Source organism: Morone saxatilis, unplaced genomic scaffold (genome assembly GCF_004916995.1).
Source record: "Morone saxatilis isolate NCDOM2014 unplaced genomic scaffold, NCSU_SB_2.0 Contig14, whole genome shotgun sequence".
NCBI lineage: Eukaryota > Metazoa > Chordata > Actinopteri > Moronidae > Morone > Morone saxatilis.
In genome coordinates this window covers 18,579,346-18,630,240 of record NW_023339696.1, presented here as the reverse complement: position 1 = coordinate 18,630,240, position 50,895 = coordinate 18,579,346, and the positions used below count along the sequence as shown (strand labels likewise).

Sequence of the window (50,895 nt, the reverse complement as noted above, 5' to 3'; positions counted from 1 at the left end):
GATACACCATATCTACTCAATTGTTGAAAAGATGAGAACAGATTACAAGCAATATATTTAATTAAATCTTCCAATGTTGTTTGGTATTGAGTAAATATTAATTAATGAGACCCTTAATAGTTATCCATTTATATGAGTAGATTCGAATAGCAAACAGTAAGAGATTCAATTATAACCTAGAAACAAAAATATTGAGTTTATTCTGAAAAAGCGATAAACTTCAGCCTAATGTGCTAAATAGTACTGAATAAGAAATTAATTTAGATGTCTAATATCACGATGATTAATAATTGAGTAGATAATCATTCTACATTAATCTGCCAGGTTGATCTTGAGATTTAATTCAATGAAATGAATTAATTCCTAATATTCTTTTTTTCTTAGGAATAAGCTAGGTCTATGGGCCCAGAAAGTCAGACAGTTAAAACAGATATTCAACTAAAGCTTATTAACAATTCCGACTTTGTGCTTGTTTGCCATTGTAACACATCAGTGCTACACGCTGACGCACCAGTCTCATTCAAGCCAGAAGTTGGATCTTGCATTGTCAAGACCAGGATATTGAAAAGGGACAGAATGGCTGCGCGTCACTTTCCGTTCGGCCCCGCGCACCGCCCGACCGCGGAAACTATTTTGTAAAAACAGAACATAAGATGCCGGGATATCTACAGAGAATGGTTGAGTGTGTCGTCCCCCCGCCGTAAACATGTGTTCCATGTTTCCTCACCTCACCTTAGCGAGTAAATTAGATCAATAAAGATCTTGCAAGAACAAAGTCCTTCCTAATTGCATGTGCCAAGAACATCTAAATCGATAAAAAGTGCAGTTTGCGTTTACATTTGAGTAAACATACCTTTGGTACTCTTGAACGCTTGAAGACAGTTGAGAGATGTCATGACAGTTCGGTGAAAATATAACTACCAAACACTAGCCACTTTCAAATGTGCGAATCTCAAACTGTAGAAGCTGACATCGCCTGTTAGCACAAAAAGTTTGTGTAACTGCAATACATCTCGATTTTTACAACCAGAAGTCTTGCTTGATCGGACCTTTGTTTTGACGCTCTAATTCCATTCAAAATTTTGTGATATGCAAATGTACTTCCAGCTGTCCTGGCCCGGGTGCATAATCGGATTCAGTGGTAGGTCAAGAAGCCGACGGAGACAGAGGAAGCCCTTGCGAAATATCTCCAGTCGATCCCTGTGATGACTTCCACGCCCTTCTAGCAGATTCCAGATGTTCTTTGGCGGGCCCGGAGTGGGGGTGTTGCATTGTCGAAAGCTATCCAGGCTTTGGTCCGTGTAAGTAATGCGGCCATTATGAGCTGTTTCAGTTCGTTGTCTCCAAGGTTCTCAGTGTCCTGCAACATGGTAAGTGTTGGTTAGCTTGCAAGAGTATCACATTACTAGAAATACGCATGGTCATTATTCGGTTTCAGTAGCTTGATAAAGGTTGATTTAATTAGATTTTATTTTCTCGCCAGGCCTAGTCCACAATTGTTTGTGATTTGCTGTTTTCTTCTCTCGCGCTCTTTGATGTTGTTTTGTCTAGTCTGACAAAAATGTTCGTTCCAGTTGTACTGCAGGGATTGTACTAGCTGTCTACATTGAGAGAGCACTTATTCTCCTCTCTTTATGGAACTGTTACGCCACGTGAGTCTTGTGAGTAGATGGTATGTTGGCTTCCGTGCCCTCTCGTAATGAGGGATTTGGTCAAGTGTGGCAGAGCCTCACTGCATAAGCTCTAACTATGTCTCAATACTGATAAATATCAAAGTGTTAGCAATCGCATCGATGAGATATAACAATGGATGTAGGAAGATTGGTAATACTCGTGTGTTAACTTATTAGATATTGTCTTTCAGAAAATAGAGATAATAGCTTTGTAGCGTCCCGGGTTTATGCTAGGTTGATAGGCTACTGATATTGTGTTTGTTTGATATGTATATGATTGTAGTGATTGTATAGAGCTTCCTCCCACCTCCCTCCCCTCCTCCCCTCCTCTCGAATCGTTGCATAAGGCATAACCACCTGTACTGTGGTTGTAGCCGTCAGACATAAAGCGCATGTGAGCAGGAATATATGGAATAGCAGAACTGTTGTTAATTTCTAAAATTTGTTCCTGCTGCGACAAGATGTCCACCCTACGTTCCACTGTAACAGTCGCGCAGGTTCTCAGTGTTTGTGCAGCTGGAGCTTCACGTTTCTAATCACAGTAGTAAGTTGCATTGAGTTGGACCAGAGCGTACCAGGCCGGTAATTTTGCGCCTTGTAGGCGCCCGTTAAGAGAGTCTATGTTCCCACTTGAGCACGCAGACACAGAATCATTTCTTACAGTGTATACTACGGATTTGTGTATATATGTTATGTATAACATATGTTATACTTTCTGACTTTCTGTCTCCAACTTGGTGTCCCACGTGAGCTGTTGGCTGCAGGTCAGCTCTCCTGCTCCTTCACTATGGAATGTACATTGGAAGTTGAAAACAATGCTTTGAACATCCAAGAACAACAGATGAGAGGAAAATGGCATGATGAAAAGTCTTGAATTTTGACTCCCAGCTTTGATTTTGTGCAGAGAGCAATGTTTCCAATAAATTGCCCTTGAACTCACAAAGAAAAAATCTGGCTTTGTAAAAAATGCAGAGTAAACATGATTCATTGAAGCACATTACCCAGGGGGACAGCTTCTTTCATAAACAGAGAAACACACAATCCTTATGAAAATAACATAAGGAGAAATTAGGGTTCAGCCTGTTCAGTGAATCCAAAAGCAGGGGAAGTCTGTAATCACTCACCTACTGTAATTAGCAGGGAAGTTGATAAGTAATTCACTTAGCACTTCTTAGAGTAAAAGAAGCTCAGACATGTGTTTTGTAACAACCTAAAACTTTGCACAACTGCTGGAAGACTAAATATATCAGCCGGAAATTTGTTGTTCATTGTAGGGAAGCCACAGGAAGGAGAAACCACTAACACTGGCCAAATATTCAAAACCATTGATTACAGCTTGAGCCAGTCTGGGGTAAAAAATAAACCAGGGATTTGGAGATGAAAAAGTTCACAATGCTCAGTTGGCATTTACTGTATCTGCTTTACATAAATATATGTGATATATGGGGACATTTTTGTAGGAAAAGCTCTCTGTAATAATTCTGTAACAAGACCAGTTAAATGACTCTGATGGGATCATCTGCTTAAAAATCCATTTTTATTCTTCTCTTTGAACCTCTGATATTTGAGCTTAACATTCTGGACATGGGCAATCTTTTAGAGTTTAAGTTAACCAAGGAGGAGAAAAACCCCAACCATGAATATGACAGTGTAAAGACAGCCTGCCAGGAGAAAAGTGTACGTTCCCCTACAGCTCTGGCTCAGCTCCAGCGGTCCGCATACTTTTTGTGGTTTATATTTGCAAACGATTTGTGAAGGGTGAATGCATCTCCTCCTCTGTTTTAAACAGGAACTATAATTCATGTTTTTAGATGTGTAACCAGTCACAGGTGATTTTCTATCCTCTACTTGGCAGACTCTTCAAAACATGTGGTGTCCACCCTCTCGACTCAATACGCCTCTCCCAGCGGTTCCCCTCAACACATGCTGGGCCATAACTTTATACAGTGGCCATCCGACCCTTATATCAGCCCCGATCTGTTACCACAACTGCACAAAGGCAAGAAATCACTGTACTGTTGTAACATCATACCACTGTTCACACTGTATTTAAACTGCAAAAGGAGAATCGTTGTGTCTTGACTGGACTTATCTGTGTCTAAACAGTACAACATCTGTATTTTATGTCAAGCGAGATGCATTAAAGAGAAGAAATACAGGACATTCCTCCAGTTTGAATACTTGACTTCTTTAGATCTCTAGCCACGTTTTTAAGTGGTGTTAACCTGGACGTTATTTGTCTTACTCCTCCAATCAGGATGTGAATGACCAAGAGGTGATTGATTATGTGGATCATTTCTGCTCTTTACATGCATGGCCAAAAATTCCTTCTACCACGTTTGAGTTCCACCAGACCAGAGAAACCCAGTCTGATCAGGATAAATACCTAACTCTCAACTTAAATTTGTGGCCGTTTGCACCTAAATTGGAGGAAAAGAGTATATGAATTGAACTCAAAGATTAGAGGGAATATGTATATAAAGGCCTACAATTTCTACACTGTTCATCCACCATGGATGTGAAAACCTTCAAAGACCCTTAAAGCTGACAGTAATTACTTTAAGTCTTTGTTTGTTTCAAATGCAACATGCTACGGTACACTGCCTAAACAATGTGTCCAAATCCTTGTGAAGGGTTAGGGTTCCTTCACTGTCTGAAAAAAGCGCTTCTATGGTTCTACAGGACGGTTACATATGACATAAAATTATACTTGTTGAGTAAAATACAAAACAGTTAGCCCAACAGTAAATCAACAGAATGTTGTATTAGCAACACATTAGCAAAAAGACAGCTAGTATAATGCTAGCTTGGTAAGCAGTAAACAAAACAAAAATAAACAAACAACTGGTGGCACAATAGACATATAGAAAATGTTAAAGGGCCAGTGTATAGTATTTAGTGGCATCTATAGTGTCATATTGCAGCTTCCTCACTTAAGCACGAAAGAGAAAAAATTGTGCTCTTGAAACTTGAAAATGCCAGTGTTTGGTTTGTCCGTTCTGGCTTACTGTGGAAACATGGCGGTTCAACATGGCGGCCTCCACGGAATGTGACCCGCGGCGTCTGTAGATAAAAGGCTCATTGTAAGATAACAAGAACATAACAATTCTTATTTTCAGGTGGATATACACAAATACATTTCTGCCAATAGATGAATAAATAAATGTTACAAACTGGGCCTTTAAATGAACAAGATTTAAGATTTTTGACCTTTTTTAGACTTAATGTTGTTGCATATATTTTACCCTTCATGCTACACATATAGAAAAAGATAATTACTTTTCTATTACAAAAACAAAACAAATAAATAAATAATAAAACAATATATAAATACATACACTCAGGAAATAATTCTGCAGTATAGTTTGAATTTGGGGAACGTAAACAGCAGCAACAAGATAGTGATGATAATATGGTTTCAGCTTCACATGAAAAAGTTTGAAATTTGAGAGACATTGTCCATCCACTGTGACTGCATTAGAGCAACAAGCATCATGGATGTAAACACAGAGTTACGTTCATTAGATGATCATCACATAAAAGACATTTCAGTACAAAATAACTGTTTTCAGGGAACTTCATGTGGCGCTGCCCTTGAGTTGCTCACTGTGACGACTTCCGCCGGGTGGCAAGTTATCTTCATCAAGATTGTATTTTATTAGTGACCTTGCAGACTGACATGACATTTCCTTTCTTTCGCTGACCAGTCATATAGCTGGAAATGTGATACGCGTGGAGAAAAATACATGTATCCTACCAAAGGCTCTGTCAGCACATATCCATATATCCATAACACTACTAATAGAGCTCACATTCAGAGGACATTTTTCTATTTCTGGCTGTTGGATACATTTCAGCCTAGAGTTGTACTACATCTCTGTTACACTGTTGTTGGAATCAAACAATATCAACAACATGGCTTGAGAGTGTTTGTATTAATTATTATCATTTATTGATAGTCGTGTCAGAGCTGCAGTGCATCATCGACTACCGGTGTGCAGGTAGTTAACACTGGCTTTACCCAGACTGTGGTGATTAGGGACACTAAATACTGCATTCAAAGGACTTGACATGTGAATACAATATCAAAGAAGGCTGTATTGATGGAGAAGAGTGCTGCCAGAGTCATCAGAATGGGGGTTAGTCAGAGGTGCTGCAGGGGTGATCTCAAAGGAGGATGTAGGAAGTGGGAAAATTGATGTGTTCCAAGATCAATACTGGAGAGCATTCGGATCTCAACAGTGTAACTAAATCACCTTGTGGCTGCTGCTGCTGCTGCTGCAGCTTCTTCAGGGGCATCGGCGTCTGCGCCCCCCTGAGCTGATGATCAGTGTGGAGAAGGTGGAAGTGGCAGGGTCAGGAGGATTGTACAGGGAGGAGATCGGGGAAAAGGTTGGACGCAGATAAAGCTGTCCACTTTTTTGGTGACTACAGCTGCTTCATCGTCACATTGTCTTGGATCAATATCCATCAGCACTGATTTTCCTTACGCATAAAGGCTAAGTACCTCAATGAGCATCAAACACAATTACAATGTTTAGACGTGCATTAGTGGTTTCGGAGTGGTCACACCAAATTTAGTATCATCTTGACCATAAAAAACAACAAAAAAGCACCTGAAATGCAGCAGGCAGAGCTTAATGGATTTGTGTGATTCAAACCCTTAATAAACCTCAACATGTTTAGCAGGTTTCCAGAAAAACAGTACAATACTGTGTACAGTGTGTCATGAAACATAGAATTACTAGAATTAATAGAATATAATACCATTCAAACATCTCTAAAAAAAAAAAAAAGGATGTTTTAAAAAGGATGAAGGATAATATTTCCCACTTTTGAGAGCACAGAACAGTACAGTTCTGGGACACATGTTTCAAAGGAGGCAGCTTTTGAATGCACAGTGCTAAATTGTGTAGTAGTATGAAAGTGTCATGTGAAACCTGAGATCAGTGAAAATGAAGCCTTTTCACAGCGCACATCCCTCTGTGAAGTGATTCCTCTTTGGGGGAAGAACAACCTCATCCTTCATTGTTACATTCAAGATCATTACACAGAATGTGTGAGCTGCTGCTGATCTCAGCTCAGCTGATTCGCCCTCTTGTGGTACACAATGATAATGTTCCTTGTAATGCATTGACTAGACTTGGATGTTGCTTAGCAATTAGTAATCACAAAGTTGTTTTAAAAAGTAAGATTTTGTACAACAGATTCATCATATATGGAGAGTAAAAAAGTAGAAAAATAGAAACACCTGTTATCACTGCAGTCCTTGAGGTTTCTTTAGTTATTTGTGTGTTGACCCAATTCTGAGGACAAGTTTTGAGGCTGTACTGTGGTGGTCTTGTCTTGGAGCAAATTTTATGGAAAGGTGTTTCTAATATTTTCAAAGCCCTATTTGCATATGTGGAGTAGAAAAGAATATTAGAAACACACGTCAAGATAATGCAACGCAGCACAACAACAGCACAAACTATAGCCTCTGGCAAAGTGTCAACAGCAGTTAATTTAGATTATGTCATAGAGATATGGCCAAAAGTGTGTGGACACTTTATGTGCCATAACAGCCTCCTCTCTCAGGGTCTTAAAGAGCATTAAGGTGGTCCAACACAGTCGACGTCACAGTTCATCACAAAGGTTTCAGATGGGGTTGAGGTCTGTGCAGTCTGATCCAGTTCTTCCACAGCACGCATGGACCTGACTTTGTGTATATGAGGGAGGCTGTCATATTGAAACAGGGTCTTCTCCAAAATATTGCCCCTAAAAGTTTTTTTACAGTGAGCTGTTGCATTCAGATTCCCCTTAAACTGGGAGGAATGGGACAAACCCAACACATGAAACACAGCTCCAGACCAAAAAGTGGCATAAAAGTGCTTGAACAGGGGTGTCTATATACTTTTGGCCACATTATATGTCACTAAATGGAGAGATGTGGAGGGGGTGTAATGTGTCACACAATAATGCTTAAATGTAAATCATTTTTATGTCACTTTTAAATTGAATCAGACCTCACGTGAGATTAAAGCGAGATACACACAGAGAGAGAGATAGAGACAGAGAGAGAGAGAGAGAGAGAGAGAGAGGAGCAGGTTGTATAGTCTTACTGCAGAAGTATCAGGGGTAATAAACTGGAGGGTGGACGTGCCCCCTCTCTCCTCTCCTCTAGCCTCCTCCTCTGCAGTGCACTTGCAGCTGAGCAGCACTCCGGACAGGACGGTCTTCTCCTCCTCCTCTTCTTCTTCTTCTTCTTCTTCATCTCTGTGTGTGTTGTTGGTGAGGTAGTGTGTGGTGGTGCTGAGGGGTGCACCGACAGTCGCATCTGACTCCAGCCCAGAGGTCCTGGAAAGACGCGTGATGGTGCGGACTCATTGATAAAATCCGTGCCGCTGGAATTAAAATGAGCACTCCCGCTGAGCGGCTCTCCTCCTCCTCCTCCTCCTCCTCCTCCTCATAGCGCTGCCTTCTCTGCACAAGATCTGTTTTATGTGACTCCAGCAGGCGACGCAGGATGACTACTACCTTATCGCTGGTGATTTTGTGCGCTTGGGTGAGTAGTCTGTACAGAAACTACTGTGAGTTGCTGTAATATTCTCAGAATGCTGCTTTATTACTCTGCATAAGAGTTTTTAGTGCCCCTATTCCACTTTGTGATATTATTTTTTAAGCTCTCCTCTCAATGATGTTTCTATGTGTTGCTTATAATATCCCCATTGGAGCTTAATTTGTGTGAAGATTTTCTAGAGACTTTCCTCTATGATATTGCTAATTTACAATCCTGCTGGGACTTCTGTAGTGAGTTTTTCTTGACTTCAGAGCTCTTTATAATCCATTTTGTGATGCCTGTGACATTTCTCTGATATTATGAGCAGGGTTTAAATGGATACTGTGTCACTGCTGTGGTGTTTCCCTCAACAACAAAAAAAAGCCAAGAAGCAATGTGCTGGTTTTTTTTCTGCATGTAGCTAAACACCAACTGATTTGCATGTGATATTATACCCAGGTTATATTATATCCCCTCTAGCTCCACATATACACATGCCCCTACATGCACACTCATACACACACACACAGCTCCCTCTTGGTTTGAAGTTAGGCAGCCCTGCTCGGATTAGTTTCTGGAGAATTGAGATTTCTGTTTCACATTTGGCTGCATCCAGACATCCAGGAGCAGTCTACTGACATCCGCCTTGGCCCAGACTTTAATAGCATTACTGAGTAGAAGTAATTTCTAATTTTTAGTTAATTTGGGTCTTAAAAAAGAGGAGATAAAGATGCTGCAGCTTATGTAAAGTAAATTGATTCATTAAATTCTTATCCAACATGAGCTATAAATCCTTTGTGCTATTTTGACACAAAACATGAGGCTCTTCTGATAATGTGAAAAAGTTGATTATGGAGGACGGTGGTGATAAAGCACAGAGCAGAGGGTACATCCTCCCGCTCTGGTTTGTCCACAACAGCTGGTCTAATTGGGCTGTGCAGCTCAGTCATCATGTGAGCAGCCCTGGACGTGAGGGGACACTGTTATGACAGCTGGTTTAAAGGGTGGCGACGGTCGGGTGCACTTTGGTAGAATTAAATTTAGAAATAAACTCTCAAATTGACCATGAAATTGGGGAGAGTACAAACCAAGCATATCACAGCTGGGTCAGCGTACGTTTTTTTTGTGAGTGTGTGTGCGGATGTATGTTCCTGCTGGTGGTGAACAAATTTTCCCACTGATTTTTGCCTGTAATCTGTGTTTGAGCTGAGTGATATTCCAGGGAGATGTCACAGGAAAGGGGGCTGGTGCAGCAGTCAGGGATATGAATCTTTCCTCTGCAGATACAGGAGGGAACCCTCTTGAGGTTTTGGGCTGCGTTCAAAGTTCATTTTTGCAGACATAAACGTACCTTTAACCGCGATAATATACCCAAATAAGAGCTGAGATTTGTGCAGAAACATAGAGATAACAGGTTGTAAAGTCAGGAGAAATGGAAAGCACATCAAGAGCAAAAAGTGGAATGACATATTGAGCAAGAGGATCGAGAGCGAGAGAGAGAGAGAGAGAGAGAGCTGCTGGCTGCTCAGTACATCTGTTTCTGAATGAAAGCAGGGACAGCAGAGAGAGGAGAGAGGGGAGGGGAGGGACGAATGAGAGAAAGAAAGACAGGAAAGATTTAATTGATGTCTCAGCAAATGTGAATTAAGTGGAAATAATAAGAGCCACAAGACATGAAAATGTTTCAGTATAATGATTTTCTTTGTTCTAAAATGTCTGGATATGAATTCCTCTTATTTAACACTGTTGTTTACACACCAGTGGAACAAGCCTCAGTTCTTTTGCCAGTGGAGCTGCATTGCATTTATATCAGAGAGGACTGAGGAAATGCAACAAGAGAAGGATGGAGAACAAGAAGGTGATAACTGAAGTAGATTAATCAGACTGGATAAGGGAGAAGTACTTCAAACTTAAACCAAACTATGTATGGAAATACCTGGAAACAGAACAATAGCTGCATGCTGCATGCATGAGCTGCCTCATGTGCTGGGGTTGAGTCCTTGCTGCAGGCAATGGGTCTGGGTCTAACCTGAGGCCCTTTGCTGCGTGTCATCTTCTCTCTCTCCCCTTTCCTGTCTATCATGAGCTGTCCTAACCAATGAAGGCACATAAAAGCCTCAATATATATAAATGTATTATATTAAAGTATAATATATAATATATATAAGTGTGATTGCTATGTTAATTAGGAAGATGCAAATGAAAATAGTTTTATTATCATGTGCAACAACAGCCTCAGCAGTGGGAGTGAAGTTTGATTTGCAAAAGAAAAGTGTGTATGTGTACTATTTATTACCTGGGAACCAAAATCGGTACATTTTGGGGATCTCCCTTTTTGTAAAAAAAAACCCCATTAACGATAAACCATTAAATTGTACTATTAAGATTTGGTTTTTGGTTACAGTTTGGGTAAGTCAATGCAATGTCCTCCTAAATGACAAAAAACAGTGCCTCTGTCTTTGTGAGAACCAATTTGACTTTTGCCTTAAGGACATTTTTGGACTGCTGCATTATTCCCATAAAAAGTCCTCACAAGTATAGGAGTAGAAGTAGGTGTTTGTGTGTGCCAGTGCAGATCGGAAGCAGAGGTTGACGTTCACAGCTCCTCTCACCTTTAGACAGTAATTAGGACGGGCATGTGTATAATGTTGTGCACACATGATTTTATGGTAACTGCCTCGGCTGGAGCGTGTCATAGGTTTACTATTAGAGCTGATGTGCCTTCAGGGGAGCTATTAAGGCAGTTTAGACGACTGCCTTGTTCAAAGTGTGTCTAGGTGGAGACAACATGATTTATGATGAATCCTGATAGCGGTTGGATTTAAGGAACAGGTTTGACACCTGGCAGCAATTTTCATCAATTTGTTTTGCTGTGTATGTTTAACAGTGGCCCTGTGTGTGCTGTGTGTGTTTGTATATGTGTGAAAGTTTGCTCTCTCTGTGTGCTGCTCTGATGTTCTGTACCACTGTCCCGGTGTGCCAGGTGGCGTTAGTGTTGGCGTCTAAGACAGAGCGAGCGGTGCAGGTCCCCTGTGACTCCGGCCAGTACACCAGAAGTGGAGAATGCTGCCAGGAGTGTCCACCTGGAGAAGGAGTGGTGAAGGAATGCGGCGCTACGCAGACAGTTTGTGCCCAGTGTTCGGACAGTGAGTAGAGATTTTTAATTGTATATTTGTACATGCAAATCAAATAAAAAGAAAACATTGGTACCACTATATAATAACTATTTTTACAATCACACACTGGATGAAATCTTGCACATACCCTTTAATGACTTTTTGCAGACTTGATGGCTTATTAGAAGGCTTCACCAGACTAATACACATCCTCTCAGTTAATTTTTCATTTCCATCAATGGGCGCAGACCAAAATGCCTCATGATGCAATTTAATGCAACCATCAGAGCATCAAAATGTATGATGTAGCACAGTTGGTAAATTAAACTTACAATATCCAGTTGGAAGTACAGCAACAGTTTCAACAATTCCACACAGCTGCAGTCATCTTGTTCGAAAAACCTCAATGGCCAATGAGGTCGCACTCCTTATACTTCATCGTATAAAACCCGTCCCATATTAGATAAAAGATTGTGATCGGCCCGACCAGATCCAGGACTGGTATAAATATGTCTGAAAGGAAGGTTGGCCAGACACATCTGCCAGAGCCAATAAAACATGAGCTCACAAATTTGAGACACCAAATTGAAGAATGGACCAGACACCAGCCAAATGGGATTTTTATTGTTATTTAATTTAATTCATTAAATTTTATTCACAAGTTAACTCTAAAGTTTGTTTTGCAAATTATTTTTTCTCCTAAAAGTTAGCGTGAGGTATGAGAATTTGAGAGTATGAAAAACAACAAATGAAGTTTATTTACTTTAAGTAAGTAAAATGATCTCACTTATTTTCCATGAGGAAAAACATTATTTTTGCAGGTAAATAAAGTAATAAGGTGCTTTATCAAACAGTGTCACCAAAACATTGTCTCATTTCCTTATGTACCATCAGTTTTATAAGTTGTTGAAGTGAACTCAACCGCATTATATCTTTCCACAAACATAACAAATGACTGCAGACCTCACTGCCAACAGCTTTCATTGTTGGTACAATGTGGTTCCAATCTGCTCACAATCAGGTCAAAATGTGTTATTTATTTCATTAATTTGGGTGGACTGACCCTTTAATAGATTGGAAAATTAACTTTTAACACCAAAATGCCAAAACTTGACTTTGAGGAAACTCTATTTCCTGAAACATAATAGGGATAAAATTCAATCTGGAGACAATCAAATACAGTATATAGACATTAAAACTGATGTACAGCTGCAAAACTGCGTGTCATCATCAGCATTACACACACTCAAACCCGATTAATGCAATGTCTGCATTTCTACACTTACATCATCTTTATTTATACATCCACTTCATTTTCTGTGCCTTTAATGGTAGCTCGGGCCCTGAACTCCAAACAAAAAGAACGTCAAAGCCAAAACAAACTCTGTCCAATTTCCTCATTTGTATGAAGTGTCGGCTTTGCCTTTATCAAGTGTCCCAAAAAATAAGACAGAAATTCATATGTTTGATGCTTGTAAGTGGGTCCAAATGTGTTACAGCTCGACTCAGGCTGTGAACCATTAGCACTCGTTCTACAGACCAGAGCTGGGAGAGGTGCCAACACCGCAACATCACGGAGAACAAGAGCCAATGCTGCAAACAAATGCGTTGTTCTTGATTCAGGGTCTCTCTGCATCACATTCCTGCAGCTCTTTTTGCCCTTTAAGATGTCGGTGTATGTCAGAGTGCTAAGTAAACGTCAAAGTATAGGTCAGGAGCATCGCAGCATAGATGAGGAGAATTGGGACGAGACAAATGTATGACACTCTGCAGTGGTGCGTTTCCTTACCTTTTAAATGTACATGCACACATTAATTGTGGCAGTTTGAGACTTTGTGTCTGACACAGAAATCCAAAATTAGCCCTGTTTGGACGATTACAGTGCACCAAACGTTGTTTGATTGCATTAATCCATTCAGACACATGTAAGCACTAGCAAATGGTGCATGTAAACAGAGTATTCTAACAGTGAAAACCTTCTCTTGTGCAAAACAGAACACAGTGATATCCACTGACATTTTGAGGGAAATAATTAAATTCTGGAAGAATGCTTGCAGACTGGCAGGAATGTTTTTTTGTCCAAAGAAAATTGGTACTCTGATTATTCTTGAACTTGTGAACTTCTTTGCACAACAGATGCTAATCTCTGTGTTGTGTTACGTTATTAAGAATCTCAAGTCTGGCTGGTTTTGCCCCTTTTAAGTTTTTATTCTTCGCCTGAAGGAACTACAGAGCTGCAACAATGGGTGCAGGGGCACAGCGTCAGTTCTCTGCATCTAGAGCGCAACAGTGCCACAGGCTAAAACAAAAAAGCATAAAGCACTGCAAATCAATTTCACATAAACCAACTCTGTCAAACAAAGTCAATGTTAGAAAAGATAGTGGCGTGAAATTGACAAAAATGTGTCTGTGTGCAAAAATAAAAGAGAAATAAAGTGGACTTCTCTTTGCTTTTGTATCAGTGTCATTAAAAATCCAGTCACACAGTATACGGAGAGTGAGTAAGAAGGGTAATTAATAGTCATCATCCAACATTGCAGATGATAGACTGAAGCAGGAAATTGGCTGAGTGGAGGTGCCTGGAGTCTGTAGAGGAACATGTTGCAGCCTCACGAGCGCCTGGACTTTATCTTTGGTTTGACGTCAGGAGGAATTTGTCTTGCACGTCATATTCCTTTTCATATTGCTGCCGTAAACAGCGGCAAGCGATGCATAGATGGTAAACGGCAGCTCCATGTTCCTATAATGTGGGCTGGCCCTCAGGACTGTGCTTCTGATGAGGGTTTTTTTTTACGTTCACGCCCTCATCCCCCACCCCTCCACACCAGCGAATCCCACCAACCCTTGTCGTGTCTCCTCTTTTCTCCATCCTGTACTCGCTTTTCTCACCCAGCATCCCCCTCCTCCTCCTCCCTGTTACTATGACTCATCATCTGTATTAGCGGATAAAATGGTATTAGAGAACCAGGCACCAAAGGGCACGATCTGCTCATTCATCATGCATACTGTTACATCAGTGCATCTTTACTCATTTGATCCAGCTAATTAAACCATATTGAAAAGCCTATTGTGCCTCTAACAGTGAACAATTATCTTGCTCTGCAGTACAGGAACGGTATTCACCGCTGATAAACACTCAACAATTAAGCCCAAATACCCAGGAGGTTGCACTTAATTTCTGGTGCGAATGCATTTTCATTGGTTTCAATATTGTTTCAGCAGATGAAATCTTAATGTACCTGAAGCCCACAGAGGCACATACACTCAAGTCTGAGTAGGATTTATATGGAAGTCAAAGGCTGAAACACTGACCTTCCCTGAAAAACTAAACCTATAAATACATTTGCTAAAGTGCAGAAATTAATAATTAAAGAGTAAAATTCAACACATCTATTTCCTGTTTCATGGTGAATCTTTATTTACCATGACCCCCCCCCCGCCCCTAATTCCCCACTTCCTGTCAGTGTAACCCCCTCTCCCCCTTCTTCATGGCCTCCCTATCCCAGTTCGGGACGAGTGCCAGCGTCAGCAGTGCTGAAATATTTAGCAGTCTCCTCCACTTTTCTCTGCTGTCATGGGAGACAAGACAACCGGACCTGCCTCACTTAGTGAACCATTCAGAAAGAACTTGCCCTGCAAACTGACTGAAGATCTGAGAGAAAAAAGGCACGAGTCAATGTAGCGTTTAAGAAGAGCCCCGCTAGCCGACTGGAACGGGGATCACTGGGGATTTAAAGGAGGAAGGAAAGTAGAATCACAGCTTCGTCTGGTGAAGGCTGAAACAGAGCAACAAGAATCGCTTCCAATGTTGGATCATGAGAGATGAGGAAAGGGGAAATGAAGATTGTCATCTGGCAGGTCCACTGTGGCTGTGGAGAAAGCTTCTTCTCTACATGGCACCCCAACAAGGCAAAGAACAAAAGCTCAGCACTTGATACAAGAGTAACTGTTGATTGTTAAAATAGAACTTTCCCCCTTCTGTCTCTTAATAATAGCTTTGGTAATATCCTAAAACACCTGTTTCAAATCAGGAGGGAAGCTAAGTGGGCCAGTGAAGTGGGGTGATAATTATACACATGCATGTTCAAAAAGACAAATAGAGCCGTCACGCAGTTTTCCAAATGTTGGTAATCTATCCGCAGTCAGCAACGGGTTAGTAAGAAAATGGTGTCTCCACTGAAACGTGGACCATGACACACTGTGAGAAAGTGCAGTGGGCTGTCCTCGCTAAAAGCTTACACCTAAAGTGCTGATTGTGGAGATCATTGGGCAGTTTCAAGGCCGCTGAGAGCTACATTATTGATGACACTAATGGGACTGAAGCACATCACTGTTTGGAGAGGGGTGGTCGTCATGAGCTGAAGTGGCACATTTTAAGTGCATCATCCCCCCGGTACACATACACATCTCTCTTTACCAATAGCTGTTTTTTCCGCCGAACATGAAAAGTGATTGCTGGGATGCGCTGATCGTCGCTCAATTGGGGACAATTAGAAAAAAGGATCATATTTTATTAAAGACACTTTCCACCTGATTCTTGATGGCCTTTCGCTTTCTTTCTTTTTTTAGCTCCCAGATTTTAGAGCTGACACATAGATTAGACACACGCACAAAGCATACACTCCTCTCCGGTGCCTGTTGAACACTCGGTGCATATGGTCGTGTTTAGATGTGTTTACACACAAGGGCTGGAAAGGGGCTCATGCATGCAAGTTAAAATTAGCAGGGAAGCCTGTGCACTGTGGGATAATTGAAATGAATGAGCAGAGCAGTCCCGGTTGAGCCTGACTGCAAAGAAAACAAAAGCTTCAAGCTCACAAATTCAAATAATCGTTTACCTCTGAGGTCTGTTATATGTCCGGGCCTGGGTTGTTCCGTCAGTGTCACTCTCTTTTACCACTCCTGCCTCTAGACAGTAATAAGAGCAAAGGGTGATGACAGATAGAGAGAAGAAAAAACACTGAATCTGACGGTGTATGTGTATATCCAAGGAGGAAACTGAACTCACTTACATCCCCGACTGCCTCATTTCCCCTAACCTTTCCCCTTCCAGTTTTACATCCTCACTTCCTCAACACTTTGGTCTTTAAATCATGTTTTTGAGACAGGTTGGACTCAGAGTCCAACCAGACCACCCTCGAAGACCTAGATTCAATCGAGCGACCAGTCCTGCTTGTTGAGCTTGTTGATCCGTCTTTCTGCCTCCTCCCTGCATGTCTCTAAATCATTACCTCCGTCTGCTCCAATCAGTCTGCCAGTATAATGTGACAACCTTCATCTACGGCTTCTTAGCTGTGCTGCTGTTTACAAGGTGTTTAGAGCTTCAGTCTGTGCCAGTGTTTACTTGCCAGAGACGCTTACAGTGCAAAGCAAGTGCTGGGACATTGCTGCAGGGCTTTTCACACTGACAATATGCTGTTGCTCAACACGACACCCACTAAGCAGTTCTCATGAAAAGCACACACACACAGACATATGCATATGCAGATAGGAGTTGCGCAAAAGTCCTACACATCCATGTGGCTTTATTTAGAGTTACACTCAATCCCAATGATTTATTTCATTGTAAGACAAAGAGCAATTAACCACCAAGACAAGTTTAAACCAATGTTAACGTGCTGAATGCTTCATTTTGTGAAATCAAGAGTGAAACAGGCAGTCTCTGGTGTCAATTTAAGAATTTACAAAGCTGTTTTGATCTACATTCTTGACTCATAATCTCATTTTGTGAAGTGTTTGTGCTGGATGGATGGATGATAAACTTCCTGCTGCACTCTGCCACCCCTGTAATGTTTTCAGTATGCAGCAGGGAGCAAAACGTCACACATTGTGTCGTTTCTGTCTGAACTGCAGCTCTTCCAAGGTGACCGCTCTCATGTTTAAACACGCCATGAAAAAAGTCAAATGGGATTTGGAGAACAGTGCCTCCGTGGCGAATCTAAGCTGTACATTTTTCAGCTTCTTGACTCCACACACATTTGATTCAACCATTAAAACACACTCACAGACCCCCCTCTCTAACTGCATGCATAATTCAGCAGACATCCAATTATATCTGAAAATAATTCTATATGAACATGCAATATTAATAGATTACTTTGTGCCCATAGGAACTCTCAATGTAAGAATAAGCTAATTTTAGGTCATTACTTCCTCGGCGATGAACTCTCCCAAATCTTCCTGATGCAAACATTCCAGGAGAGTAAATCTGAAGTGTTTGAAGTAATTGAAAAGCAGCAGGCAATTAGTCAGCTCAGCTTTTACCCCATTCTGTTCAACACTGTTCTCCACAACTCAGCTGTGGTCTGTTATCTCTTATTTAACACGCTAAACTTAGATAGTGACAAGGATAAACATTACACCTGCTAATCATCAGCACCCTTGTATTGTCATTGTGAGCATGTTAACATGATAACTAAAATCATATCAAATCAATACAGACATAAGCATTAACCAATCATAAGCAAAACACTGTTTGAGGTTGTTATTGGTTCTAATTACATTTTCTGCAAGAAATATATAACTAATAATTGTTATTATACTATTAGGAGATTAACAATGTAATATAATAATATTTATCTTTGTATAAATTATGTATAAAAAATTTATGTGTGTAGATGAGTTTAGCTCAAGCTACTTGAATGAAAAATGTATTTGCGCATCCGATAAATTTCCCTCTTTGGCAGAATGACTCGTTAAATCCCTCTAGAGCCGTTAAATATACCCAAGTGATAGCTTGATCACTTTTAAATGCAGGTTTTTATCATCTCTGCATCAGTCTAAGCATGTCGATGCACCTGCTCTTCACCCTGTGTGTATAACTGAGATTAAAGCAGTTTACTCAGCGCAGCACAAACACATTGGGATCGATATCGTAATGAGCACAGCAGGCTCTTGACTCGCTCCCCAACAAGAGCACCTTTCTTGTCCCGGAGCACAAATCACTAAGAGCCCAGTGGATCAATGTGTCCTCCCTTCTAATGAATGTGCAGTAAACATGATTAATGTCATTAGACTCACTGTTTATCCCCCTGTTTATCTCCTCGTATTTCCTGCTTTCTCCATCTTCTAACCTCCTTTACTCTTTGCCCCTTCTCTCATGTCCTCCCTCTCACTTTTCTGTCTCGCCTTCGACCTGTCCTCTCCTCTGCAGGTGAGACCTTCTCAGAGAACTACAGTCTCACAGAGAAATGCAGCCCCTGCACTCAGTGTACCGGTCTGATGCGGATGGAGACACCCTGCACCGACTCCAACGACGCCATCTGCGTCTGCAACTACAACTATTTCTTTGACAGGAAATCAGACCATTGTGAGCCATGTACGGTGTGCCCGGCAGGCCAGGGTGTGTTTGCACACTGCGAACACGATCACGACACGGTGTGTGAGGAGTGCGTGGACGATACCTTCTCCGACCGGGAAAGCTCCCTCGACCCCTGCTTACCCTGCACCATCTGTGATGAAGACACTGAGATAGAGATGGCTGTGTGCACACCAACCAGTGACTCTGTCTGTCACAGTAAGTCTGCCACATGTTCAGGTTGCTTTCACACCTTTAGTTCAGCTAAATCAGATCATCAGATCAAAGGAAACAAAGGGTTATTGTTGTCTTTTAGTTTTGGAGCATTTGATTTTCCATTTACCATTTTGATAACATCCTCGGAGGCGAAGACCTTCCTTTTCCAGCTTTCTTGGTGTGGTTTGGTCCATAGCTGTTCAAGTGACAGCACACCTAACACACAGTTGTTGCCAGGAAATTCAAAGCTGTGTTGGAGCCATCATATATGTCTCAGTCACAGTCAGAGGTCGCGGCTGGTCAGGTTTTCAAATGGCAGGATGTTGAAAGCTTTAGCATTCAAAGGTCAAAGACTACTGCAGTGTCAACACAGTGAATAATCTGCTCTCCCGCAAAGCAGAAGGCAACATGCGAGGAACAGTGTCGGGCTCCTTGTATTCGAGAGCAGTGGTAGCTTGTAACCAAGGAAGCTGTAAATTCTCTCAAGCTGGATGAGGCATGAAATTGACCTCTTCAGGGGGCAACACGGCTCAAATCTGGAAGGTAAAATGTCTTAGGTGGCATTGCTCTCAGTTTTGTTTAGAAAAATCTGCTATCTTTCTTCAAAGCAGTATCAGATAAGCGAGGACTGTAAAATAACTTAGTGTTCATTGTCTGTTCTTAGGAAATGCTCTGTTCCTTCCGTATAGGGTTTTTAAATGCAAACTTTGACCAAAGAGGCACTTACGTTGTGGAGTGATTAAATGTTTTAAAGAAAGCACTTAACAGCAAAAGCACTTGCTAATGTAGGGCTATTTATTGATCTCCTGTGTGCATCATCATTTTTAAATGAACATTCAAATGATGGCTTTTTTATATGAATGTTGGGATTTAGACTTGAGCTGCAATATTTCTCTCTCGAAGGCTGACTTGATTGCGACTTCATGGCCTCAGATGCTGGCAGGAATTTGGATCTACCAAGTTAATGAACTTATACTGATACAGTGGATGTGGTAGCCCTGCATGGAGGGTGTAAATTCCCTTTTAATAGACTGCAATAGCACTGGGAGGCAGTGGAGCATTCAACTGGGGAAAGGTAAGAGCAGGAAAGGTAGATGAGGTTGAAGAAGGGCTAATAACATAGACTATAACTTACCACCTTTACTTCCACGGGAAGGTGCTACATTTTGATTTTCATCCCCAATAAATCATCACCACAGTAATTTTGAACACAAACAAGACTATTCAAACAGTGACCTCTGCTTGGCTTTGCTCTGCATTTTTAAATTGTGTGCCACCAGGTCACATTTTGCAACAATGTTCTTCTACCTAGCTGTGTGGCTCTAATGATGGTAGTGTCAGTCTGTTGGTTAGTACACCTGTTTGGTCCACACTGAAATGTCTTAACATTTATTGGATGAATAGCTAGGGCATTTTGTTTAGACGTTCATGGTCCAGAGGATGAATCCCTCTGACACAGGCGATCCTCTCACTTTTCCTTTAATAGCCACCATGAGGTTCACATTTGTGAGTTAAATGTCTTGACAACTATTGGATGGATTGCGCACATTCCTGGCATGCGCATAATGAAATATAATACATTTGGTGATCCCAACTTTTCATCAAGCACCAAGATGAGTATTTTTTCCAATAATTTGGTTTATGACCAAAATAAACATTAGCATGTTAGCAGTGTCACTGTGAGGATATTAGCATGTTGATGTTAGCATTTTGCTTATAGAACTGCTGTGCCTATTTACAGCCTCACAGCTGCTTGCATGGCTGTAGACTCTTAGCATTGTTTACAATTTTATATGATTGAGTAGAATGGAAAAATGTTTTTATTTTTATTCAAATTTGAGCATGAAGAAATGTTTATTGCACTAAGCAATGTCCACATCTGTGCCAGCTCAAGCTAAGATCAAAGTTCAGCCTTGTTGATTTTTGTTTATCATGCAGAGTAAAACAAGGACATGATGAAAAAAAACTGCAGTCTTCAAATTTCCTTAATCAAGCAACAAGTCTAAAGTTTTAAAAAGATTGCAGTCTCGGAAAGTCTGCATACCAAATTCCACATGCTGAGATGCTAGGGATGACTGTTTTCCATATTCCACGTATAACTGACCAAGACTTAATGCCTTATCGTGACAGAACTGACAGCCATCAGAACAAACTGCACCCTATGCCCCCAAAAACACCCAGAACATCTACTGTATCTACCCATATCTGATGTACAGTAGGTCACAATACAGCCTTTTGCTGACCATTTAGCGCCCACCCATGCTGCTGGTCTCACCTTTGACCTGCCTTGTCCTGAGCAATAGTTATGTAGCAGTGGAGATGGCACGATAAGTGACCTTGTGGGACGTCCGTTTGAAAGGAGAGCCCTGTCATATAGCACCAATGGGCCTATGGGTAATGACTGTAGTCACATGTGGTGGTTATGATGTTTCCAGGCCCTCCATGGTGGTCTATGATGACTTTGCATACAGCAATGTTTTTTGCAACAAACAGGAAGCTGCCTCGCAGGAATTCTAATCCTGTCTGTGTATTTTTTATGTGAGGAAAACATTTTTAATTCCTATCCTGCTGTCATTCTCTCTCCCAAGCACGTGGTAAACAATGATATGATTGGTGGTATTTTCAAATCCCTAAATCCCTAGTTCATATCCAGCTGTCACTAAGTGTCAATTACATGATACAATGACAGAGACAGAAAGAGGGTGAGAAAGAAATAGAGATGAAAACAGACAGAGAGAGCTGCAGCATATGTGCTGTGCTGGTATTCTATGCTGAGGGGTCGATATGAGTCCTGGGATTTCTTCTGCTCATGCTCAGGTTTCGCTGAATGACCTCTATGAGCACCCACACTTGACTGCAGGACGCATACACACACACACACACTAGCTTAGTCCTCTCCAGCTTCAGACACACAAACACTCCTTATGAGCATCCAAAATCAATACAGCTGATAGCAAGCTAACACGGCACATGCATGCACGTCCCCCTGCCAAGTGCACTTTAACTTCGACATTTTTCATTAAACTCCGGACACCGCACATGTGTGAACTTCTTTGATCTGAAATTGAAAACACCTCCTGCATCTTTTATTGAAGGTCTCTGTCCGCTTGGCCTCGGTAGAGCCTTTCCAAAAATGTGCTGTTCAATCTCCAGTTGAGAAGATTTGCATTAAACGTGAAGTGTTGAGCGTCTGTTGGAGTGTTTGTCCTCGAGAACGAGAGAGGGAAAGATTAAAAAACAGATAGAGACAGACTTCTTTTCCCTTTATTACCTCAGTCATCACTCTCTCTCCTCCTCCCCCCAGTCCTCTCTTCATTTGCTCTCTCTATCTCTTCCCACAGTAGCCCTCGAGTGGCCGAGCTAGTGGAGTGGTGGAAGGTGGCCAGTGTGCATTCAGTGCCTTCACCGCTGCAGTATAATTACTCCTGCTAATCAGAGCACTTTACAGCAGCTTCTCTGTTCATCTGCACCCCCTCCTCACTCTCTCCTAACACTCTGCCTCTCTGTCTGCCCTCCCCTCCGCTCTCCCTATTAACCCTCCCTAACAGAAGACAGAGCGCTCACTTGGATAATTTGTAGTACGTGTGTTTGATGGATGTGTGCGGGCCAGGCGACCAACACAGAGGAAGATTGAGATAGAGGCTGAGCTGAGACAGAGGGAGAGTGTTTGGCGGCTGATAAAGGGGTCATTGTACATGTGCTGCGCCTGATAGTTGCTCATCTCCACCCTGAACTGGCAGCAGTCAAGACATCAACCTCCACACAAGACCCTGAGGTTAACTTCACCATAAAGACCTCAATGGCTCATAAAAATTAAATCTTTTTTTCTCCCCCTCTCGTCCACACCCCACTAATAAACACATCTCCCTGCACACACAGCCCCACGCTCATAAAATCCCGGGCTAGTTTTATTTTGTTTCATGAGTGTTTTAAACCCACTGAAGCCAAAATGAAATTGTTAAAGCTCCACCGCCGCCTTTAAGCTCCTATTCTGTTCCAACTGAGGTATGCAGCCTCTGGAGCCCCAGGTTTATCCTTTGGTCTACAGCCAGGCGTGTTTTCTGCATCAGCCCAGAGAAATAGAGTGAAAGTGGGGGAGTTACAATAAAAATTGTAGTACACTGTGCTTAAGCTGCAGCTGCATGTGTTGAGTCAGTGTTATGTGAAGCAGACTCCCAGGAGAGCTGTCATTTTGGCTCAGAATGAGAAAGACAATTTACAGCGAATCCTGAGGTGCAACTGATGCATGTATACATCTGCATAGAGAGAACATTCATTGCACCAAAGCAAGACACAGTAGTGCAGGATGACTGATAGCTCAGATTGGTAAGGAAAGGCTGTAAGGATTGTAGCTTCTTTGACAAAGTGTATATAAGGCCTAGACCGCCTGCACACTTTCACTCATTTTCACGCCTTCCATTCACAATTTATTGTATTTGCGAGCTCGTGTTGCATTGCTAATACCATTAGCTAGCCCTGCATTAGCTGGATGATATATGGCAGGACTGAGGAAACCTGACTACATCCCAGGAAAGGTCAAGAAATGCTTGTAATCCAGACACCCGTGTTCCACTCCTGCGAACGCTCCCTCCTTTTAGACTGATCCAAATCAATAACACCGCTTTAAATAGACCTCTGCATTATATCTGTGTTTCTAAGTATGGCACGCACATGTGCTGTATTTTTGTGTCCATGAAAGATATTTTCTACCATTTCAGTAAACTAATCCCCCCTGCGGGAGGCAGGAATGCCCCGTCATCACCATGCAGACAGACATACCAACGCGCACTCGTAACGACCAACAGAACTTTTTCTAGTGTGTCCACATAAGTTGCCCATCAAGGTCCCATCGGACTGTTAGAGGGAGTAACCGTTTGTAAATTATGCAACAGATCAATGTGGAGAAACTTGACTATCTGCCATGTCAGTGAAAAGAGAATATATGTGTGGGCAGCATTTGGGGGTGATGGTCCACTGAATTTCTTTTTTTTTTTCTTATAGTCATCAAACCACATCACTAGTCACTGATTGGTTCAATGAGTTCTTCATTTAAAAGAATACACTACATTTTTGGGAGAATTTAAGTTGGCCAACAAAACAGTTATATGATGATCAGGGATTCATTCTCGGTTTGCGTCCGAGGTGAATACCATCATGTACAATACATCATGTACCATGTGAATGAGGTGACAGCTTTTAAATGTAATGATATTTTTTTTTGGTAGTGGTTTAGGGTTTATTTATTCAGGTTTTGAGATATCTGTCGCCCAAATTGATGCTGTCACCCCAATAGAATGGAGGTGAAGGAAAATTGTAGTGCTGAAAACAACGAGAATTACAAACTAAATATTTTTGCAAAAACAATGTCCACCATTACTCTGTATAATCCACAGAACACACTACTACTACTACAGTTTTACTGTAAATAGTATTTCTTCAGTTTGAAGTAGCTCCAATGAAAACTGTGACAGATAGTGAAATCTTTGGATTATGCAGAGTAACCAGGACATGGAAAGACACACTGCTGCTGAATTATTAAGATTTGTAAACTACAGTGAATTGGGGTGAATTAGGGGCAAAAGAGGTGGATATCTCAAATGCTAGATGAATAAAATGTGAAATATCTGTTGCTGGCCTAGATCAGTGGAGATAAATGAGAAAACCTGAACATATGGAAGTTTTTAAACTTTCACTAATTAATATATGTACAGTAAATGTGTACCTACTTTTTAAATACGCTGTAGGACTACATTGAAAAAAATGAATACATGTAGTAGGTGGGTGAGTTCTTAGTGAGTATTAAAAATATGATTCAGTGAAAGCTGAATCAAGTTCCAATACTTGGCAACCAGTTAGCGATCCGATTCACTCACTGTAATCGCTGTATTGGGTTTGTCCATCATACTTTAGGGTTATATCCCTCAAAAACAGAACAATTGTAAAGTAGGACGACCCCTAAAGTATTTTGGATAGAGCGTCCCAGTCTTTGGCCTTGAAGGAAGCCTCAGGGGTCTCCACGGGTTAATCCTGTGAGCGCCAGTATGAAGCTAATGAGGAGCAGCCTGAGGTTCTGCTGAGAATTACAGGCTCAGATCTGAACCAGGCTGCACATTCTCCGTCCCCACCAGGCTGCTGAGCTCAGAGGAGTTTTCGTTTTGGCTGGACAGGCCCTCTCTTCGGCCTGCTGTACCGTACCCTGAGGGAGGGAATAATTTGCAGGCAACTCTCTGAGCTTTTCTACCATCTGACAGAATCACTGCAGTATTATTTACAGTGCTTTTCCAAACAGAAGCATAATGTGACAGGGCTGTAGGGGACATCTGAATAATAAACAGTGTTTTCAGGACAAGTCATGCCCATCAGAGTGGACATGGTGCTGCTGCAAGATGGGGAACCACAGCAGATCATTAATGGAGCTTACAAAGAAAGAGGAAATAGGACAATTTATGAAAATGACTCTTCCTTCAAGGGTTTGCTATGATAGAAACCAGACCCACCCAGTAGCACAGAGCCTTCCTGCCTCTCTGGCCTCAGCAAAGGCTACACTCAAAGTGATGACCTCCCTAAAGCCCCAGACTTTGTTCTACATAGATCCATATGGCCTTAATGTCATGCAATGTGCAGAGATCACAAGGACGGGGACGTGGTGAGAAGAGACCTGGCGTGCAGGGCCCAGGCCTGGTGTATGGTGGGCTGGTTGGTGACAGATATTTGCCCCCCCTAGTTGAGAAACATTCCTTTTCTTTCTGCACACAGCAACTCAGCCAGAACCCATCTGTCTAGCAGAAACAGCTGCCGCATGTGTGCATCAGACATCTGGTTGGGGACTTGGTGACTACACCCCAGCAAACAAGCTCTCAGAGATAAGATATAAAAGTGTCTAGTCATGATTTTAGCAAAATGGCTCTGTTGATGGCAATGTTGATCTGTTGGTCCACAACCATGTTAATATATTATTTACAACTGGCATTTGGTAAATATATTCATGTTTTTTCTCTTAGTTGTATATAAGTTTGTTTCGTTTCTCACACATGCTCCTTTCTCTCCATTTTCCTCCTGTACAGATCCTCTCCTCCCAACATATTTTACTCCCACCTCCGATATGGGTCTGTCTCCACCCTCCATCACCAATTACTTGCTCCCTGACGCCTCCGACAGCCTGTTGCCAGGAGGAGAGACGACCACATCCAGTGCTGGATCTCCTCGCTTCCTCGGACACGGTCTCAACGAAAACCTCATTCCTATCTACTGCTCCATCCTTGCCGCCGTGGTGGTCGGCCTGGTCGCATACATTGTTTTTAAGAGGTCAGTTAGTAGAAAAGAATGAGATAAAAAGCTGCTTTGTGGTTAAATACATTAGCACAACCTCTGTCACACTATAATCTATGACAAAGTAGGTGAACAGTGATGGAGATGGACGTCTGGTGTTGGAGACAGTGGCAGATGTTGCCCCGGGCTAAAAAATGGCAGTAGGTGGCTGGTGAAATATTCAGGCCTGCTATAGTTAAAGAGGTTTTGACCCAGTTCAAGAGAATCACTCAAATGTACCACGATGAGCTTTTGCTAAAAAAAAAAGAGGTCACAACACTTAATGCATTACAGAGGTCACACAAAAACAAACACATAAGTGAGGACACACAACGACACATGCAAGCACTCATAGAGACAGATTCAAGCCCGCACTAAAACACATTTGAAGCAAGTAAACAAGCTCATTAGAGGCATTGATTGTATGAAAAGTGCAGACCAGGGGAAATTCAAGTGCCAGATTTATCAGCAGAGTCACGCACACATCTGGCTAGTACTCCCCGTGTACTTATCTTCATGCAGAAATCGACTGCAAATTATGTGAATACCTTTAACGCACAATATTTTATAAGTAAACACTTAACTGTTAACTGTACTGTACCACTCACTACCTCATGAATATTTTAATCACAAACTCTTGAGTGATTCATCTTCTAAACAAGTTTTTCCATGCTTTCCAAATGGTTTATGAGCATCTTATTATAGTTTCTATTCTATTCTTAGGCACATAGTTATAATAATTTACTATTGATATTCATGCAGCTACTAAAACAGTGGGTCCGTTATTTAAGATACTAGTGTAACCACCTACTAACCAGTACTTGCTACATTAGCTCCATGAGTTGGTTGAAAACACTATCTCCACCTAGACTTTATAATGCTCACACATTATAAAAAATCTTGTGAAATATAAATACTTAATATGCTCTCAATGGCTAAACACATGACATTGTGTGCTGATCGGATGAGGATATTCTGCATTTTACAGGCAAAAGGCGAAACGTAAAAGAGAAGAGAAAAAACCATTGTTCTTGTATTGCAGTATAAAGCCAGTTAGTCCTAGCATGATATCAGAGGCCTGTTTGTCTTGTTAGCTAACATACTTGTTTGCATTTTCAAACAGCATGTACTAATACTAATACTAATGTCAAGATTAAATTCTTTTTTTTTTTAAAGTTTTTTTTTGGCCTTTTGTTGGCTTTTATTGATAGACAGCTGTAGAGAGACAGGAACGGTGGGTGGAGAGAGGGAGGGGATGACACGCAGCAAAGGGCCGCAGGTCGGAATCGAACCCGGGCCGCTGCAGCAACTCCGTATAAGGGTTGCCAGCTCTACCAACTGAGCCAACCGGGCACCCAAGATAAAAGGCTTTTAAGATAAACACAAACTGTTAACTGATGTGTTGAACAATGAATATCAATATTATATTCCATTTCTGCTAATAGATCATCCTAAATTTTACACACCTTTAAAATGCTGGCAGTTATTGCTTTATACTGTTGTGAAATTCATCTATCTAAAACTCCCCTAACATATCACATAACTGTATAATATTGAGTGGATCTTTCTTTGACATGCCACTTCTCCACAGGTGGAATAGCTGCAAACAGAACAAGCAGGCAGCTAATAACCGTGCGGCTACAAACAACCAGATGGTGACGCCGGAGGGAGAGAAGCTGCACAGCGACAGTGGCATCTCAGTGGACAGTCAGAGTCTGCAGGAACAGCAGCAGCAGCAGCAGCAGCAGCAGCAGCAGGCCCAGGCTGAAGTCCAGGCTCAGCCATCACACTCTCACACACAGGAACAGATAGGTAGGCCTAAAACTCACTCTCCCTAGTCACAAACAGAAGTATGTGATCATTTTCATGATGGTACCAAGGCGGTTATTTGGGCTCCAATATTGTTGTAGTGTATTGTGGTTGTACGGTTGTATTGCGTTAGCTTTGTTTTCAAAATTCTGCAGATTTCAATCAGATTGGAAAACATCAGTTTTGTCTGATGCAATGCATTTGCCATATTTTGATATACACTCAGTGGCCACTTTGTAGGAGCACCTGTACAGCCTATAATACCTATAATACAATCTAATACAACTGTTCTGACATAATAACTATAATGTCACAGACTGTTATAGAGGTTGTAATTAAATTATATGCTTTAGCATGGAGCTAATTGTTAGTAATGGTGTTGTACTGCATTACATTATATACAGAGTTGTTTCTAATATTCTGTCCCCCTCATTCATGTATGTGTGAAGGGCAAAAACAATAACCTTTGACGTACTAATTGAGTAAAAACTGATCATTATTAACCTTGTATATATAGATGTTATGGCAGGGTTGTTGTATTGAATTACATTAGATTGTACAGGTGTACCTAATGAAAAGGTCACTGAGTGTGTATTGATAAAGGAAAATGCTAAAATCAATATTGTGATATGGATTTCAGTCATATTGCCCAGTCCAAGCATCAATTGACCCTGAGGTGTGTCAACATATTTACATCTAATATGTACAATAATAATAATCATACAGCACTCATCCAAGACTGAATACATTCCTATCTCACACCGTGGTATTCTAGCTGCCAGAGAAAGTCATTGTTGATTACATCAAGGTATTCTGCTTAGATCTTTAACATGTGTAGGGGTTTTCTGGCATTGTGCAAGCCTTTCCCTCAGAGCAAACACACATTTCTGGGGAATGAGATCAAAAACAATATATCATCCAGGAGCAGGACACCTAGCTGCCAAGAGCACATAGGTGAAGCCAAGTCTTATATGCACTCATGATGTATTTGACTCCAGGAATGTATGTGAACGCATAATGAACATTCAACAGATTTAGCTTGAATGCTTGTGTATTATATTTTTGCTTCCTAATCACAAATGTTTAGATATATGATCAAAATGAGGCTAAAATATCCAGTGCTGACAGACGTTTGACACAGACATAATATGGTATAAGAATTGTAATGTGTAAGGAAAGTATGTAACTGCATATGTTTGATCTATATTTGCCTTTACTACCCTTACTACTCCTCTATATCTATATTGGTCTGGCTTTAACTTGTGAAGTATTTTGGGTGTATGTCTGTAGGACATATTTTGCCACGCAGACTTGCAAGCCAGACAAAATCTAAAAGGTTTCATGAGATTAACTCAGTAGATCATGTCTGGCTTGGAGGGATAAAACCAACATTATGCACTTTACTGATCTATTATAAAGCAATTTACCATGCGCTTAATTTACTTCTTTCAGTGCAGTGCATTGAGAGAGAGAGAGAAACAATGTTTTGTTTTATTGTTTTTTACAGTTAATTGCTTCATGAAGATGGATTAAGAAAACTAAAAAAATATATATTATGCACAATTTCCCTCATCAGGACAATTCCTCATTCCCTCATCAGACTTTTTTTTCAAAATGTTTTTATTATCAGAAAATCCCATGAAAACACCACAATCAACAATGTGTTCAGAACTGGTCACAAATATATAGTTTATTTTTTAAAAAGGTTAGCTATTTACATAAAACAGGAGAGTACTGTAGTTTTTAGCAAACACTCAAATCGGAGCAGATAATGCATTTGTTGGGGGACTATTTTCAGCCGCAGATTAATATACAGTTGTTGCTCTAATGAGTTTTTATGGCAGCAGGACAGCGCATGTGGGATTGATTGTTTTTAGACAACAATGAAGGTCTATAGCACAGAGGAATAAGCGATATCAGGTTTTGGTAATTTTATAGGATTTGTAGACAATTAGAAACATTAAAAACATCACTAGCATTCTCCTTTATACTGTAGCAACTTCAACAAAAAGTAAAGAAATTGAATTACAGACATATTAGCATCCCTTTAAATGTGCTGTCTGCTCTCTCCATCCAATTATATATCCTTTAAATCTTTTAGTAATCAACGTATGTGATGCAACACTGGGGACCAACACAGAAAAATGAGGTGCATAGTTGGGAATCTGTGCAGAGTGGCTGCAAAAAGAGGATAACCTTTAAACAGCTTGAAGAATAAAAGCAAGTGCTGCGGGAAAGAGATGTGACCTCTGTAGAGCAGTCTGCCTTCCCTCAATACTCAAATAGCACTTACATTAAAGAGATGAAACCTGCATTCTGACTAGATCTATACTCATAAACCAGAGAGGCTTTTTACCTGAAGAAGAAGTCTCAAGTTCAGTCATGATCTTGTTATTCCTTCAGTCATTCATGCTTCGCTCCCTGACTTTCTCGCTAAGAACCTCATATGTTTCCTTCTTATTCTTATTGTGAATTATAGTAAAGTAAAAAAAATGGTTATACAGCGATAATAATGTGCTAACAAGCCAAACAGCTGATAAATCCTTCCTCAAACAATCCCCACCACTGTGTCTTCTCTGGGATACCCATTACATTCTAATGAGGCTTGGGAAAAGCTTATTTTGTTTTTGTGTTTCGTTTGAGTCCCCCTTTCCATTCTTCCACTCAACAAATGCAAAGTCTGCTGCATGTCAAAGAAAAGAAGGAATTTCTTTGGGAGGAACAGCTCGGGATTGGTTCATTGAGAAGATGACTGCCCTGTTAACCCTTTTCGCGTATTTAACTGATTGGCTCATTAGCAGGTGTTATGAGATGGGATCCAGGCCTGGTCTCACTGCCTTTCAAAATCTGATCCAGCATCAGCGTTTAGCACCTGCTAATTGGCATTAGCACCGTCTGCGGGCGCGGAAGCCATTAAAAAGGCAGCAAATGCTCTCGTGCTGGGGGTCGTTGTTTCTTCCACAACCAAGTGGGTGTGTTAAAATACACAAGAGGGTGAGAATATGCACAATAAATCCACGATAATCGCAGGGGGTTTCCTTTCTCCAACGAACCATAATTTACTGCCAGCTAAAATAATGGGAACACCTCCAGCTGAAACAAGTCAAATAAGCCTTTTAAAAAGCAAAATAGAGCAATGAAAATGTCTTTTGTTTTCAGTGACAACATTCAGAAAGGGTATACCCTGCATGGGTCACTGCTGAGGGGTGAAAGCTCCTATATGAAGGGTGCTCGGCCTCATTTCTGTCTACTCATCTCCATTAAAAAGAACCGTCTATCTGTGCAGCACCCCACCCTGCCCCCCACAATCTCTTCTGCTGCCTGCTTCCCCCCTCTGAATTGTGCATATTGAATGTGTTTAAAATTTAAACAAGCCCTCTAAGCCCTCACATCACCCATCCGTGCATCCTTGTCCTGTGTTTGACCTCCCAGTCTACACAAAATGGAGTCAAGGCAAATGTCAGTCAGAAAAAAACAATTAAAATTCGTACAGCAGCATGCGTACAGTCCTGAATATAAGTAACACAGATTGATATTTATCAGAATAGAGTAAAATATTTAGTTCTTTATCTGAAAACCTCATTGAGAACCCTGAGGTAGGTCCTTATTACAACACTACAATCAGCAACTGTCAAGGGGTTGCAGTTTAGTTTGCTGAATGTTTGTGATTCTAGAGAGACCCCGACGGACCTTCTGCAACAGTACATTCTTTAGTGTGTAACATTATCCAGCGGCAAGTTACAATAATAATATTGTAGCTTAAATGCATAGCGAAATTACTAATGCAAATGCAAATTCAATAAGAGGATGGATGACTCATAATTTGGTGTCATTCTCTCACATTAGAGAGTCATGATAAAACTTCTCAGGGTGGAAATATTCCCACCATTGTTGGATGACAACAACATTGCTCATAGACAGTGTCAGTTTACCTTGTTCATTTACACCCAGTACACCAAAGATTCATAATATGACTTAACAGTTGCAGGAAAAAGTTCCATTTCAGCTCGACTCAGTACGGCTGATGGCATCACCTGCTTTCAACAGCCAGTCAGCTCGAAGTAAAGTCAGCTGGTCAAAATGGTTTTAGACAGTGGAAAGAGAGGATCACTTTGTTTGAGGGATAGCTTTAAATCACCTTCAATTTTATACTCAAATAAAGCCCCTTTGGATATACTTTTGAAGCACCCATAGACAGCTCCAAATTCTTGACACTCTTCACTCAGAAACTCTGCTTGTAGTGTGCTTCATCAGGGTTGAGTGGGTGTGATTTGATCAGATTTGACTGTCATCAGAGTTAAATGTTGTTTAATGACAATTGGTGCAGGAAAGTATGTGAAATCACTGTCAGACAGATAGCTAGATAGACCTTTTTGTGTCTGTGCCCAGGGGCCTGTTGACTCATAATTTGTCCATGGAATTTGGGGTTTAAACGGAAAAGTAATAAAATAAGTTCTGCACTTCCTGCAGGGAGTGATAAGTAAAAATATGAGAAACAAGTAATATATTTTTCAAATTAGTAAAACAATCCCAATGTCCCAATTTTCCCCAGGAGTTCTTGTGATTACCATGAAGCCATCTCAAATTCAATCCCAATCAGCAAACTTGAAAGCTTTATTGAGGCTAAGGGTCTAATCAGGATTGCCTGAATGCGCTGATTAAAAAAGAAAGAAAAAGAAGTCGGTAAGAAAGGTTTGCTGTAATTCGATTTACATTTCGGAACAGCGAAAGACAGCTTACATTCATTCTTGGAATGAGGTCAATAAAGCATTAAACAGCCATGTAGCCATTATTATCAACGTTTCAAAAGGAGATGCAATGCCAGTTCAGAAACAGCTGAAGTGGAAGTACAGGTGGAAGCCACTGTGTATATGCCTGGGTTACAGATGGCGTTGCACTGGCCAGCATCTCTGCTCTTTGTCACTGATGCTGCCTGTAGAGTGTTTGTTTAAACAGGAAGGAAGAGAGTGGAGAGCTATGGACTGTGGCTGTTCCTGGACAGAATCAATTTGGATAGAAACAGCGAGCAGAGAGGCAGAGTATGGCAATTCAAGTGTATTTTCAAACAGTAAAGTATGTGGAAATGTTTTTAGGAATGGAAAAGGAATGAAAACAGAGGGAGGGTATGACGTTATAAGTGAACAAAAGAATCCCCCTCTTCTGAAGCTTTAAAATAAACCCTCTTGTACTACACTTCCCTGGCACAAGGATGCATTTATAAAGACGAGAATACACCCACCGGACTCGGGGGTCCTCTCAGGAACGCCTCTGCATTCCCGAGGCGTTTCCATGGCTTCCCTCAATTGACCACAGGTTAAGAGGTTTGTGGGAAAAGAGAGCATTTGTCTCCCATCCTCATCCGGCTAATGACTCCAGTTTAACAGGTTCGAATGAGTGAGTGACACCACAGGGCCCCCTGCAGGGAAAAGTGTGATTATCATGGGCTTTGGACATGAGTTTTTCCATGCTGAAGGACTTAAAGAATGTATTTATGTTTTCTGGTGGATTGAAAGTTATTTGTGGGCTAAATGAAACGTTCGCCTATTAATCAGAAACTAATCAAAGTGCCCTCAAATGACTTCCCTCTCACTAAATAAAGACCTGCTCAGTGGGAAACACAAAAAGACTGTGTTAGTACAAGTGAGAATATTCATAATTGAGAATTGTGAATAAGAAAAAATTAACCACAGCTGATTTAAATATCACCACAAATCACCTGTGTCATCTTCCAGAGCCTGATATATTTCTTTTCACTATCTCTCTGCAGTGGTGAGGGTGGATGGCGGTCCCCAGCCTGACACGCCTCCCCCTGAAGTCTGAGGAAGAGGAGGAGGAAGAAGAGGAGGCGTCATAGCTGAAGGCTGGGAGAGTAGAGTGGGGACTTGAACTGAGGACCAAGCAGGGGGGCCACATGGGAATGTAAAACTGACTCAGATTTATATGTGAAGTGGCCACAGAGCAAAGACTTGACTTGTATGGACCTCCCAGCACCTTTGGGCCACAGTTTGACTCTTCATCCCCGCATATAGAGTCCAACTCTATCAGTGTGCCTGGACACGACCTCTACGGCAATATCAACCACTATCTGTACCAATGTCACTGCAGATACATAATCATAGATATATGCCAGTGCATCTCATATTAACTGACTATTCCAGTATCTAATATTGACATAATTCTCATTAACTGCCAACTTAGTATCCTCTGCCCCTTTCTAAGCTTTCCATTTTCCCTCTAATTCCACAATCACTAGCCATTAAACGTATGTGCCTGAAAGGTAAATAGGCAGCGAGGTTCTCCATTATCTCCGCTTTCTTTTTCCTCGCGCATCAAAGAGACCTTTCTACTCTCACATCTTCCTCTGTGGCGTCCCACTCTCTGTAATCCTTTGTCTCTCTCCGTAGGATTCACTCTATTAGACCCCCGCCGTTATCAGCGATACAAAAAGCAGCTGGGGAGCCGTGAGTCACTCCCAACTTCATCTGAAGTTTCTTGTTCTTTTATCATTATTCACAGAAACATTTCATGGCATGTTCTCTTATAAAATGTGCGTCATTGTTTGAGACTAGATGCACCGACTGATGCAAGTGACTCATATTTGGGAAGAAAGGTCAATTGCTGTGTAGCCCGCCCGGTAATCAACTATTTTTCTTCCTGTACTCTGCAGTCTCCATCCCCTCGCTCACATAGACCCCTTCACTGCGCCTCCAGGGATTGTGTTTCAGTAATTTCATGCTTATAATGTAACACATCAAAATGTTTGTCTCCTGTTTGTGGTGCATTACTTTCATTTTGTGGCTTGAGTTACATGGCTGATTCAGCAGGGTGCCTTCACGGTCCTTTATGGAGCCTGGATGTGCAACATGAGAGAAACATCTTTAGACTGTGGAGCTCTGCTGACTCACTGTGATGAGTTGACATGTCTTAGGGGAAGCAAAGCCTTCTGATGAGCAAAAAAGGAGCTGTGGCGTCATCAGTGACCCAGTATACTGAGCTGCTCATTAAACAGATGCTTAAATGAATTTTGTACAGAACAAATTTGTGGAAAGGAATCCCATCTGTCATTCTTTACACTTACTGAGTGGAAAATTGGGATACCCCTCAGAGGCAAGGTTTTTTCACTATCCTCAGCTGACTGACACCGCCAGCCTTCACACACTCTCACAGTCTTGCATGCAGCTCTGTCTGTGTGATAGAGCCTGATGAACAGGGTTGAGGCGCTTATGTACAAGCGGTGGCGCTCACGTCAACGTTGGGCCCATTAGAGAGAAGTCCTGACAGGCAGGTAGTAATTACCTCAGGGTTTCAGCTTCATTTACCCTCTACTCCACTTGGCTCAGCCACTTCTCATCGGGATTAATGCTGCGGACAACAGAGGGGCGACATGGCTTTCTTTGAATCCTCAACATGACATTACAGACCCCTTATCCAAGTCCGAGGCCACTGACATTTACTATATCGCCATGGTGATATAAAAGCACTTAGCAGCAAGGCTAGGTGGCACCTCTTTATCACACAGGACCACTTTTGTGTTGGTCCCCTGCTGCTTGCAGTAACTGTAAAGGCAGTCAACATAGATATCTTGAAAAAGAAGTATATCAGAGCTGAGCTTGACTGCACTGCTTTAGTATTCATTCCTACAGGGGCATGTACTTTCTCAGGGTCCCTCTTGTTGTGGTATGACTAAAAATTATCATGAGATCTGTAGAGCATTTCTGTAAACAATCTGTAGATGTATGATAGAGTAGGTAGGTAGACAGGTACAGATATAAAGCAGCTGTTCTGTTGAAAAATTAAAATGTAGAAAGATACGGGTTGATATGCATATTAACTAATTCCAACATGATTCAGACACTGGTGGATTTAAAAGAAATAGTTTGACATCTTGGGAAAATATGTTTATCACTTCTTGCAGAGACTTAGATGAGAAGATCAATACCACACTCATGTCTGTACAGTAGATATAATGCTACTGCCAGCAGCACGACACAACACATTGGGGTTTTTACAGGTTGGACTATAATCCCTGGACAAGTGGTATCAATCTTCTTGTGTAACTCCTGCAAATAAAGCCAAGAAGTGTAAAACCTATTACTTTACAGGAGAAATAAGATGTGTTTACTTATTAGCAGAGACTGTTGAGTTTAGTGCGCAATAGATAGATAAGAAATGTCAGGCAGAAAGTGAGTCATTATATCCTGTGTGATGCTGCATGGATCGGTCACATGGTCACCAACATCGCAAGACAATTAAACTTTCTGGTATCATCACTTGTGATTCATCCTGTATCATGGCAGCGTTATGAATGGAAACAAATAAAATGCTGCTGTATTTTTGCTCACAGCTCCTTAGTTGATGTGGGCATGTGATGTGGACATGTGACCACACACACAGAGCAACAGTGTATGATTCACTCCTCTATTGAGAGAGCCGGCATGAATCATCCTGATCCTAGCTGTGGCAGTGACATTAAAGCAGACGCTGCTACAGTATGAGTGACCAGAGTGTTGATTTAAAGGAAAAAAAAAAACATACTCCTCGACTCTGTCTCCCCCTGAGGCCCAATCAGCCCTCCAGCAGTGCACTCATCTACCCTGAACTAACTTATTCTCTTTCTCCCTAGCAGCTTGTGAAGTGAGACACACAATGTAAGAATGTACAACCCGAATATAACAGAAATATGCAAGACACATTCAAGGATAAGGTTTAAATTTCCCCTCATTCTGTTTGTCGTAAATTGTTTTTGTCTTTACATTTTCCTGTTGGTTTATATTATGAATAGTATTACACTTTTGAAATCAGTATTTTTTCTAACTGATATGTTATTTTGTAGCACTTATTAGATGTTATATGAATGCACTCAAAGAGTGTACCACAGTTCAAGTGCCTGTATACAGTGTCAGGTGTCTTTAAGTTCAGATCTTTGACTCTATTTTGTTTGCAGTTTTTCCACTTATTTTATGATTTTATGTGCATTTTTTTGATATTTTGAGAGCTAATGAAGGTTTTTAGTAAACAGAAGTCAGAGCTATCAATTAACCTTGGAGACTCAAGCAAACTGTATAAACCTGGCACTAAAATAGAGAGACTTACAGTACAAATAGGTTGCCAATGAACTTATACTGTATGTTAACATGCTATAAATACTGGCAACTAGTAGGGTCATGTAGCATTACAAAAACATATACATGTCACCTAAGACTTCTACTCTAAAACTCACATATGCTATTAGTTGATAGAAATCAGCTTTACTGTGCAGAGGTTTTGCATGTACAGTAAGTTTCATTGTGTATCTCCATTTCAGAGGCGACGGGACATGTAATATGCCGTAACATGAAATCTATAGGGGGGTTCACTGTGATATTATTACAAACTTGATACAGATAGATCAGGACCTGCTCCCGAAAATGCTGAATGTCACCTGTACTTACCTACTAATGTTAAATGCATTGTGTAAATGTGAATTTCTTAGAGTTGATACACGATACAAAAATACACTATAAAATGTAAAAAAAAATAAAAATAAAAATAAAAATGTGTGCAAATGAAATGAGCATCTATAATACAATAAACAGAGATGTCATTGCATTGTGTGTCCAGTTTGTCTTTGTAGCTAAACTCAGACTGGCTATGTTTACATTAACGGACATATCTTAAATCTCTAAATTCACTAATTAACACATTATATAATAATATAAGAGTAAAAGCAACTATTTGCTGTTTTACAGGCATCTTGTGACAGACTATTTCTTGGCCAGGACCAATGACTTCCTCGAGTCTCTGCTTGTTATCTGGCAACTTAAAGATGATAAAAAGATAATAAATAATCTGACATATAATCCCCCTCCCCCCGTGCAACCACATGTTGTTTTTACACACAGTGGTTTTTGTATGGATTAAACAAACAATAATTTTGGGGGCTGATTTTGTTTCCTTTGGGCAGAACCAGACTAGCTGATTCCAGTCTTTATGCTAAGCTAAGATAACAAGCAGCTAGCAGTAGCTTTATATCTACTAAACAGACATAAAAGTGGTATTGATCTTCTCATCAAACTCTTACCAAGAAGGCGAATAAAACATTTCTGAAAATGTCGAACTATTCCTTTAATTTAATACTGGATTTAGGATTAAAAAGCATGTTGACATTATGAAAGGGTTGGAGAAACCTCAGTGAGTTTGTACTCCGATATAGAAACATTTGAAATTATTCAAATTATTCGCAAAGTTGACCGTATGGACCTCAAAATCTCCTGAGGAAATGTCCACAATACATTACACAGACTTGATGTTATAAAGGCTTATGAAATGCACATAACCCCCCCCCTTTACAAAACACCCAAGAGCATTTGTGAAAATGACCTCAAGCACATGAAAATAAAATGCTGAAACCATAAACTATGGAGTGGCAGACTGGCAGCCAAACCGCAGTCAAAAAGCAGGACCATATGTTTGTGTCCATTGGATCTGGAGTGTGGTTCCCAGCAGTCTTATCACAACTTAAACATTCTGGAGTCCAACGGGGTTTTCTTCCTGCTACGTGTCAGAGATGAATCCTCAGTGATAAATCCTCCACAGAAACAGAAAGGACATAAGAGGAGGACGTGAGATGAGGCAAGTCACCAAATACAGTACAGATGTCTGCAGTTGCTTCAATTCTGTTTTTGCAAAAACGCCACAGTCTTAACAACGTATTTACAGTTTTTACTCAACCAATTTCAGAGACAAGTGCGCCTGGAAAAGCAAAACAAAAATATCAGTGTGAAATGTTTCTGTACAGTTTCTTTCCCTCCTTGACTGGTTTCTATATGAAGCCCTGAATGCAGCAAACTTGACTGAGATGGGGTTGACAGATAGACTGCAGAATTTTAATTTGATCAGCGGGGAGCACTTATATGGAGACACTAATCAAACTACGTTTTCCCCTCTGTCAAGATTAATCAAGACTGTGAGTCAGCTGAAATGACAGAAAAAAATAAGTCTTCAGATAAAAGTGAACAGACATGCCCACTGTAGGAAAAGCGAAGACATATTAAAATATGCTCGGGGCGATAAAACTCAAACACGACTACGTCACCGACTCAGCTCATAAAGATACATGCACAGTCACCTTCAGCTATAAGACGATTAATGTCTGTGTTGCCGTTCTGTCGATCACATACACTTTTATTAGCAATTTAAAATCAATAAATTATTTCTACATTCAGTCCAAGATATTATTAGAGTTACTTCTAACTAATCAAAATATTGCTAAGAGAGTTGACAGCCTCTGTCAGCACCAGCAGCACAGAAATTTACACGGTCCAACATCGTGTCTGTTGTTTTACAGCCCGTAGATAGAAAAACAGGAAACCATGTTTTAAAGAAACCTTTTGAGTGTCAAATACTCACCCCCAGCATAGGTTTCAATGGTGGCTCGGAAAAGGTTTTTCTGCTTTTTGGCTCTTCATAGAGGACATCAGCTGTACCCAGCTTACATCAAAGCAAAAAAAAAGAGACTGTCCTCTCCATAAAACCAACATCAATGGTCAGTGTTCAAAAGCCTAAAATCATGATGTTTATGCTCACCTGACAAAGCTCTTTTCTGGTTGTGCAAAAACGGAAGTAGCATAATGTTGTAATAACAAAACCTATGATAAGAGGACGGGTTAACGAAGTTAAGTGGAGAGTGCTGTTCACATCACACAAAAAATGGTTATACAACTTTATTATTATTTAGAAAATTTTTTGTCCAGCTTGCCTTCATCAGGGTGGTGATCAGTCATCTGACCTATTGATTAAACAACCCCCACAATTTACAAAATACCACACTTTTACCCCTAGGCAACACAAACATTTGCGTAATAAATAAATGACCATGCATACTAAACAAATAAGAATAAGAATAAATAAGAATATTACCGACCAAATATAATTCTTCATATTAACCACCAAAAAAATATATTTTTTCCAGAACAAAGCAACTTCTGTATAAAGTTTTGACCATGTTTACAAATAGCAACCGACAAATCCTACTCATTATGCCTGTAACCAAGTTGTTTTTGTGCCTAACCAAACCAAATTAACCACATCGGTGGCAGTCATACCAGTAATTGGTCATATTTTGGAAGTCAATAATAAATGACTTATTTTGTCAATTGGTTGTTGCAAACAATGAAAGCCACAAATGTAAATGTATCAAAAAATTTTCATAGAAACAAATAAATCCAATGGCAATAAATGGCCAAATGAAATAGCTAATTAGCTAACTTTTTCTGATGAGACATGGAAGTAGCATGCAATGTTGTGGATTATGCTGCAATAGTGGTTTGAGAAATATTTATGGACATTTCACCTTTTTCTATTTTTTCTATTCTATTTACTCTTTGCTGCCATCGAAATCCATTGAAATGCTGCAGATTCAAACTGACTAAAGCTGCCATTCCATGGAGAAAGCTTTTTGTTTCCCTAAAAGCCATATTTACTACTCAAAAACTTCTTCATTTTGTCCTTTAAAACAACTGAAGTGACAACAGGGAGGAGGGAGAAATAGTTATGTCCACTGATACAGGAAGCACCAGGATTTATGAGAAATATGGCTCTCATTTTTAAAACATAAAAACTACATGTCGCACCTCTAATGCAGAGTTCCCCAGTACATCCAGAACAGGTTGGAGTGAAATCAAAATGCTAAAACACTGACAAACATCTGTACTGACATATTTTGGACAGCGGCTGCATCATCTGCACACAATGTGAGCTGACGTCCTGAAGGAGGATATTTTTAGAAAATGGCATCTTTCCCCATTGCGGAAGAAGGAGTGAATCTTTGAAGGTCTTTCAATCTGTTCCAAATGGTTGAACTCATTGTTGTGATGTCGAAACACCTGATAAATAAATATGCAAGGCACAGAGGAATAAAACACTACACGCACAGAGCTGCAGAACAAACTGGAAACACACGGCCATTTCTACCACAATCTTTATTGTGTTTTAGTCTTTTTATTTCTGTTTTATCAGTGTTTCAGGTCCCTGCAGGGTGAGAAATCAGTGTGGGAGATCTTGCTGCAGGCCTGGATACCAGCTCCGGATCATGTGTGGGGCACACGAGGAAACCATCCGGCACAGCAGCAGTTAACACATGAGCAAATCAAACAATCCACCTCTGGCTTCTCCCATCTGCTTGCATCCCATGGAGAAATAGGGGGACCACCCTGTCCCAACTCATAGTTTTATATATAAAGACAGAGGAATAAGAGCCCAGAGAGATAGAACTGGAGCTGAAAAATTAGAAGCAGTTGACTTGAGAGTGATGGCAGCCAGCTGTGGGAGCCCCATCCTGTAACACCTCACTCTGCTGGATAACCGGCTTACTAAGTCAAACACACCCCACCACAAAACCTCATCAGTCAGACTTATTTTAATTTATCACGTTGCACTTGTTGCTGTGGGACTTCTAGGGCACGTCAGCTGGAAACAAAGTTAAAAAGAAGTTTGAGTGTTTTGTCTCTGTCTAGAAATATGACCCTCTAGGTATCACACAATACCACATATATCTTGTGCCCTGTACAAATCCATAAATCAAATCCACATGTATACAGAGCCCTGCTACAATTTACACCTTTGAAATAGAAAAGGTAAACATATAGTTAACTTCACTGTATAAAGTTATACTATTTTACTGACAGGTAATCAACCAGACAAATTACTTCTTCTTCTTCTTCTTCTTGTCTTAATTTGATTCTTTTTTTCCCCCAAAAAACTAAAATATGTGTTTGTTCAGCACTGATTCAGCATCTCTGTTGATTCCCATGCATGGATCTGGTTTGCCTATTTCCTGCTCTGCTTTGAAGTTGTGTGGACAACATAGTTGACTAATGAAACATTAGAGTGAGACTCAGTGGGATTCAGTTTGTCCACACCCATAACCAGACTGTTCTTGCATGAAGATAGAGGTGAATAGGGCAGGGTTAGATTTTATTTATCTCTGTTAAACCTCTGAGGGAGAAAAATAAAAATGGAACTATCACTGTTATGTATGCACCCCCCACTTTGTGCCCAGTACAATTTATTTTTTTAAATAGTAGAGTACATTGTTACACAGTAAACAAGGCAGAAAGTGACACAGAAACTGTGTCATTTCAATGGGAAGATAAACAGAACTCAAAGTGTAGGTACACTATGTAAGAAATAACAAAAAGCATACTTTGCAGCAAAGGGTACCAATATAGACCTAGAATGATACCTTTAGAATGATGGCACTTTTTTACAAATTTCCATTTCAAGGAATATTTTTTATTATATTATCCTCTAATAATATAATAGTGTTTTTGCCAAGAAGTTAGCAACAGGAGAATTGTGTGATGACACACTTTTTGTGAAACTTTCTGCCTTGCTTTTTGTGTAACAATCTATTCAACTTAACAAAAAAAGATGTTTTATACTGGGCATAAAGTAGACTGCGACTGTGACTCAGGAGGAAGTTCAGGTTTTCTATTAATCACAAGGTTGGTGGTTCGTTCTCCAGCTCCATTTGTTTTACATGTCGAAGCATTCCTGAGCAAAACACTTAAACCACAAATGTCTCTTGATTCGAAGGCCAGCATTTTATTTGCTAAAGCAGAATCCTTGTCCAGTTTTTCAAACCCGCTTTCACCCGCAGATCTCAGAACTGTAACCAACCCGTTACCCGCCATTACCTAAGACCTGCAATCTGACCTGTGACCAGTCCTACAGACACAGTCATATTTTTACTTACACAATTACAAGTGTAATATGTAGAAACATGAATTAAAATCATAATTAACCATTTGGCTAAATCAATCATCAACATTTGAACTCACTACACTGCTCCTGCATCCACAAGACCAGCTCGACACAGATGTCAATTAAGCCCTGTGTCAGTTCGCTAAATCCATCTCCAAACACAGTTTTAATGGTCTGATGTCCCGATATGCAAACTTTACAGCTCACTGGCTTAAAGCGTCGCTGCGGTTTAAAAGTTATGTTATTGGAAACGTTTCAGTTAACTAGCGCGGCACCCGTTCTTCTGCTGCAGCTGAATGTTTCCTCAGAGAGAATGTGCGAGCTTGCGGCTTTCACAATAACAAACTGCTGATTAAATATTTTTATATTTATTTATATTTATTTTTTTATTCTGATTTCTTCAGAAAAAACAACACATTTTTGTTCTTACCCGTAACCGTATTTGTGAATTCATATAAATAGACGTGGATTTTACGTGGATCCAACCGGTGCAGGACTCTGTGCTAAGGTACAGAAGGTGCAGTCCATTTATGCAGAGGAATATAAAACCAGCAAATACTTTATTACAGCAGAGGGCTAAAATCTGACCCCAAACCTGACTGATACTGACAAATTTGAGATATGAACCAGGCACATTACTGACTCTTAACTTGCAGGCTATTGTAATACAGTGGCTACATTCTGTGTCTTTCCCTTTTCCTATCAGGCATTGGGTATCTAAACAAAATTTCAAAACATTCTAAAAATAGTGACCAAACCCGTACCCACCCTGAGCCTCAAGCTTTATGCAAACAACTCTGCACCAGCAGCTTCAACTTTTTTCATTTGACTCACTTCAGTGGAGCCAGTTCTTTCACTGCTTTACTGGTTTCTTAATATTGGATTTACTACATTAGTATTGGGCTTATTATAATAATCCCATTTTTGCATTTTGTAATTCTATTAACTGTTACAACATTGAATACATTGTTCTCCTTTTCCTTTTAGTTGGGGCTGAGTTGGGAATTGATGCTGCTGTGAGCCTGTTAAGCTCATTGAGACTTTTAATATACAATATACAAATAAACTTGACTTGACTTATGTACCTGACAGATGATGCAACTACCCTATAAGTCTTTCTTTGTTATAGAGCAGCATTCACTCAAACCACAATAACAGCACTACACCACATGTTTATCTGTGACACCCACTGGATGCAGAATGGAACATGAAACCACTGGTTTTTATAAAGATCTGCAAACCACTTATTGCCAACAATAAAACGTATGCATAATTCTTTTTTCCCTCTATCTTCTCAGATATGAGTTTGTGCCACTTTGAAGCACCTGGTTTCATGTGCTCAAAACTTCAGTCAGTCAAAAGCAGTCAGAAATGCTCAGACAACATGCAGACTGTGTTTATCTTTGAGAGACACACCTTCTCCTCAGTTTGATTACAAGACAAGGCCTGATTTCTCCTCTCTAATCATCTTGGCTTCTCATCCTGGTGGAACTTTGTATATGACAAACGCATAAACAGCTTACACACATGCACATACAAACAATATATATTTGAGCATTTGCATGGACAAATTAAGCCTTTCTCCTACATACAGATGGCTGTATCGACCACACTTGGCAGTATGGTTGATGGGCGATGATGAGTAAACTACCCCGGGGTATTGAGCCTGATCAGAGGCATCACACCAGTTTTTTGACATTCTTGATGATATATAGAAAAACAGGGCGAGGTAAAGTGATCTTACATCATTACATTGAACTGAGCTCCATAGAACATTGTTGATATCAGTTACATGAAGCAAAACAGTTAAAGTAGTCTAACTCATGCTTTCAAAACAAGCACTGACTGGGGGATGAACAGAATCTGACTTTCAAGCGGGGCAAATTTAACAATCAGGTTTTCCTAATTACTTTGCCATTCTCACCTTGTAATGGACTCTCTTTCTGTCAACAACAATACATTTAGAGATGTTGTGTTTTTCCTGCATTGACCCTATGCTTCTGCTGCTGGTGCAGCTGCAGTGCCCAGATGCTTCCAGCAGTATGCCACATGAATACTGAATATCCAATGCATGCATAAAAAAAGGTTAAGTAGGATCCCCTGTGTGTTTATTCAGTTGGTGTGTAAAGAAAATGTATGAGCAAGTCATCACCTGGAGTGTTTCTGATGAATAAGGAGTTGTAAATATGCAGGAGTGCATGATAAGAAAGGGATGTTATTGTAGATAAAAAATTTTGATAGAAGCCAGCGAGGAGTTGGGTTGCTATGGAGCCTTTTCTCCGGGGCCAGAGATGCTGGGTATCCACAGCACGTCTTGCTGCATCTGCACCAAGCTGGCTGTGTGATGGGTGACAGTAAGCAGACAGCTCGATCTGCTCTACAACACACCGCAGTCCAGTGAATGAACCTGGAAATCAGTTTTATGATAACGCATTATCTCCTGCATGTGTTAGGGCTGAGACTATTACACTGAGACAATAAAGTAAGGCTGTCTCACGGTGAAAGGAATTATTTCCATTTCTCTCTGCTTTTCTCTGAATAAACTCTCGTTGGGTGAAGTCATCATTTATAAAGGCAGAGAATAGGAGATGGCTTACAGCGACTCGCCTCCCTCAGCCAATTTTTAATACCTGAATAGCCAAGCATAAGGATAATGCAGTATCTTTGCTTTTAAAATGACAAAAGCAAACAATGAAAAATCCATGATTTTAAAAGGCCAGCTTTCTATAAAAGAATGCCATTGTTGGATAATAAAAGGAATTAATAAGCCTAATGTAATTTTGGATCAGGAAAAAAGAGCAAGCCTATTCTATTTGTCTCAGTTGTAACATTGCTCCAATGCAAACACTTTCCTGTTTCCCTTGGCTTTCCAGTAAAGGAACCACAGAGGGGAAGTTGAAACCACAAGATGCCTCTTCAGTGAGACTTTGGTGTTCATCAACATGCCTCTTTTAGTTCGTTTTAACTGTTCATTTGATTCCTTATTTATCACTCAGACCTATTCTCATATGTCTCAATCCTCAACCTTCATTCATCCAATTTATTATTATTTAGTGAATTGCTAAATATATTCAGACGTGGTGTTGTGTTAGTGAAATAGTTTATCTTTTATTTTCTGTCATGTTGTGGCATGGCTCTGGGGATGGCAATATTGATCTGTCTATTGGTCTGCCCACCACTGACCACCACACTCCAAACTGAAATATCTTAACAACTATTGAATGAATTGCCATGAAATTGCATAAACACATTCATGTTCCCTTTAGGATGAAACTTTGGTAATCCCTTAACCTTTTATCTAGCACCACCATCAGTGCCACACTTTACTGTATGACTAAGTACTAATACTAATTCTCCCAGCTCTATCCCTCCTGTTCAGAGCTGTGGGAGACTATAGAGCACGGACGATTCATACAACCTGACCTGCATGTCTTTGCCCGGTGGAAAAGAAACCCATGGAGACAGCAGGCAGCTCAGTGGCCTTTACAGTGTTAACAGAAATCCAATTTTCTACCTGTTACTTCACCTATTAACACAGCTGTCTGGCTGAAACCTGTGTGGACTTGCAGTAACAGAGCAGGACCGAACAGACACATATCACTGACTCGAAAACACAAACAGTAACAAACCTTACACTCACTCCCAAACAGTTGTTGAGTCAGTTAAAAAAAATTTTAATGAGTGAAAACAATATTTGTGTAAGTAAGGAAAATGACAGTATTATCAGTATATTGAGGACAGCTGAACATTTTACATGCAAAACAGAGGTCATTAATGTCTTAATGAAATAGTAATGGACCCAGTATAGTGCTGCGTGATATTTCGATATTACATGCATGGTGCTTATGCAAAAAGAAATGCAAAACTTTAGCATCATTAGTGTTTATCTGAGCACATTTTAACTTTTTAACGTGTGATTATTGAATTATTTGTTGAAGGTTTTATTGCATGTTTGCTTTTACATTGATCTTATTGCATGTGTGTATTTCTTGGTTTTCATTGTTTGGATTGTGGTGTGTTTTCCCTTTTTCGCATGTGCATGCTAACTCCATCCCCACTAGTAGGATAGGTCGGGACCTGAGTTATCTGTGTTTAGAAGATAGTGACAGAAGATGAATAAGATAGAGCGGCAGCAGGTAGAAGAGGGAGGAGAGAAACCCAGAGACAGGGGGGCATGGGTGGACAGAATGAGGTAAAGAAAGGAAAGGAGACGCTCAGCATGCACAATGTATGGCAAGCAGCCACATCCCCTGACTCGAGTTCAATGCCTGGTTATAAATGTGAATTTGTAAGAGAAGAATGTGATTGTCATTGTCACAAAGCTTTACATACAATATGGCTTCAGTAAAAAGGTTTTCATTATTAGAAGTGTGTACATGTTGACTGATTGGAGTGGAAACCATACTGAAACTCGCTGAGTAAATGATTTCTTGAGAGATGTTCAGATTTTCAGTCCCATACCAACATCTTAGTAGCTACAAAAGAAGGAGAAAGGAACAAATCAGGAACTAACTGTTAATTAATAAAAATCTAACAAGTATCTGAATAACTCTGCATCACATACTATATACTAGAAAATAATGCTAAAATACTTGAGAACATATAGATATTAGCTATCCCATCCCTAATGATTATCTGTTATTGGTCCACTTTCTCAGACTCTGAGTGCCATCAGAATTAACAGAAAGCTTTTAAGAAGAAATAAAAGTCAATACATTGCTTGCTTGCAGTTTTCTCAGCTGTCATAACAGGAGTGCCCTTTAAAGTGATTAATCACTACTATTATTTTCCTTCCCTCCCTTTTCAGTAACAGCTTTTCAGTTTTAAGCATAAGCCATAAAACCTTTATATTATAAGTGGTTTAAGGAATTTGTTTCTTTGGTCTCACGGATTTCTGTAATCCCTTATTTTGAATATCTGTAGAATTTGCACAGTTCTGTTGCCCAGTAATGTGGACAGTTCACATATGGATTCTTGATCTGAAAATATGAAATCAAGAACAGAACTGTGCATGTTACCAATATTTGTGGCTTTATTGATTAGCTGATAAAGAGTAGCCCTTCCAGCTGCCATTCAGCTAACCAAGAACGCATGGCAGAACATTTAATAGAGTAAAAAACAAGAACTAAGCAATTGCAGAAAAAGTTTGTTGCTCTGAAATACATGAAAATCATAATAGATTGTAAAATACAGAATGCAATTAATCAATAGTTTTGCAATTCAGGAACATTATACATTTCATACGTAGACTATGTATGATGTTGCATGTATATCAATGAATAAGAAACCACTTGAGGGGTAACACTAGGTTAATTGATTTGGAGCTGCTGTTACTTCTTACCATCACTTAGGTTGTATATTAGAGCTCATTACCTGGCATTACGAGCTGACTTTCAGGAAAAACAAAAATCCCAGACATGCATTTTAGCTGACCATTCCGAGCACATCTAATAGATCTGACACGTCTAATGGATAATTACTTCTCCTGTGAAAAACCACACACCAACCGCAGTAGCTTTTATTGTTCTGAAAAGCCACACTGAAACAATGCTGGATTTCACAAAACACTTGGCACATCAACATATTGCCATAAAAAAAGCTTTATTTTCCCACTAGAATCCTCTGCTGACCAATCCCTGATTGCTGACTCTTCTAAATGAGAGCTGAAGTGGTGATTAAAACAAAGAGGGGCAGCAGGATCCATTACAGTGAAAGTAGACAATACAAAGATGAGATAAAAAACGGTCTCATGACTTTGTGGAACTTTCTTTACTAAAAGGGAAACACCTCCACACTTGTCACCCTTGTGTATTTGCAGGAAATGAGAGATTTCACTCAGAGGACACCCACATACTGTAGAGGAACTCCAGAGCACAGGCATGAATGCGCAGTCATCAATCAAAGCTCTGCAGCTTCATCAACACCTTGAGGATGTGGGTGTGTTAAGAAGCAATGGGACTGCACAGCCCTAGCCTCTCCCTCACCGAAACCTACTCAGTCACACGTAGGACTTTTTGCATTTGACAGTATTTATAACCTGTTACTTGGCCAAAAGAATTAAGTGCCTTTGTCTGTTCACCGCATGCTGCACAGCAGAGGGTTGAGGTTTTGAGAGATCAGGTAACAATAAGCGGTGTTTGGCAGCAGGGTAATGAATGGTTCAAGGTATTGAGTAAAGAAGACAATACAGAGCGTGAGTACAGCAGGCTGAAAAGTTGACACAAAGTGTGTCATGTTAACTCCCAGATGAGGTCATCAATCAGCACCACAGTGCGAGGGGTCTGACAGCTGCTAATTTATGGGGAGGGACGAAGGGATAGTCTGAAAGAGAATATGACTGAGCTGCAAGTAAAACTGAGCAGAAGGGAGAAGAGAGGATAGTTTAATCTACTTCTTTTGCTTTTATTTGTTCTTTTCTTTAGCCCCATCTGTCCCATTTTCTCTTACCTCCACTGTTGCCTCTTGCCTCTCACAGCATCACACTGAAGCCTTTCCTTTGGAGGGCTTATCAACACATCTGTCTGGAGAAGTTAGTGTTCCCATCCATTTTTGCACCATGTTTTCCTAAAGTGTCACTGGATCCCTGAACAGCTCTGTGAGCTCGCCGTCTCCTTTCAGGCCTCCTGGAGTAAAAAACCAGGGTGTGAAACTAAAGACCCCCGACTGACCACCGCCTCACATTAACCTACAGAAACTCCCTGAACCACCCGGTCTGATCAGAAAAAGCTTGTGTTATTACAGCATAAGAACTAATGAAGAAGGGACATGGTGTGATGGATTTCACTGTAGCATACTGGTTTTGCATGAACAGGTTGATCTATAAATGAAGTCAGTGAACATCTGTTAAGTCACAATTCCTTGTTAACGTTTGCCACTCATTCTGGGCCCTCTTAAACATAAACTCTCCTTTACAGATTGAAAGCTAATGGTTTCCAAATGACATGATGTCATCACATTTATTTGTAACTGTACTGGTAAACTGTGAAGCATTGGTGAACTTTTATTTTGTAACACATTAATGATGCTGGTTGCCGTATCACAAAACTATCTCACCAGAGTATGTGCAACCCAGTGTCTGTGCTATCCTTGGAAAAGCTGTTTTCCATCTAGAAACTGATCCTCAGACACTGGATGAATATATTACTTCGCTATTGACACGTTCATGCCAAACGTCATCTGAAAACGACTATGAATAGACCCAGTGTTTTTCTACCCGAAAGAAAAACAGAGAATTTGCAAGCTAAGAAGACACATCTAGCAAATCTGAATTTAAGGAGCGCTAACTGACGGCCAGGCAATCATTTTCTACTGAGCTGAGAGATTGGGCAAATTTGCAGATGCAGCTGCGCTTGTCGTTAGTCAGCCCACGTGGATCCACTCACCATCTTTATGGAAGTGCTTGTTCTAAATTGTATTATATTAGACTCCAATGTTCCTCCCCTCCCTTCCTCTCGGGTCTCACACTCCTTTTCTTCAAGCAGCACTCAACTGATACTGAACAGCCAGAGCAGAGAAACTGTCTCTTTGGCTAGCATTTCAGGACACACACTTCACACACAGCAACTTCTTGTCTTTGATGATTGCAGGGGAGCAGGGCTACTAGACAAACCTTGTGTCTGTATCTAATTAATGGATGTGAGAGGTTATATGGACAATGTAGAAGCTCTCCTTTGTAACAGTAAATATGCTGAAATACCCAGAGGTCCTGTTCACAGCCCAACACAATTATAAAGTTAAGTTGCGCTTACAGAGTCATTAAAACTGCATTATTGCACTAAGTGCTGTGAGAAGAGTAACAAAATGAGCGCTTGTTAGCTTTATGGCTTTGGTGTTATTGACATGGGGTCTGAAACCTACAACAAAATCATGTGCCACAGACATTTATGTCAAACAAGGTTGTAATGGTTATATTGAACCAACTCTGAGTGAAATCATTCAGTATCAGCATAGTCATTTATATAGGCTTTTTAAAGAGCTATTGGGGTGAGACAAGGCCTAAAATAATGACATTAGAAGTGTCATGGATAAAGTCAAGTAAAGACACACTTTGTATTTTTCAACTTCAGTTAAAATGCTTTAAAACTGGGACCGATTAGCTCAGTTGGTAGAGCTGACGTCCCATGTACCGAGGCTGAGTCCTTGCTGCAGCAGCCCAGGATTTGAATCTGACCGGCTGCCCTTTGCTGCGTGTCATCC

The 50,895-nt window shown here is 40.5% G+C and overlaps 1 protein-coding gene across 1 annotated transcript; it reads left to right on the top strand.

Annotated features, from left to right (window-relative positions):
* Positions 1-7,825: 7,825 nt before the first annotated feature.
* ngfra (nerve growth factor receptor a (TNFR superfamily, member 16)) lies at positions 7,826-37,536 on the top strand. Its single transcript, XM_035655407.1, has 6 exons — positions 7,826-8,217; positions 11,195-11,357; positions 18,481-18,843; positions 25,905-26,145; positions 27,740-27,960; positions 33,725-37,536. Exons 1-6 carry the CDS (start codon positions 8,179-8,181, stop codon positions 33,775-33,777), a joined length of 1,080 nt encoding a protein of 359 aa, XP_035511300.1. The 5' UTR covers positions 7,826-8,178; the 3' UTR covers positions 33,778-37,536.
* The last annotated feature ends 13,359 nt before the right edge of the window (positions 37,537-50,895 follow it).

Excerpts from the sequence above, each read along its gene's own strand:
- ngfra (XM_035655407.1), top strand. The coding sequence starts at position 8,179 with ATGACTACTACCTTATCGCTGGTGATTTTGTGCGCTTGG. Across the intron at positions 11,358-18,480 it reads TTGTGCCCAGTGTTCGGACA|GTGAGACCTTCTCAGAGAAC; the intron begins GTGAGTAGAGAT and ends TCTCCTCTGCAG. Across the intron at positions 27,961-33,724 it reads TCACACACAGGAACAGATAG|TGGTGAGGGTGGATGGCGGT; the intron begins GTAGGCCTAAAA and ends ATCTCTCTGCAG.